Source organism: Protopterus annectens, chromosome 6.part0, assembly GCF_019279795.1.
Source record: "Protopterus annectens isolate FY-2018-M chromosome 6.part0, PAN1.0, whole genome shotgun sequence".
Taxonomy (NCBI): domain Eukaryota; kingdom Metazoa; phylum Chordata; order Ceratodontiformes; family Protopteridae; genus Protopterus; species Protopterus annectens.
In genome coordinates, this window is record NC_056737.1 from 502,051,512 (window position 1) to 502,123,600 (window position 72,089).

Consider the following 72,089-nt stretch of genomic DNA (forward strand, 5'->3'; position numbering starts at 1 on the left):
CGATCACCTCTGCAGCAGAGGGACCAAGCACTAAATCTCTAACCAAGGGAGAATTTAAACTCTCATTTTAACATTATCTGGGAGGTTCTGAGAATGCAGCAGTGCAAACCCTCAAAACAGTACCATTGGCCATAGTCCTGGAAGAATTATCAACAGACATCACACACTGCAAACAAAGAGTAGTAACTTGCGTAATAGAAGAAACTAAGTTATTTAAAGCAGATTTTCCATCACCAGAAGAAACTGCAGATAAAACATTCCTCATACTTTCACAGTTTGTCAGAACAAACTTTAATATATGAGACTGACAATTAAAATTCTGAAAATCAAAGTTGTAGAGGTACACATTTTTTCTCCATACCTATCAATAATTTTCCCATGCTTATCAGAAAAACTAGAATTGGAATTAACTAAGTGCTTAGCAATAGTGGGTTCAACTAAAGTTTTAGCTGCTGGATGAGATTTGGGAACAGTGTATAAAAGTTTGAAAGACTAAGAAAGTTTATACATCGTATTTGCCTTTTTGGGGGCAGCTGGCCGACTATCAGGAAAATTCCAGGCAGTAAAACACACACATCTTCTCAAGATGATAGAACAGGGGAATAGGTACAGGTTCTGGAAAATCCTTCTGCAACAGTTCAATATTTTCGAAGGGATGGAGGAACCTCAGTGTTCTCCCACTAAAAACACTGGCACATTCTAGCAATCATCTCAGAGAAGGAGAAACCCCCACAGGAAAAATCAGAAACTGAGCTCTCCTCTGAGTATGAATCAGAAACCTGAGAAAAGCACGTATCCATCCCTGCATCTTGCAGTTCAGATCTGTAATCTTGAATCTCTTCAAGGAAATAGTAAACCCTCTTGCTTTTACCAGAAACTAATTTACAAGAAGGATCAAAAGCCTGAATTAAACCCTGAGCCGGACACAGTAAACTACGCCTATTGAAAGAAATTGGAGGAAGCAGACATACATGCTTGGTTTTCTGTTTCTTTTTTATAGGAAAAATGGGGCCAACTGTGCTGCCAATGACAACAGCTGCTTCTCCAGGGATAGGCACAGCATTCTGACACAACAAGGAAACTGTCCCTGTTCCTTCTCCTAGGATTGACAGGAGTGGCTTTTCCTTGCCCACTGAGGGGAACCCAACAGCTGCAGAAGACATAGCTAGCCCCCAGTCCATGGCAGATGCTACACCAGAGGGATCCTGGGTAAAAGATGAGTGGTACTACAAATGGCCACAGCAGATTCACCCACCTGTAGCTGAGGCAAATTGCTAGCCTACTGTGGTGGCAAAGTCCGTTTGTTTATTTTTTTATTTTTGTGGCTGGAAGAAGGAATGACCATGGGACCATTAGTCTGTTCCATGATCAAGCTGAAAGTGGTGTCTCTTTCTTGGGAAAGACCAGCAGCAACTGCTGGTAAACATTAGCAGTCTACAAAAGTTAACTTTCTGATAGGAAAAACACAGCAAAAAGCAATTTAAAACATTATGGCAGCCATCCCCCAAGAAAAAGAAAAATTTCTCCACAGAAAAAAGTTTTCAATTACTTTGCACTACTTTTAAACTGACAGGAAAAAAGGAAAACTCCACTTTAAAGTATGTTACAGTCTTGAGACAGTCTGCTAAAGCAAAACACTCCTAGCTTTAAATAACTTTCCTGAAAAAAAAGTAATAAAACATGAACAAAATTAAGACAATGGAAGGTTTGCTCCCTCAAAGAGAACTTACCTGCCCAGCAAAGGAAAGCCAACCATCGATCCTCAAAAGCCTAAGAGCAGCATGCTCTTTGGCCGCAGTACACCTGTGAATGGCTTTGCACCCAAACTTGTCTTTTAGCCAGCTCAGCTTGAGCTGCTTGACAGTTTGGGCACATGGAAAGTACCCTGAAGCTTTGGAAGTTGGTTGGTTGCTACATCCTTGGCAGGATGCAGTGATCAATATAATGAACATTATAGAGAGAGTCCTGAACTTGGCTCATGAGCTTAGAAATACCTACATGGTTTCTCAATGGAAAAAAATTCTACCAGATAAACAGAAATCAGTTTTATGAAATGGTTATCAAGAAAACAGACAAAGGCACTAGTGAAGTGGTTTACCTGTACTTCAGCTTAGCTCTGGCTCAGTCTCCTACTGCATGCTCCCTGAAACAAATGAGACACCAATAGCTGGTGGTAAACTGTGCAATGTGGTAGTGAAATTACTAGGAGTGTATTAATCAAGGGAGAACTTCTGGGACAGTGGTAAACAACAGTGTCCTATTGAAGTCAGTCCTGAGTCAAGTACAATTTAAAGGTTCACCTCTGACCTCACTAAGAAAATGTAGAATTTAATTAGTTTCTTTGCAGGCAATGGAATATTAGTAACAGTGGTAGAAGTTAAGCAAAAAAGATGGAGTCATGCTCAAAAGTCCAGAACTGAATGATGTAGAGGTGATCATTAACAGAGCTTATAAAACATCTAACTCATCTAACCCTTCCATCAGATGCTGGTAAGGCCACAGAAGAATTACTGTGCACAATTCTACAGCCTTTGCAAGGAGATGGAGATTATTCTGTTATAAATGGGCATATAAAATGCACACAAACTCATGGTGAGAGTAATGCAGTAAATTACATTTAACGGAAGCATCAAAGAGCTCAACTACTTTTCACTAAAGAAGAAAAGAGGAACATGCTAGAACTTTATATATTTATTGGACAGGGAAGGAACAACAGAATTAAACTGGTCAAGAAGGATACAGGTGGGAATGGAGTAACTGCCATCAGCTCAAGGCATCTTGTAAAGGGGTGGTAAAGAACAAGAGGCTAAAGCAGCTGAAGCATTTAAAAATATTGAAATTTCTAAGGGTTTAGAAAAGAGGATAGCCAGCAGTTTCAGGCTAGCTACAATACTTAGGTAGACTACTAAAACATACAATCTCCTTCTGCTGATTTTTATGACAATAATATCCATGTACCAATCAATTCATTTATCAATCAAGTCATGATGTTGTGCCAGTTTGGCTCTTCCTCTATGTGAAAGAAATGCCTTTGTTTTATAACAGTATGCATGAGTGTGATCTTAATGTATAGCTCAAACTTTAATCTTCCACAGTTATTAACCCTTGATAGTCATGTTATTGCCAAGTTCATTTTTGCTTACAGAAAGGCTGGGTGAGGTTGACAACAATCCTCCTTTTCAAAAAAATACCAAACATCTGATTTTTGGACTGCCAATATGGCTGCACTGTGATCAGCAGCTTAACTTCAACTCTGCCAGTGTGAACACAGAAAGTGAGAAACAGCAGCCAGTGATATTGTCAGCTTCAGTAAAATTAAGTTATTGGCTATTAAGTACACTGCCTGTTTGCCTGCAAAAAAGAAACAAAGACAGCCTTAAAGAAAATCAACTAGAATAAATGAAGAGAAAATGCTGACTGGGAAGACTCCTGCATCTGTTCAGCAAAAAGCAGTTCTTGCTCCAGCTTTGATGCAAGACATGGCTTCCAGCAATCTATAGGAGAAAATAAGTCAAATGTCCGCACAGCTGCTAAAATAAATGAAACACTGAAAAGGTATAGCAACTTATATAACAAAGGCTGCAAAAGATGGAAGAAGCTTTAAAAAGATATTCAGATGAGCTGATAAAACTGCAAACATTAGATGCTGAAATGAAGAAAAGGCTGAATATGACATTTCTCAAGAACAGATGTTTAAAACTGGTAGAATTGGAGGACAGAATATGTTGGGAAAATCTGAGATTTTATGCTGTACCAGAGAAAACTAGAAGGAACAGACTGTATTAATTTTATGAAGCCACAAATAAGCACCTAGACTGGTATTACACAGCAGGAACTGTAAATTGAAAGAGCACATTGTGTGTATGCTCCAAATCTGGCCATGAGAAAGTAGCCAAGACCTTTATTAGAAAAAATACAAATGTACCAGTTGAAAGCAAGGGTGTAGGCAGGCATATACTTTGTACTCTATTGAGTATATTTTTTTGAGCATAACTTGAGAAACGTTGTGGATTTTTCTCAGGCCATATTATATCTACAACAGCTTAAATGAATTCCTCCAGCAATAGGTGCATAACTTGCTAACAAAGAAGTGTGTTATTTAAAAACAGGTGCTTTAATAAGTTTAGGGGCACAGCAAAAATTATGCATATATGTTAAGTGTTTGAAGGGGCAGCATTTTGAAAGTTGGCCATTTTTTAAATGTCAGGTAAGGTGGGGGCACCAAAAAAAGACACTTCTGAGTAGAAAATAGGTTTTTCTGGCTACATCCCTGGTAGAAATAGTTGATCCTGATAAAACTGTGGCAAATCTAAAAATAAATTTTAAGTGGAAACAGGTAAAACTGAGAACACGAAACATAATGAAAAGTTTACTTTAGCAATAAATGTTTCGGCATGTCTTTCAGAATGCAAAAGAGGATTACATTTTTTCTATTTTTCTCTTCCTTTTCCATGAAGGAAAGCTGATACTAGGGCAATAAAACACAGAACACTGGTTTCTGAAAGTATGCAAGTAGTTTTCACATTGGGGGGAGGGGATAAAGATAAAAAAAGACAGTCACCCATTATTAAAGTATAACATGAGAAATAACATGCATCTTAGCATAAATAATCTCAATTTCTGGTTAATAAGGGCCTCTGTTAGTAGCTGTCTATTTAGCACTAATGTTCCTATCAGAAGGGTTTAAAGTTCATTATTTGAAGATGTACATAGCTATGTGAGTTTGTATTAAGTTAACAGGTTCTGGGGGTGTGTTTGTTTTATTTTTTTATTTGAGGGTTTTTATTAAAACAATAAGTTTTGTAAAATATGACACAGATTCTTACATTGATGATAAGAATAAAATTTATAACTGATAAACCTAACGGATACATGTATCACAAAAGCTGGAAATAGACATTTAAAAAAGCTGCCATACATAATAAGCAAGAATAATGACTTCTTACCCTAATGGCGACACTTTCCATATTATCCTTGAATGTAAATGGTCTTGCAAGTATAAACAAAAAGGAAAGAATACTTAATTATATTAAGACATGCAGAGTGCAAATAGCAATGCTACAGGAGAAACAATTGGAAAGAATTGAGCAAATTAATTTGATAAAGAAAGGATTTCAGGATGGATATTCTGCAGAATATCAGGGGAAAGGAAAAGAGGAGTACTTATATTAATTGCTAGATGAGCATCAGTAGTAACAGAAGAGGCGGGAAAAGATAATAATGGCAGATTTGTATTAGTAAGGGACTACTGGTAAGGGATGAGGATTATTCTGTCATGTATTTATATTCCACTAAAAACTGTTATTTTAGAGCTTAAAAAATTGGAAGAAATAATCAGCTTTTAGCAGGGAATATTACTTATAGGTGGGGACTGGAATTTTGTAACAATAAGGATGTATATGGGGAACCTAGATGTGAAAATATAACAAAAGAATTTAGATTTCTGAACAAATTTATGAAAATGTTTGGAAAGAAAGATGTGAATTCAGTAGCAGGAACTCAGAGAGAGTTTATGTCTTATTCCCTAAGGTACAATAACTGGGCAAGACATGACAGAAATTATATTTCACAGCAACATGTCCATTTAATTGAAAACTTTGATACACATCTAATAACTATTTCAGATCATGCACCAATAATTACCAAGATAAAAATGCATGGTAATGACGTAAAGATGAGACACTTATGCTTCCCTACCTACCTGTTAAAAGTGAGGAATTTAAGGAATGGGTGGTGAAAACTATCTGGAAGTTCCTAGGGGAAGATAGAAAGTACTCTAGAAGTGATAGCTAGTGAGTGAGATTAAATGAAAGTGGGGTTTAAAAACACGGTAGAAATAAAACAATAAGAGCTCTGGATAAAAAGTAATCAAAATTATTTAGAGGGGCTGACAAAGTTTAAAGTATTACAAAATAAGGGGAAACTCACAGAACAAGAAAAGGTGCAACTGCAGAATGCCAAAGAAAATATAAGGGAGCACCTGGATAATATGCATGAGTTTAGAAAGATTGCTGTTAAGCGACTGTTTTTTGACAACACCAGAGCACAAAAACTTTTGGCACAATGACTTCAGCAAGAGAAAATAGAAAGAAAGTTGTTGATAAATTTAGGGAGCCTAAAACAAGAAAAATAACGAGAAATCCTATACAGGTATTAGAGATATTTCAGAAATTTTATGAAAATTTGTATAAGGCAGAGATGTGGAAAAATCAAGGTAAAGCACAAAAGGAAATATTTATGGAAAACTTAAACATGCCAAGGTTAGAGGTGGATGAGAATCAACAACTAAAGTTAAGATAGGAGGAGATGAGATAAAATGGTGATGTATAACCAATCTGCAGGAAAGTCTCCAAAAATAGATGGCATTCTGGTGGAAGTTTGGAAGCTAGAAGGGAAGAAAGGAATACAAATCTGGAAGATTTTGTTTAACAATATTTTAAAAGGAAGGGAGGCACCAACATCCTGGAAAAAAGCTGTGGTGGCTGTAATACCTAAAGAGAGTAAAGACCCATCTTTTTTTTAGGCCCACTTCAATTTTTAACCATGGTTATAAAGTGTTTATATCTATCATAGCTAAAAGAATGGCAAAGGTGATGCCAAAATTGATAGATATGGACCGGTGTGGTTTTGTGGAGGGGAGGCAAACATTTGACATTAATAGAAAAGAGATGCTCCAGAGGGAAGCAGAATGTAAGAAAATACCACTGTTTGTGTTGGGTCTTGATACACAGAAACCATTCAACAGAGTAATCTGGGATTTTGTGTATGGCAGTAAAAGCATTCAGATTTGTTGATAGAATAATAAGGTTAATTGGAAGGATATATGGGGGATCGGAAGCAAAAATCAAAGTGGAGAGGGTTCCTCTCTGGTAAGTTGTGTCTGAACAGCAGAACCAGGCAGAGGTGTTCTCCTTCCACTTAGTTATTTGCATTACATTTAGAACCACTGGCAAAGAAAGTAAGAGACTCAGAAATTCAAGGATATAACTGGTATGGTGTTGACGAAAAGTTGATTTTGTTTGCAGATGATATTATTTTGTATCTGATGGAACCAGAAAAAGGACATTGTGGTGTTGCTGAATATTCTGAAACAATTATGGATTTTACTGGGATATAAAATTAATGAAGATAAAACAAAGGTTATAGCTATAATCTATGTACTCACTCATGAATTGGTCCAGCAATAGCCATATTTACAGGGATATGATAAAATGACGTATTTATTAGTGTAGATTATAAAGGATTTGGTTATGACAGCTAAGAATATTTGGAAACAGAGTGCTAATAAGCGAGTGAAACTTTCAGATCTTTTAGAATAATTCTTTAATCACCACAATGCATAAACATAATCACAATTGATAAAGTATCAAACATGAAGTTCCAGTGAGGGATGACAGCACTTAATGTTTAATACCTTTTTTTATCAATTGTGATTGTTTTTATGAATTGTGGTGATTAAAGAATTATTCTAAAAGATGCAAAGGTTTTGCTCACTTATTAACTCTCTTTTTTCGTTATTGCTAGTTTTTGAGTGCTATGCCACTTGGTTTCATGATATGTGGGAAAAGACTAAACAAAAGACAATACAAAAACTGAGAAACTGGAAGCTCTTGGCTCTGGATAAAGATAGCAAGATACAAACAGTAAAAATGGTTTTAGTCCCTTTAATTTCACACAGGTCAAGCATACTGTTATCAAGCAGAGGAGACGTGGATTACAGTTAAGAAAGAGCTGAAAAAATGTATTTGGGAGGGGAAGAGGGCAAGAGTCAAATGGGATAAGTTGATCCTCCCCAATAGAAGAAGGTTTAGGATTACATAACTTGAAGCAATATTTTAAAGCCCCACAGTTAAGGCTGTAATACATAACACAAGCAGAAAACTGCAATTCAAAGTGGAAAGGAATAATGATAAAATGGGATAATTCAAGAAATAATGAAAGAATGGGATTTTGGACATAGATGCTTGAGGAGAATAACAACAGTCATACAGAATATTATATTCATAAAGCAGCAGAAGATATATTAAGAACTAAGCCAACATAGGGATGTAAAAATGAGATTCTGCTGATGGACATGACTGCAATTAAGGGTATAGGGAATAGACAAGGGCTGGAATTTACTGGAGGAAGATGGCAAATGTACCAGTGTATTGCGAACAAATAACTACAGAAGGAAAGATAACAGAATGGGAAGAGGCCAAGAAGATATTTGGATTGCAGGCTAGTGATTGCCTTCCCTATCAGGGATTGATATTAGAGTGCAGACAAAGAAAAAGAGATAGGGGAATCATAAATAAAAGACTTGCACTGATTGAGTTTTTCGTTGAATCTAGAACAAAAGCCAAAAAAGGGATAATTAATAGGCTTATAAAATATTGCACGATAACTATAGGAATCAATCAGAAGAGGTCAGAAAAGTTTGGGAAGCGAGATTAAATTTGCGATTGACAAAGAAACAATGGGAGGACATATGTATGGCTCCTAAATATGCAACAAAATCTGGAAGATTTAGGATTTTTGCCTGGAAGTGTTTGCTTAGATACTTTTATACCCCAAGCAGACTTCAAAGAATTTTTTCCTCAGGTAGATGGCAAATGTTGGAGCTGTGACTGGAAGAAAGAGGAAACTGGGAACATATGTTTGGGAAATGCAATGAGTTGGCAGATTTTCAAAATTCCCTACAGAGTACTCTGTCAGGAATACTGGGTGAGCACATAAGTGTAACTAAGGAAATTATTTTTGAGATAGAATACATGATCCAACTTGCCTAGACATAGTAAGGTGTTAAGTTTAATTTTGGCAGCTGCCAAGAAAGCAATTACTAGAAAATGGAAATCAATATCTAAATCAACTATACATGAAGTAGTGAATATTGTAACAGAGACAAAAGTACAGGAAGTGGGATCTTTAGAAAATGGTAGGAGTAAATTACATAGAAAAAAATGGAAATTGTGGGAAGAATACATGCAGAAAAGTGTTTTGGAGGAAAAAAATGAGGTTTAAGAATAGGACAAAAACTAAATAATTTAAGTAATGTTGGTCTGATTATATGATATATAACAATATGTTTGATGTACAATATTTGTAAATGTAAAACTTGTTAATATGGTCTGATGACTTTTATATAAATGTAAGTTTATCCATGTCAAAAGTGATAATTCAATAAAGGTGTTTTATTTAAAAAAATCTGATTTTCTTTGAGTTAAGCACTAGTCCAAAAAAAACCTAGGCATGGAGGAAGAGAAAATCACACAGCATTTTAGTAGTAGTTTCTTCAGTAGACCTTCCAGGAAACATATGGGAAGAGAGACAGACTTAGGTCAGCAGTATACGGCTGGTCAGGTATGCAGGTTATTCACACAGTTATAGGGTTAATGAATCTCTAGATGACAATTCATCTTAAGCAAAGTCTAAGAACATAGCTTAGGCTGAACTGTCATGGTTCATTATAATAAGCAGGGTCTGATGACAAAGAAAAGGCGTGCCTGTGCCTTAACCCAAATAAACATCATACTGAGTATGAAGCAATTGTTCATTAGCCTTGAAATAGATAAAAAGCAGAACACAACTACCGGTTCAAGTAGTATAAGTAAAGGGCAAAGACAGAAAAATGTCAGAATCTGTTTAGTGTCAGGTTGCTTCCACCTTTGTGAAATGGAACAACAGTAGCAATAACAGTGATCCAAACAAACAAATAAATACAACATACATGCACCTCACGTGTTAATGCTTTGAAGAGGAAATAAGTATATCGTTGGATCAAACACCAATGGATAAACAGCAACCATAGTCACATGTCTTTCCCAAGACACTTCTCATAGCAGAAGCAATAGCATTTGCAATACTGGGAAATTAGTTTTTACCTCGAAAAAGGGCATAGCAAAATAAATTTAAAATGGGTGGCGAAAGCCAAACACATTCTGGCTAGGCTTATAAATGCCCTAGGGCAGATAGCCTAGTATGAACCTATGAACCTAAGATGTAAATGTGCATTACCTTAACTACTTTACTCTAGGAGAAATTAGGCAAAACTGATATGTAAATGTGCATTACCTTAACTACTTTACTCTAGGAGAAATTTGGCAAAACTGATATACAAACACTTCTGCCTAAGTATGTCCAGCGAAATGTACAAATATAACTCATCTTGTACAGCATGACTACAGGGTTGAAAGTCTGGGGAATGACCCACAACCCAATTAACCAACATCCTATAAAACAAGATTTTGCAGCTTGTTATGAGAAGGCATTAATTTTAAAACTCTAAAATGTTTTCTGGTATGAACTTGCAGTAAAAGATATCTTGCCACACACGTAAAGTTGTTACTTCTGACACTATGCATTTACCATAGAAACATATGGTTGAACTGCTTTAGATACAGACAATTTAAGATGTCCTGTTTTTAGAGCTGTTACTTGTTCACATTTGAGCTACTGAAAGGGGAAATAAAACATAAAAAAGTAAGCATTACTGTCATGATTCCAAAAACAGCTGTATTACCAAGCTATGTGCAAGTGCATAACACAGAGTTTAACCATGTATGATGGACCTTCCCACAAACTTGTAGCTGGTAAAAAATCAGCACTGTAGAAAAACATACATCAGCAATTAAATATTCTTTCACTAAATCTGCCGGAGGCAGGATCTATATTTAGCTGTCTTAGGCATTCTAAAATGTTGTCAGCTTACCTAAACCTAGTGAATGTGCTAAATATGGCTGTATTGCCACACTAAAGGAGGACTTATAATATGAACAATATGACAAATAAACATGGGAAAATGTATGTTAAGTAATATCCACAAATACAAATACAGTTACAATATTACAGGTCCTCTCTCTCTCTCTCTCTCTCTTAAAACAGAAAAAACATGTACAGGACTGTTATAACTGATGTTTATTATATACTTCCTTTAATACATATTACTGTCTGAATCTATGACAAAATTTTATTTTTATTTATTTTACATTTGTTGATCAAGATAGTCCATCTGGGTGTGAGCCCATTTTCAGCAGAGGCCCGGGCAGAAAAGCTCCAATAAAACAAGAACAACATTGACAGGTACAGTGTCGGTTTTACATAGAATTTAACAGAAATATTAACAGAAGAGAAGGAGGATAACTTCTTCTAAAACAAAATAAATAGCAGAAGTATAATTTATTTATTTTTATTTTACATTTATTGACTGGGAGAGTCCGACTGGATACATGTCCATTTTCAGCTGAGGCCCGGGGAGAAAAGCTCCACATATTAAGAACAAACAACTATGAGATTTCTACATAGCAAGCAAGTATTCATAGGAAAACACATGATTTAACAAGATTCCATAGTTTTAAAGTTGCAAAGTACAATATCCATTGGAAGTTGCAAGTTTTAACAAAATTCCATAGTTTAAGTTAGAGTAAAGTAGTACTTAGAATGTATTGTTTCCAGTAATAACACTGATCGAGACAAATGTAAGTAAAAGGGGGTTGGGAGTGGATGTTAGGGTTAGTTTTGTGAGATGTGGTTGGGTTTAAAGTTGGAATGTGTATTAATTGCTGACTGTTGGTATGGGTGTTCGCAGGTGAGGCAGTATAAGGAGGAGTCACGATTCTTCTTGAAGGGATAGAAGTGAAAAGGAGCACGAGAGTGGGTTAGAGGGTGTGTATGATATGGGTCAACCTGGTGGGTAGCAACGGCATAGCCATGTGAGTTTTAGGTGTCCTTTTAGTAGCTTTTTGAATGTAACCATTGAGTTGGCTGAGGTAATAGCAGAAGGTAATGAGTTCCAAATTTTACCAATGTATTTAGGGAAGAGGGAGTCACCTGCTGTGTTATTGCTTTTGGTCACCTTGATTAGTCTTTTATCACTACAGCGAAGTTGTCTGGTATTAGTTTGTAGTTTAAGTAGATTAGATAGTGCTGGTTTTTTTCAGGAATTAGTAGGAGTTTCTGGACGAAAGAAAGCTGACGGAATAAGAGGAGAGTTGGTAATTCAAGCCAATTAAGTTGATTTAGGGAATGACAGGGGTTGGGATGGTAGGGGGCACCAGTAGCAAATTTCGCAATTTGATTGTAGCAGATGTTAAGCTTGGCCATTTCAGTTTTGGGTGGGTTAGTGAAGATGGGAGTGGCGTAGAACAGTGTGGAGAGGAGGTGGCTTTGAGCTATGGTTATTCTAGCAGGTTGGGTTAGAAATGATTTGTTTTTATAAAGACTGCCCAGTTTTTTGTGAATGTTTTTAATAGTTTGGTTTATATGTAGATCAAAATTGAGGCTGTTGTCAAAGGTCCCATCTCTAGACACAGTATTGAATGCGTTGAGCATTGAGATGGATTTGTTTGGTTTAAATAGCAACAGTTTGGTCTGTTTGTGATTACGTAATAGGTTTTTGTTAAGAAACCAGTTTTCTGTAATTTGGAAGGCTTTTGGGGTAATGGAGAGGAGTTTGTGTGGGATGTTGGCTGAGCAGACTAATGTTGAGTCACCGACATATTGTACAACAGCTGCATCTTGGCATATGTTGTGGAGATCATTAATGAAGATGGAGAATAGAAGGCATCCCAGAATGGACCCTTGTGGGAACTCTTCCTGTGGTAATAGGCAGCAGCGAGGATACGTTGTTGTCCCATCGAACTGCTTGTTGTCTACCATGTAGATAGTTTTGGAATCAGGCTAGTGCGTGATCACTAAGGCCAAGATTAGTAAGGCAGTAGAGTAGTTTGGGATGGTTGAAAATATTGAAGACTTCTGACAGGTCCAAGAATATGGCAGATGTTAGTTTACCTTAGTGCCTGTTTTGGTTTAGGTTTGTAAAGGAAAAAAAGGGCTGTGGTTGTACTGTGGGCAGGGCGGAATCCATGCTGGGTAGGAGAGAGAAGTTGGTTATTAAGTAGGTATGGCATAAGTTGGTAATGTAAACATTTTTCAAGAATTTTTGCTAGTGGGGACAGGATGGCAATAGGGTGATAGTTGGTGAAGTCAGTGGATGTTCCACCTTTATGTAAAGTGATGATGTAGGAGGTTTTCCAGACTGGTGGGATGGTGCTTTCTGATATAGATCTGTTAAGTAAAATAGAGACTGGGTAAGCAAGTTCATTAGCAGCCAACTGGAGGTATTCTGCTGGGAAGCCATCTGCTGCTCGGGTAGTAGGTTTAAGTTTGTATAGTAATTGTTTGACATAATTGCTAGGGATAGATTGGAATTGGAAGGTAGTTTGGGGACTGACTGCAGGTTTAGGGATACTGGTAGAAGTAGTAGTGGGCTGTTGTTGAACTAGTTTAGAGATGGTTTCTATGAAGTATTCGTTGAATGATTCAGGTATGTCTGTCATTCCGTCTGAGGGGGTTGGCAATGGGGAGGAGGGTTTGCCGGGGTGAAGTAGTTTATTTATTCCTGCCCAGAATTTTTGGGGGTTGTTTGGGTGCTTGTTTTGCAGATGTAGGAAATAATTCTTTTTATCCTGGAGAATATTTTTTTTGGTTTCATTTCTAAGTTTTTGGAATTGTTCTCTAGTTGCTGTAGTTTTTGTGGCTCTCCAGTGATGCCAAGCTCTATTCCTTTGAGAAATCTTATTTTTAGTCTCTTTGGTGATCCAGGGGACAGTATTGATTTTGAATAAAAAATAAAAGCAGCATCACAGATGCCTCCTACCAATATTAAATTTTTACTGACTCTTAAATTACATTACTTGTCAGTGTGCTGTTGATCAAAACAGGTAACATGATATTCAACAGATCATCCCATTAGTCAACCCAAGTATTACATCTCTGTGATTCCTCTCCGAGATATTTGTACATTGTTGTTTTAAAAGTTTCACAAACAGCACTACTTGTGTAAAAAATGACAACACTGTTACTGCCATTTGCTGTCATGATTCTTCATCTCAGAAATCTAATACATTGTGGGATAAATCACTGAGTAGCTTTATGTCACTGATCAGAGGAGTGTAAAAAATACTGATGTTCTTTTGTATCTTCAAAACCACTGCCATTTACAGGTTATTGTAATAATATGCTGAACAAAGTAACATTTACTTTTATTCTGAGAAGTCAACTATGCAATTTTCATCTAGAAACTAGGGGCTAAAACCACTAAACAATACACAAAGACAGCATTTACAGAGTTAAAATAAAAAAAAATCGAATGTTTCACAGTACAAAAACATTTCAGTTGTTCAATAGCACATTATCAGTTTAATATACAGCAATAACAAGCCCTAGCAATTATACAACTATGAAGAAAAATGATACAAACAATATATCAGAAAAAACAGTTAATGTATTCTCTAGTAAATCAGATAGAGACACAACTAGCTTATGCGTACAGCAGCAACAAGACAAAGCAATCAAAAATACAGAATATCAAACATTTTGGCAAGAGTTAACACATGTAAAATTAAATATAGATTAATATAAAACTTATATACATATATATCTATTTCATGTCTGCTTATGTCATTTGTAAATATCTCATCTGTAATATGTCTTCGTTGTTACTACTTATCTGTCTACCTTGGTAATATGCCTTCTTAGTTATTACTTATCAGTTTACCTTGGAGCTTTTCTCCCCAGGCCTCCACTGAAAATGGACATTAATCCAGTTGGACTATCCCAGTCAACAAATGTAAAAGAAAATAAATAAATAAATACATAGATTGATTATATGGATAATTATGATTGCGTCGCCACTCACAACCAATTCATTATGTATCTGAGACATGGATGATGAGAAATTCACCTTGAGAGCAAAGATCAAGAGATGAATCTTGGTTTCTATGTCAAAAACACATAATAAAGGGTTATGATCAGTGAACTGACCATAACTGTATGTAGTGCATACAGCTGTATCTGCTCCACATACTACCAGTTTCAGAAAAAAAGGTGTAAGAGCATGAAGTGTCTTACTGATTTTCAAAGGTTTTGAAAGCTGGAAAAGTACTCACTGCTGCCAGACAGGCAGTAGACAAAACAAAGCACCCATCTGTAAAACCAATCACTTTGAAATATGTTAGATACTTTGCTGTGACCAAATTCAGGGAGTTTTCCTGGTTATCCTTAAGCAAGTCATTTTGAAAAGAAGGATGGACACTGTTGAAGTGCAACTACCTTGAACAACATAGAATTGGATAGGACAGTGGCTCTACTTTGTATTCTTAGCCAGCTGAATGTTTTTAAGAGATAGCAGTGATGTACTTGGTTATCCACTGTCAGGGGATATCTACATAATTATTTTCTGCTGTTTGAACTGTGTGCTTTGGTTCAAAAGGCTGAATAAGGGAAGGCCACATTCACATTTAAGAATAAGAGCAATGGGCCCAATTCAAAAAGAGATGCTCTTGGTGTGTGTGACTAACTCCAGTATATTACACTGGAGTAAAGTCACTTACACTGACAACAGGTCTTTTGCAATCTGACCCTTGGTGTAACACTGTGTATAGATGGGCAACAGAGTGAAGTAAGTTACTCCGACAGCATGTCTTTCAGAATCAGGGCACACTTACAGCAAAGCAAGTCATTTACACAGAGAGCAACACTTTTGGAATTTGTTCCATTCTGTACATGTACAGTACAATTCTGTAGGCACAATGTACATTTTTAAACTAGCTATACTACTTTTTTACATCTTTGTATATGTATTAGTACTACAATTTGATTATAACCACCATCACAAAAATGTACTCAACTAGAATCAGTAGACACCATCTCTGAAATTCATGTTTATTTCTCTGATGTGTATTGATGTGTATGCATTATATGAAGAGTAACAAGTTATGCAACATTTTCATTTCTTGGTATACACATTTCTGTGAGACTATTACAAGATTTACAGTAACAAAATATCACAATGGATAATAAAAATAAATTGTTATACAAACAATAAAAAAAAAAATCAGTCAGCTGCAGTTTGAGTTCTCAAAAAAAGGCTTCACTTTTAAGAAATGAAAAACAGCTTCAGCAGGAAAAAGATATTTAGAAATATTTACAAAAATCAAAGGTTTAAGTAAAAACACCCCATGTAGAAAAAGACTCATAACTGGAAACAAATATGCAATGAAAAAGTGTTAGCAAATTCGACCTCTCCAAATTTTAATCCATAACCAATAGGTTAAGATCTTTCAAAATGTTGCTAAGTATCTGACTTCATGATGGAGGAATACGGTACACCCATCCTTCCAAATAAGCCACAAAATATTACACTATAGCATCCATTCTTCTATTATTCTCTGACCAAGAGCAACTGTGGTTAGCAAATAATAATCTGGAGAAGGTAAGCAAAAAAAAAAAAAATTAGTACGAGCATATATCTGTTTAACAGTATTCCAGATCAAGACAGTTCAGGGACAAGTAACAAACAGATGACTGAAGGTTTCCTCCTCAATGCACTCTTGTTGTGGGCACAGACAAGCTGAAGTAGGAAGATAAGATTTAGCTGCTTTTACTAGAAAATTTGCCAAAGAAGTCCCCCAGAGGAAGACTACTCATTCAGATACATGCCCCAAGAAATGTTTATGACAATGGAAACCCAGTTTCTGTGATGGAGTTCTATCATCATAACCATCAGTTAGGAAATGTGAAACCATTACAGCAGAGTAGTAGAGAATGAATACAGCTGGGAGACTGGAATGTGTTCTTTCCTAGTGTGGCAAACTCATCTGGATCTCATTCAGTTCAATGGATGCAACCCTGCCTAACACTCATCCTGCCTGTAAGACAGTTTGCCAAAAATGGGGGTCTTGGATGTGTAGTAACCTGACCAACAAGGAAGAATTCCCCTGGCTTAAAATGAATTAACGTGCAACATAAATATAAACCATAAAAACAGCAGGGTGGAAGAGTACCAAAGCACAGTTGCGTCAGGAATTCACCATAGCAGCAGATTGCTTTCTATCTTCTGATAGTCATTATATGTAGGTAGTAGCTGCACTGACAGTCTCTACTAACAAACAGTTTTAAAGCAGCAAATATAAGACTTGTCTTATAATGTGTGGCAACTAAGTGACAGTAGATAGAGAAGTATAAAAGCAGGCAGCACTCTAAACTTAACCAGTCTTTCAAGTTCATATGTCTCCATCCTCCTGAGGTAAATATTTTTGCATCAGAAGGCTGCTGCATTCAGTCAAGTGTCTTCTGGCAGTGGCTAATTCCAGTGTTTGTTTAATTTATAACACAGTCCATGCTGTTGCACTGTTATTTTATATACTATGGAGTTTTAAGAAATACTTTTACAGTTGACACCTGACCTTAGATCTCAACCTTCCATCTCCAAAATAAGAAACACTACATTTTGTAAGGTGGAAAACATGGGAAGAATGAAGAATGGATATTCGCAGCTTACTAACAATTTCAACAAGGATGCTTCCAGCATGGTTAAGTATATTACTTTACACTTATAACATGTTATTTTGATTAATTAATATGATTCAGTATTATTTGTCATAGACATTACTTAAAAGTCATAGCAGTGAATGTGGTACCACACCCTTTCAATGTGGAATAATGTGGAACATGAACTCTTTAAAACTCAGGCTGAAGAGTATACCTCATAATGAGGTACACTTGAAAGGAAGGCACTTGACTCCTGTCATGTTACATGATCCTGTTAAAACAACCATTGTTAAATGAGTTTTATTCAAGTGGATATATATATTTTACAAGGCTGCTGTAGAAACGTTTCACGTTGTTACAGGTCCTCAGTCTGAATCATTTTACAAAGCTCTTTAGATATTTACAGTGCAGTGTTTCACTGTGTTCCTCGCAGGGCAGATAGGGATTATTTTTGATACACTTACAATGTTCTGGGGTTTCCCACCTATGTAAGCATACTGAAGTAAGGACATTAAAGGAATTTCAACTTCAGTATAATTATTTTCAAAACCTGTCCTTATGTTAGTACATGCAAGTTAGTTAGATTAACTGTGCTGTTCTTTTCTTCACACAGCTGAGTTCCTAAACATTTCAGGGCCTTGCTGAAGTAGGAAGCGGAAAAACCCTAAATCAAAAAAAAAAATTTTTCGTACTGAACCCAGTCACGAATTGACTATTACTACAGCTCATAAACTTCTGGCTTAATTTGCTTTTAAGGTTGTAACTAGCAGTCGAAGAAACAGTTCACTCAAGGGCAAGACTCAGACAAAAAAGGGAACAGGGTTCACAAATGAATTCATATGTATATGTATTTGACTGTAATACATTTACATATATTTAATTTTAAAATGTCTTTGTTCTTTTATCTTCAGAATGGTGCTTCTAGGAAAAATGAGTCTGAATATTTACCAGCTGAATCTTTCATCTTCTGGCAGACCAGTTTTGACTGCTTATTTACTGACTTGTCAGAAAAGAGAAAGAAATACCAGGATTTAGTTTCTTCTGTCCTGTACCCTTTTCTCTTTTCTTTCTTTCTTTATTTTACATTTGATTACAAGGAGTGTTCAACTGAGCCAGAGGCCCTTTTTAGTGGAGGCCTGGGAAGAAAAGCTCTGTGTTAAAAAATGAACAGATAGTAAAAATATTTACATAAAGTATAAATACATGTTTTAAACATACAAAAAAAACAACATATACAAAGATCAGACATAGGTAGTTGGTTCAAAAATAATACAGGACATAGAATGTGTTTAAAGAAATGATCAACAAAATGTCCTGTGACTTGTATTTTATCCACAAGTTAATTCAGTACAGGTAAACAGGTGGCATGTTTGACTGGCTATGAAAAATCACTTTGTGCTTTATACACAAGTGAAAAAAATAATAATAATCAAAATAATCACTTTGTCCCTTAAGTAACAGTAGTGTAATGGTCAGTGTCTTAATGAATCAGCTTTTCTATAGGAAGTGAGGAGTTGAAGAATTTGAGACTTAGGAGAAGAGCAGGAGCACAGCCAATTATTTTTTAGGTAGCTTTTGAGGAGTGATTTGAACTTATTAGTATTAGTGGTGTTTGCAATTAGTTGTGGGATGGAGTTCCAGATCTTGGATATTTTGTATGAGCAGAGGGATTCACCAAAGCTTTAAGACAACTGAATTGTGGAAATTCCTTCTGGGCAGCCCTTCCAAAGATTGTACTAACTTCCTTTTTTTCTTTCAGGCTCTTTCAGAAGACTTCCAGTGAAAATGCTAAATTTAACCTTTATAGTCTATTTACATAGTTTACAACTGAATATTTGAAGTGACTGCTGTTGATCGGCATGTGGTCGAAAGGCAGTTTCCAAATGGGCAAAATACCAACCTAAAATGTATCGACTACACTACAGCGAATGGGTAGTGTAGTTCACTTATCTGAGTCCGGCATTGTGCATAGAGATCGCGGTTCAATGAGAAACATGGAATTAACCCATTTCCTCACTGCAGTGCGATCAGAGTTGGTATATATAATTTGCAAGGGGGGGGGGGGTCAGCCCTCCCATACACATACACACACACACACACATGGGGGGTGCAGAGGGGTTTGCCCCCCCCCCCGCAAAATAGTAAAATACATGTACCGCTGACTAGGGAATGTCACAGTACAGTAAGCTGCATAGCATGGGTGACTGACTCCTGTTATGTAGAATACATCGAACTATGGATGTCAGTGTATTCAGTTTCGACCTGGTCGCATTTTTGCCATTCCGGATTCAGGATTTCGGGTCGATCATATGACCGGTCGATGTATGCTGTTCCAGGGTTTCAATAGTAAACCTATTTACATCATGTATTTGTGATCCATTTGTGTTTTCTTTTTTTTTCCTTTCTTGATGGTGTTCCAGTGCTAGATCAGCAGTCCTAAACACAGTCTTTAGCAAAGATAAGCACTGGTGACCAAGTGCTCATTACTCAGATATCCAACATAGATACAGTCCTAAACTATGCAGTACAGCAGATACATAGAATGTCCAGTCACAGTCCTGGCTATTAGACTGTTACAGTTCTGACGATAAGAAATACTCTGTTATCAATCCATTTAGATAAGGTCAGGCAACTACAAAATCTTCTCAAACAAGGGCAGAAGAGGCAAACATCAAAACCAGTTTTCCTTTGCTAATTGATCCTGGATTATTAAAATTTAAATGAGTTTAAACTTTGGAGGTACAGGTGATATATTCCTCCTGGATTTTAGCATCTAGGAGAATGACACGCTGATTAAGCCAGAGAGGCATCCAATCTCTGGAAGATTAAGCAAGGCTCTTTTCATATAGATTCAAACTACGCTTATCACCTTGTAGCCCAAATATCCCATGCTAGAAAATAATCCCCCAGAAAGAGATATGACACCAAGAACAAAGGCATTTCTTTAAGTCTTCAATGATAATTCAAGCATTCAGGCCCAAACACAAACACAGGACTTTTTTAGGTCACAAACCTTTGCACTCCTTCAGGTTAAACAGTATGTTGAAAACTTACCAATGAAGGCACTGTACTCAAGGACTTCCTGAGCCTGAGTGTATATCTGAGAATTATGCTAATCACTTTGAAGACCTTCCTGACTGCTGTGATGATAAGATGAATGACAGAAAAATGCATAGACAGATACTGTATATCTGACAAATTACAGATTATCTTAAGTATAGCATCTTAGGAAACTAGGACTAGTTCTTTGAATTCATTTAAGTCTATGACCAAATTCATGGCAGACTGGTGGCTGGATTAAAAAAAAAGAGAGAAAGAGCCTGTCTTCATTGGATAAAAGTAAGGAAAACATAAGAAAGATGAAGAATGACTGCAATTCTCCAGCCATATAAATCCAACAGAAATTTATTGCAATTGGTATTAGTGTAAAAAATGAATATTTAGCTACATTATTTAGTACTGTACTTATGGTGGATGAGGTTAACTTATTTAAAACTGGTTATATGATTATTAATAAAACAGACCAGGTAGGTCAACATGAGATGAACAAGTATCTAGAGTGTAGTCCAAGACAGAAATCAAATTCATGAATATTAAAGTGCAGGAAACAAATAAGTGAGTCAAATACTGTACATGTGAAAAATGATATGAGTGAGTGAATGAAAAACATTCAGAAAATGGAAGTTTGCCTCACACTGACTGCCATCCAATCCTTAATCAAATAAGGAAAATTAAACATATTTATACCCAAATGAGTAAAAACAAAAGACTATCAAAACTGTGATGCTAATAAGGAACTAGTAATTATGTTTCTCAACATATTTCACAATTCTCACATAATAAATCCTTCTGGTGTCAAAGAATAAACAAATTCTTCCTGGCCCTAACCTAGAATGTTTTAAAACCCTTACAAGTCCAAGAAAAACAAATTTAAAGGAAAACAACAGTACAGCAAAGAGGATGAAAAGAACTGTATTTTTGCTGTTAGCTCCACTTTTTAGCCTACCATAGACTTGGTTCAGATTTGCTGGACACAGTCTTTGTTTTGCAGTTTCTGAGCCCTAATCCAGCTTTCATCCACAAAAGAGGGCATTCTCTACACCCTTGTAAAGAGAAGAATGTAGCCAAGGACCCAACTGAGTGGTGACTGTTGGCTCAGGACCCAGTCTCGTGCACTGTCATTGGTTAGAGTGTTTTAAATCAGTTTAATTTCATTACTGTTTACTGGCCACATTTGCATGGGTTAGTGCTCAGTTTACCAGAGCTGCACAGAGGTTAACAACTTGCAAGTGATCTGCTGTGTGTTATCCAAAGCATCCACTGCTTTCTCCTGCAAGATAAGTATCATTTGTACTTGGTCTGCACTTCTTGTACTGTTTTTTTTCCTGTGTCTCTTATTTTTGAACTGTAATTTTGCTGTAAGCTGAACTTTTTAGCCTAGCATAATCTTGGTTCAGATTTGCTGGACCCAGTGTGCTTTTGCATTTTCTGAGCACTAATCCAGCTTTCCTCCACAAAAGAGGGCCTCCCCTGCACCCTTGTGAGAGAACAGTGTAGCTAAGGACCCACATGAGTGGTGATTGTTGACCCAGGGCCCAGTCTTCTGCACTATCATTGGTTAGTGTGTTTTAAATCTGTTTAATTTTGTTGCTGTTTATTGCCCACGTTTGGGCAGTGAGCACCATTGGCTGTTATAGACGCAAATTTCCAAACAGATACATTTTCTCTTAGTTAACTGTTTGCATTCCATCTGAGGTTTCTTGCTGTTGTGCTTCGCTGCCCGGACAGACACTCACCCTAGCCTCTGAGGTACCAATACAAGTCTCACCCACTTACCCTCTAGCAGTTTGGAACTTCTACTAGTCCCTCAGCCATACCCTGCTCCTTCCCATTCTCTCCCTGTTACTGACCACAGTACTATATGTAGTATCACGGATGGACAGTTTCCCACAATTTCTCCAGCTGGCCTGATCAACACGGGCATCCTGAATCAGTGTAGTAATTGCCTCATGTGCAGTGACAACCCACTACTTCTATGTCACACAAATTCAATATGTGAGAGATGCATCTATATTAAGAATCTAGAATCTATGCTATCTCACTCACAAATCAGCATGTCAGATACTAAGGGGTTATCTCACACGAGTCACTTACTTCACCAACCATGTGCACAGCATCTAAACTCACATATGCAAAGTTACTCACCAGAAGCCTACCTAAAGATCAGAGACCTCCCAAACATAAACATGCTTCACATAATTCACCATCTGCTGAACACAGTACACACAAAAACACATGCACCAGTGTCTCACCTGACAAGCCCTTTAGGCAAAACACAAAATCTAATGTTTTCCTCATAGGTGACTCCATTGTGAGGCATACAGGTGTTCCACTCACCAGGATGGACAAGAAAAAGTCACGGTCAGCTGTCAGGTGCCAGGATCTTCCACATTACACATGCACTCAGGTCTCTCAACAACAGGTACTGTTGTGACTGTTATAGCCCATGTTGGTATGAACGATCTGAGACATACCTCTCTGGACTATAAGAAGACAGACATGACTGAGCTCTCTGAATATGTGTCCCAGGCAGGTTTGTCCCTAGCCTTAAGCAGTATTCTACCTTTACCTAGTATGATGCCACAACACAGACAAAAATTATTGACTTCAACAACTGGCTTAGTTTCTGGTGTCATTCCAAGGGGATCCAGTTCCTGTCAGCCTGGGATGATATGGTTGATAGACCATGATGCTTTGCCAGGGATGGTCTTCATCTGTCACCTCTTGGCTTTCGGTTACTGTCTAAGGGACCTGCCTCTCCCACAGTGCCATTTTAGGCAATATTACAAAAACAAAATTTGTGACATAAAAATATCCTCAAAAAATAACCTCAAGATTATGCTGCTAAATGGTAGGAGTATAAATCTGAAACTGTACTCACTGGAAGCATTCCTCACTTTAAAAGATGTCTGTGCAGTGACAAGCCCCTGACAGGTTAGAATGCCTTCCACACGTTCAGACCACAAAAAGAACTTGTGAGAACTAAAGGTGGAGGAGTATCAATTTTCATCAAAGATAAATACAACTTTAGAGTAACTAAACAGAACGATTCCTTAGAGTTACTCCAAGCGTAAATAACTGTAGGAAAGACCCCACCCCCCTCAAGTTATCATCAGCTAAAGATCCCTCTCCATGATATCCACACCACCTAACTGGATCTACTTGAGTCGCTCAAAATACAACCAAACACTCTGGTTATGGGCGACATTAACTACCCATCCATAAACTGGGTAAATTATACATGTACTAACATGCTCGCCCAAATGTTCCTTGACTTCGTTAACTCCAATGCCTTAGAACAGATAGTTGGCACCCCCACAATGGGGCCAAACATTCTTGATTTAGTATTCACCAACATGGGAGATTGGTGTACCCCCCACAAATGTGCAGCCTTTCCTGGTGAAGTTTGATCGTGAATCAATCTCATTTGAAGTAATGATCACAGAAATCTCCCCACCCCCGTAGAAATTAGGCTAAAAAAATTCTCTAAAGCCAACTACAGTCTCTTAAGAGATGGCATTAACAGCTTCAAAGCTCATGTCCCCACTGACAGCAAGGACACATACACTGGGATATACACCAATGATCTGTATAAACATCTATACAATTGTATTGACTCAGCTGTACCTGTTTGGACCAAAGCATGATCCTCTAGAAAAAGCAAATCTGCCTGGTGGACATCTGCCATAAACAGGCTATACAACAAGAGGAAGGAATTGCTGTCTAAGAACATGAAGGAACTGTATCAGAATTGGAAGCACACCCTTCTCAGTTTGAACAAGCAAATAAGACATTTTGTAAAGTCCTCTAAAGCTAACTATGAATCTAAATTAGTATCCCTAGCTAAGGATAGCCATACGGCATACTTCAGTTACATCAGAAACCTGAAAGGAAAATCCCAGATTTGTACTGAACTTGTGATGAATGGTACCACATATACTGCACGTGCAGAAATAGCCAACCTACTAGCAGACAGATTCAGTGAAAACTTCTCCCCGTCCCCACCACATATACCCCTGAACATTCCTACCACCTGTTCTCCAGCTAGTACCTCTAAACAGCAGGTGTCAACTGCTCTCTCCACAACCAAAAACACAGCATCTATGGGACCTGATAACATCCCAGGCATTCTAAACGGTTTAAAAAAAGAAGTTATGTCTTATCATACGTTCCATCTGTGTTGTTCATCTTCTTTCATTCATCACTGATGGGTTTGGTTCCAAGCCATTGGAACCGAGTCAGCCTTTTTACCAAGCTCGCACCAGCCAAAAACTCTCAAGCTAAGCTTCTACCCAGAATGCCCTTCTCCCTGTTACCTCAGATTGAGTTTGCTAGGAATAGAGAAGTAAAGCCGAGGCCACTTCTGCGCAAATACCCTAAGACACCACTTGGACCCAAAGCATCCCCCAGGAGCCTTTGGAGGGGGGGGGGAGAGAAGGGTGAGAAGTAATGAATGAAAGAAGGTGAACAACACAGATGGGATATTATGGTAAGACATAGCTTCTTTATCTGATGTTGTTAATCTTCTTTCCATTCATCACTGATGGGACAGAATCCCAAGCAACCTTGAGGTCCATGGGCGGCCCTTATGGAAGAACATTCCTGAGTACCATTAAGCCAAAGGTAGCTCTCCTTCTGGAGACCAAGTCCAATTTGTAATGACTGATAAGGGTATAAGGCTTAGCCCAAGTGGCAGCTGCGCACATGTCATCCATAGAAGCCCTGGAGTGGAAAGCTACAGGTGTTGCCATAGAGCTATTGGAGTCCGCTTTAACTTTTGGCATAGGTTTTTTTATGAGGGAATAGATGAAATGTATGCAGTCCCTTAGCCATTTTGATAATATAACCTTGGAAACAGCATTTCCCATTCTAGGCCCAGAAAAGGAGATTAAAAGCTGTTCAGACTTATGGAGAGGTTTGATCCTGTCTAGGTAAAATCTCAGTTGCCTATGTACATCCAAGGAATGTAGGCAGTACTCTCCTTTATTGGAAAAATTGAGAAAGAACACTGGTAGGTCAATGGCCTGGTTAATGGAAAATTTAGAAACAACTTTGGGAAGAAAGAATGGGTTCATCTGAACTGATACTCTGTCTTTATGGAAGACCGGATAGGGACTGTTGATACACAATGCCTGCAGCTCAGAGACCTTGTCTGGCTGACATGATGGCTACTAAGAACAAGGATTTCCAGGACATGAACATTAGGTCATACTTCGCTGTGGGTTCAAAGGATTTTTGGATCAAAGACTGAAGGACTAAAGTGAAGTTCCATGGTTCCACAAACTGTCTGACAGGAGGCCTGATATCAGAGGTTCCCTTGAAAAAGGCTTTGCATACACATAAAGAGATGAGAGGGGTGCCATCTATACCACTGTGGAAATTAGAAATCGCTGCCAGATGCACTCATACTGTAAAGGCAGAGGCTCCATTGTCAAAAAACTTAGCCAAGTATTGCAGCACCACAGTCACTGGAGCCGAATATGGGGCTAGCCTGTTATCCTTGGACCAGATGGAGAACCTTTTCCATTTATCCTGATATAGTCTTCTGGTGGATGGTTTATGAGAGGCCAGAATAATGTCATGAACAGGTGAGATTAGCTTGCCTGGCAACTAACGGAAGTGGAGAAACCAAGCCGTTAGCTTGAGACTGGACATATTTGGGTGGTTCAACCCTTGGGGGTGAGTAATCAGATCTGGAAGAGGGCCCAGAATCCATGGCAGGTATACTAGGTGAGTCCAAAGAAAGGGGAACAAAATTGCTGAGGCCAGAACAGAGCTATGAAGATCACTTTGTATCTCAACCGAAGAGCTTTCCTTAGAAATTGTGGAATCAGGAGGATAAGCGTAAAGAAGTCCCGTGGGCCAATCATGGATTAGAGTGTCCCTCTGGGACTCCCCTTCTGGGGGAAACAGGGTGAAATAACTGCTGCACTTGCTGTTCGATGGGGAGGGAAAAAGATCGCAGTAAGGCTGGCCCCAGTGGCTGAAGATTTATGTCACGACCTCAGGATTGAGGGACCACTCGTGAGGTAGGAGGATTCATCTGCTCAGTTTGTCCGCAATTACGTTGGAGCTCCCCAGGATATGCGTTATCAGAAAATGGTTGGACGCTATCGCCCATTGCCAAATTCTCATGGCCTCTAGACACAGGGGGTAGGACTTGGTTCCTCCTTGCTTGTTGATATATCAGACCACTGACATGTTGTCTGACTGAATTTCACTTGTCCCAGAAGTGAGAACTGAATGAGAAGCCTGCAGTGCTAACAGCACCACTAAGTTCCAGGACATTGATATGCAGGTGGGCCTCTGAGGTGGACCATGAGCCTTGGACGGTCTTTCCCTGGAAATGTCCCCCACCCGATCAGGGAAGCATCCATGGTCACAATGGCCCTGGGCTGAGGGGATTGAAATGGGCAACTCCAAAGCTCTGCGTCTGGCCTCATCCACCAAAGGAGGTCCTGCTTGCAGGAGTTGGTTATTTGAATCTGGTAACTGAGGGGGTGATAGTTCGGGAACCACTGACAAAGAAGGAGCCATTGTAGGATTTGCATGTGTAGCTTCGCTAGGAGCACTATTGGAATTGAAGCTGCCATGGATCCTAGAGCCTGAAGAACTTCTCTTGCTAAAACTTTTGTTTGACAGAGTATCACTGGGAGCTGGAGCCTCAATGGCTGGAGTCTGTGATTTGGGAGTGACACTAGACAGGACCCGGTACTGAACACTGCTCCAATGACTTCTATTTGTTGTGTGGGAGTAAGGTTTGATTTCTCCCAATGTACTGTTATTCCCAAAATTTTTGCCAGAGAGCATGTATAATGCAATGCTGTTACCAGAAGACGCTCGGTGGGAGCTGTGAGGAGACAGTCATCCAAATATGAGAACATCCGGAATCCTTGTAGTCTCAAGTGAGCTGTGACCACTGCCATGCACTTCGTGAACACTCTGGGGGCTGTAGAGAGACCAAATGGCAGGGCACAAAATTGAGAATGTCTGGTCCCTAGCCAGAAGCAAAGTAGATTCCTGGAGCGTTTGTCCATTTTGATGTGGTAATTCGCATTCCGGAGATCTATCAAGCACATCCAATTGCCTTCCCTTAAAAAAGGGAGAATGGGCTGAACTATGACCCTCCAGAATTTGGCTTGGGTGACCGACTTGTTTAAGCTGCTGAGATCCAAACTGGGTCTCCAGTCCCTTGTCTTTTTTGGCACCAAAAAGAATCTTCAGTAGAATCTGGATCCATTTTGGTCTGTTGGGACTGGTTGGATGACTCTTTTTTTAGACAGCTTTATAATCCCTGAAGCCGCTTCTTCCCTTTGACTGGGTGGAATGTCGGGAAGCTTTTTTTGAAGATTTGGTTGACAAGAAAAGGAATGGTGTAACCTCTGGTGATTATTATCTGCACCCAATGATCGGTGGTAATAGACTGCCAGGCACCTTGGTGGACAGAAAAATTACCCCCAACAGCTTCCAGAGGTAAGCAATCGGGCTGCTCCTCAGGAGCGCTGGTAAGGCTGTCCAGAGAAGGAGTTCCTGGAGCCTTGGTTACAAGGACCCCCTCTGCCTCTGTAGAGGTGACTTCCTGATCTGTTACCCCCTCTGCCCCTGGGGGTTTCATCACCACGTGTGGCACGGAAAGGACCCTGAGATTTTTTGTGCCACATTTTCCCACTCCTCTGATTCCTGGAAAAGGTACGTTGAGGATTGAAAAATCATAGGCCTACGACAGACAGGGTCTTGCCATCTTGCTCGCACCTGGCTAGCGTGTCCTCCACTTTGGAGCCAAAAAGGGATGATGCTTCAATGGGAGCATTCAAAAAGGAAGACTTGAAGGGGTCCACGAGGTCACAAATGCGCATCCAGGCATGACACCTCATCACAATACCCGAACCCGCTGCTCTAGCCACCCCTTCGGTCACGTGTGATAGCAACCTCATGGACGGGTTGGAGATAGATTCCAGGGTTGCGAGCTGCAAGACCACTTTGTCTGTGACCTCGTCAGGCAGCTGTCCTGCAAGTGTTCCAGAGAGTTCGGAGAACAAGTCCCTCTGGAGCCTTGTAAAAAGTGCCAAATAGTTCAGTGACCATATACCAAAGGTCCCTGATGCAAAAACTCGCTTCCCAAGTCTTCCCACCACCACTGGTTGGGTGGACAGTGGGACTTTCCTCAGCCAAGTCCTTTTTTGTGGCCACCAACACCACCATACCGTCAACTGGTAACCCTCTGGACCAATGCTTGTTCTCCTCGGCAGGGGAAATAATTTTGTTAGGTCTCCGAGGAATAACCTCAATGGATTCAGGGTTCTTCCAAGCATGCTGCACGATGAGTTGGATGAGCTCGTCGGCAGGCGGGGGTCACCCAAGAGATAGAAGGCCAGGCGCGGAAAGCCTGCAGGAACACGGACTCCTCAGATGAGGGGTTGGAGGGCTTCAGTCACCTCTCTGTTTTAGCATTTCCATGATGTCTCTGAAGGAGACATCATCAGGAGTTGACAGTGGTGACCCTTCACGATCATCGTAATCCATGTCTTCTATTAAAGATTCCTTGGGTGAGTCCATGTGCTTCCTCTTGCATGTCCTCTTTCAAGAGGGCTCCTCAGTGGGGGGTCTCTGAGGAGGACTCAGAAGAGCAGGTACCCTTAACAGGGGGTGTCCTGTGTCTTCTCTACCTGGTGCCTGGGGGAGGATGGTCTGTGGCAGCTGTAGCTCAGGGGGTGAAAACTGGGGTTCCGACATCAAAGGAGTGGTTCCAGAAGTGACAGCCCTCTCCACTGCATGGAAAGCAGGTCTGCCCAATGAGGGATGGGAGCCCAGAACCAAGAAAGATAACCTCGGGAATGGAGTCACACCCCACTCCGACAAACCCGCCCCCATGGTTGGAGCCTCAAGCAGGATCAGTGCGGACATGGCTATTGGCACCGAGGACGGAACAAAAGACAAACATGGATCCGTGGCCCAAGCAGAGGCTTGCCCGTCCCCCAATCTCCAGATTGAGGAAGGACCAGTTCAGCAGGAACCGAAGACCAAAGGGGCAAACCTTGAGCCTGAGTGAGGTCCACTATTGGCGCCGAGGTGATGAGTTCCGAGAAGAACATCGGAGCAGAAAGCTTCAGAACCAAAATGGTGAAATGAGGAGTGTAGGAAGGAGTCCGTGAAGAAATCAACCAAAGTGATACAGGCGGATGGGTCTTAGAAAGTGTGGGTATCCCCCTGACTGCCAACAGCTGGTCCACAAGATGCACCACATTGTGTTCTGACAGGCTCTTGGTGGATCTATTGGATACTCCGGACAGGGAGTCAGGTCAGTCAATGAATGGGCTATACATCTGGCCCAGGAATGGATCTGCAGACGGGGAATATCGGGTTCGTGGTGCAAGGTTTGCCGGCACCGAAGACTCAAGTTTCGAGACCGGAATCAATGGGGTGAAATCCAACTTGGTCAAAAAAATGCTCAGTGTTGAAGTGGCACTTGGGGGTGAACTGGTAGGTTCCAAAATAATAACTGACAAAGGTATCGAAGGCATGCCCTGAGTCATAGTGGCAACAGGTGCCAAAGTCATAGCAGGCATAGTGAGGTCTATCATCAGTGCCGGAGGCAGGATCGGTGCAGAAGCTAAGGCCAGTATCATATAGGTTTCGAGATACTCTGATCCAACATGGACGGAGCCGTAGAGGCATATTTATGTTCAGAGGACAACTTGGGGACCTTTGATTTCACAGACTTACCCTGATCACCCGATGGTGAGGAGGAAACTGAGTGGGACTTATTTTTGTCTTTTGTAGGAGGGGTTGAGACCTCCAATGCAGAAATGTCCCCTGAAAAGGGAGACTTAAGTAACCCTTTCAGTATCAGTTTACTTTTGCGCTCATTAAGAGTGCTTTGACTGAAACTCTGACAAATGTCACAAGGAGGTTGCACCAAAAGGTGGGGCACCCCCAAACAACAGACATAATCATTGTGAGAGTCACTATTAGGTAACTTGCCATTGCATGAAGTACAATGCTTGAACCCTGAAGTACCTTTCTTATCCGACATTTTGACAGAGAGACACCACAGGCAAATGGTTTAACCAGTCTGGAATAATAAATCAAACACAGTTCAAAAAAGCCACACAGCTGTATCACTACAGTGATATGTATAAGTAAAACAGAAACACCTTACTGAAAAACACTAACAGGCTAGGAAAGAAAGGAGAAACACCAGCTATGGTACTGAAGGAATACCATAAGGGTAAGGGGAGAAGGCCGTACCAACAATAGTACTCGAAAGTTTAGTAACGGGTAAAGCAGAGAAGGCAAATCAAGGTCTGACAGAAGAAAAAGAAAACACTAGAGATACGAATGGCTCACTAAAAGAGAAAATATCAAAAGTTTTCACACAAAATATCAAATAAAGTTCCACTTAGCCGAGAGATCGGCTGAAACGCAGCTTTACACCTACTCGGCAAATGAGATCTGAGGTAACAGGGAGAAGGGCATTCTGGGTAGAAGCTTAGCTCAAGAGTTTTTGGCTGGCATGAGCTTGGTAAAAAGGCCGACTTGGTTCTGAGGGCTCGGAACTGAAATCATCAGTGATGAATGGAAAGAAGATTAACAACATCAGATCAGGAGTTAGCAACACCTTTGAGTACTCTCTTTAACCACAGCCTAAGCACTGGTTTTGTCTCTGCAGAATGGAAAACAGCTACCATCATCCCTTTGCACAAACGGGGTGCATCCATTGACCCTGGGAACTATAGACCCATAAGCCTAACCAGTCTTATCTGCAAGGCCATGGAGATAATTATCATGGACCTTATCAATAAAGATATAGGAAGCCTTTAAATGCTTGAACCGACCCAGTTTGGTTTTGTCAAGAGTAGATTGTGCCTGTTGAACTTGCTGAACTCCTTGGAGAACATCACCAGAGCCCTGGATAAGGGCAAATCTGTGCATATGGCCTACCTAGACTTAATAAGGCAAGGTTGCCGAAACCGGTCTGAATTTTATGGTGTTGCCACATTAAAAGAAGTTTAAATACGCTTAAATGGTGCTGACTTTGCTTTTTTTGGAGGTATTGAAGTTTTCGGCCTGTGCATCAGTCTTAATGTGCGGGGTGTGTCTTTGGAGGCTACCTAGACTTAACCAAGGCCTTGGACACAATCCCCCACTCAGGCATCACTGAAAAACTCACCCAGCTGGGGATCAACCCATATACTGACAGGTGGGTTGCAAACTGGCTCACCGACAGAACACACACAGTCAGAACAGGGGATTCCACCTCCACCAGTAGACCTGTTACCAAAGCGTTCCACAGGGATCAGTGCTGGGGCCCCTATTGTTTGGAATTTACTTCTCGAAAGTACAGGCAAAACAAAAGATCTGTGGCTGACAATGTTTGCTGATGACTGCAAACTGGGTGCAGTCATTGAGTCCTCAAATTATGTCAACATTCTACAAGAGGGGCTTACTCAAACCAATGATTGGTGACAAAGTTATGGACTTAAACTTAATGCAAAAAAATGCATTATCATCCCCTTCGGCATGGGCGATGTCCCTGCAGATTATCATATTAATAGCAACACCCAAAGCTTTAAATCAGTGGTGAGAGATTTGGGCACAAAGGTTGACAGCAACCTTACCTCTGATCACAATGTCTCCACAGTGGTTAGGAAGGCCTTCTACACTGCTCACCTCATAAGTAATGGCTTAGCTTCCAAAACAAAAGACGTTATAACTCTCCTGTACTCTTCCCTCATCAGACCAATAACAGAGTACAATATCCCTTTGGTATGTACCTTTCCAGGCACCTGCAGCAACTAGAGAAACCTCAAAGGTTTCTCACAAAGAAAATTCAGGGTCTTCAGCACAAGTCATACGTGGACAGACTGAAATCACTGTCACTATACTCTGTATCGTACAGACTACTCAGAGGCAACCTGTGGCTTGCATACAGAGCATCCTCAGATCCTGCCTTAATGGCTATGCTGCACATTTGTAAGTCAAATGGTACATGATTCACTAGCTCTAGGGACCTTAACCAAGCCTGTGACATCAACAGGACTTCCTGGAGAGACAGATATGTCTCACAGAGGAAACCTCTCTATCTTGGATAGGGGCAGCTGGTGCTGATTTAGATCAGTTTGTAATCATTTACCATATCTCTAGGCCCTATAGGGAACAAGAGTTGAACTTGGCTAGGCTTGTAAGGGCCCTGGGGCCATTAGCCTAGTAACCTTCTATGATCCTAAGAAAACAATTTAAGTATATCAGCTATAGAAATCAAAAATAGTCTCAGAGCAGTCTTACCAGCCAGCTGCCACAATTGCTGCAAGGCTGATCATAAAATTGGTATTCTTCACTATGGAGCATGACTACTTATTTTATTTTCTGGCATTCTAAGAAAATGGCCTACTCTCATTAAACTGAAGAGCAAAATATCCATGATAAATACTGACATTGAAAAAATCTGCAGAATCATCAGATGAGTTTCAGAGAATATTTGGGAAATGATGAAGGATCAATAATAAAACATGAACAAATCTGAATAAAACTTGGTAAAGAATATTTTAGAAGACTAAAATTATTACTGCAAACAGGTCTGACATCTAGGAACAAAGCCCAAGCTATAAACCAATATGCTCTTCCTGTCCTAACTTACAGTTTTGGAGTGACTGACTGGCTCCAAAAGGTACTGAATGAGCTGGACAGGAAAACAAGAAAAATGCTTCATGCTTATCAAATGATTTATAAAAATCAGTGTAAAACAAGGCTATATTCCCCATTCTGAAGGAGGTATGGGTCTCCTGGAAATTGGTTACATGTATGTCTGCAATCGTACGATTGCATATATATATGCTAACTTCAAAAGACCCAAACATGGTGAAAGTTTTAAAACATGAGGAGAGAATAAGTCTAAGATGACTTCCCTGCTTAGTTTAGCAGAAGCAAGTGGGAATAGAAATTAAACCAGAGGTAGACAAAAATAAGGCAGCAAATGAATGTGCCAAAAAACAAAAGAAAGAACATCAGTTGAAGGATCAGATGAGAAGAGAAGAAATGTGGAAAATGCATAAATTTAGTTGCAAGTAGACAAAACTCTTGGAACAACCTCATGTTGATCAGGATCGAATGCAGGGATGGTTAAGGAGAAGTGAAGACAAAAGGGTAATATTGGCGGCTCAAGATACTAGACTACGAATACGTTGGTTTACAAAGTCCATTGAACATGTGGGAAAAACAGACAAATGTAGGCTTTGTAAAACAGAATTGGAAACAGTCGCACACCTTGGTTCTGGCTGTGATATACTAATGGAAGAAGGACAGTATACTGAAAGGGATAATAATGTGGCAAGACTGTTGGGGATTTTGCAAACATTATAATATTGAAATATCTGAAAACCATTGGAAACATTAGCCAGAAAACATTATAGAAAAATGAAGAAGTTTATATCACATGAGATCACCCATTACCAACAATTCAAAAAATGGATGCGAGAAAACCAGATCTAGTAGTCCATGAAAAGAAGACAAAAGTAGCATTGATCATTGAAATTTCTACACCCAGTGACTACAGTGTCTTATGTACGGAAAGACACAAAATCATAAAATACCAGGATTTGCAGGCAGAAATGAAAGCAATATGGAAGAAGGATACCAAGACAGTTCCAACAGTAGTAGGAACAATGGGTCTTATAAAATAGAATTTACAATCATACTTCTATATATTACCGATACATGTAACTTCGTATGAAATGCAGGAGGAGACAGTTCTGGACACATTACAGGTGTTGCGAAGAGCACTTCTGGCTAATATCAAAAACTGAAACTATACTAATTTCATGAACTTTAATCATACTTTGACTTAAGAATGAGATCCATTGCTGCTGTGGTATTAGAAACCCAAAAGACTTGGAGGAAACTACAAAAAGTGAAAAAACATAAAAATACAGAAAACAATCAATATTTCTAGGCCAGCAATTTGTTACCTCATATCTGCTGATGAGATTCTTAGCAGCATCTTTAGTGGCTGCATACAACTTTCAAGTTTTCAGAAAGATAACTCTCAGAAAAAGAGGACAAACTGTTACACATCTTAATGCTAGAAGTCTTAGTAATAGTTACCACATTTCTTTTCTGAGTTAATCCGTAAAGGTTATGATACACCCATAGTAAGAGAAACCTAATTGAAAGCTAATTGAAACACACTGTCTTCTACTCTGGAAGATTACACATGTTACAATGCTTCAGAAACAGCACATAAAAGAGACTGGGTATTGATTTTTGTAAAAAAATTACTCCACTTAGGAAAAATAAGTTATTTGACAATAAGAAAAAACAGAACTTTATATTAATGCGGTCAAAATTCAAAAATAATAAATAATTACTGGGACCTATAGGTCTCGGAGAGTTTGAGTAAACATTAGATAAGCTGCATTGTAAAACTTATATTCATAAGCGTTAATTATGTGTGATCTTTACCTGCTAAACATGAAATGGGATACTCCTGAATCAACATCAAAGTGTACTAAGATCAGACTTCTAGTGATGGTGTTTATAAAGAGCAGACCTGTTCCCTTGTTGCTCTTACATATCTTGTTATTTTTTCATATAACTGATTGGAAGTTAGCCGAACAAAAATACTGACTCTTATTGCTTAATGATGATACGAATGACAAAAATCTGGGAAGAAAGAAAAAACATGGAAAAAAATTGTGCTTGCTAAAGTTGTAGAATCTAACTAATGACTGCATAATGAGTGGGGATAAGATCTGCAAACTGCTGTGCCTGATAAGATGTTTTATGAAAAGCTGACACTGCCCTTTGAAAGAATTTAAGTTTCACATTTATATTGATGAAACCAAGAACAGAGATGCTGAAGTGGAGGATTCTGTAAACTCTTACACTGACGACAATGAACACCTGCAAAGGGAGAATGAGGAATTAATATACTGCACATCTTTACTGTCTAAACTGGAAATAGTTAAATAAAAAAAACTCAGTCATGAAGATAAAGCTATATAAAAATGTTTATGTTATTATAATACCTGAAGGAGGACTTTATGATAAATTGGCTATTTGGAATGGGCTGCATGACAGCAAGGATAATACTGAACCAGCCCACAGACTTTTTGTACTTGATTCAGCAGGTTCTATAAGGTGACCAAGACATATGCTGGTTCATTCAGAAGCTTTTAAATTACAGGATTAGATTTTACCATTACTTTGAGATCAGGTAAATTATGCAAAATATGAGACAGACATTTTTTGAGAAAAACTGCTATGCTCAAACTTGACATCCAGGGCAATATTCTTGGTTCCATGAGGAACAGTATACTGTCTATGAAACTTTTCTGGAATAATTCAGGATTTACTTTCAGCAAGGGTTTAAGATTTTTATTGACTCCCAGAAAGCTTTGGTGACACTATGTGAATATGAATCAACATGAAGTAAAGAATGCAAGGCACAGCGAGCAATATGAGAGACTGCAGAGACACTGAAGCATCAGCCTTGAACAAAATTAAAGTATCTGGAGATTTGTAAGTCAACATGAGTTTCGTTATTTTTAGAGCTTGCATGGCTCAATGACAAAAATCAGCACATAATATGTCAAAGCAGCATGGATGTTAAGACAAAATGAATGTGAATGGACACTGGCCTTTTCTAATGAGTGTAATGTCTACAGAGATATCATCTAATAAAGGATGTGATTCAGAGAAATATTGCCAACAGCACTATCTGGGAATTGCTTCTGCAATTCAGTGACTTGATAAAAGCCAGAAAGAGCAGCATCACAATTAGTGGCTCACTATTACCTCTCTGTATCAAACATGTGCTATGAGACACAAGTGCACTAGTGTTCCATTTATTAACCCATGCAATACAGTTGCACAAGCACCTACTAACACAGTCAGACATCTGAACAGTTGCAATCACGACCCTACATATACACAACCCGCATAGACAGCCTGTAACACACATACATACAAACACACACACAGATGTTTTTGCAATACCTACTTGATGAAGTGCTAACAGCTCTTCTTCTTCTTCCACAGAACTGAATGGGTGTATGTCGTCAAAAGAAGGCATGCGTGTGTTTGTTTCACAGCCCAACAGCATGACGGGGCCATTCTTTGAACCATTCTACTGCACTAGCCCAATGCAAGTGAAATTTGCAGGAAGGAGCACATGGCTAATTTGCATTAGCTGAAACCCTGGACTGCTGCAATGGCATAAAGTCTTTGTCCGTGAGACCACTGTCACACTATAGGCTGGTGCCTTCAAACAGCTGTATAAATATGGTGTCTTCTAACTTGCTCAGGCATAATGCACTGTGTAATGCACCCAGGAAAAGAAATGTGCAATGTGGAATCTCAGGGAAAGTATTACAATTTCTACGGTAAATTACACTCATATAATTGCAAATATTTTTTCAGCTTTCAGGAAAAATGGTTGGATTAATGCTGGCAGTTTTAACAGAGCTTATTGGTCAACACCTTTAGCCTGAACTCAAAACTGTTATTGTAAATTAGTCATCTGGCACTAAGTTATTAGCATATGAATATCCTGGAAGTTGATTTGAGGGTGGGTTCTCACTTCTCTTCTCAACTGAGTTTGCGACAAAAATAATTTGCTTTAGACATGAAGTTTTCAAATTGCTAAGGTAAATTAATTACTCATATAAATATGAATAATGTGTTTTCAACTATATTTAATTGGAAATGGTTAAAGAACAGTTAGTCTGTGTTTTTTTTATCTCTGTTGCTAAGTTATTAAACATGAATATCGCAGATAGCTGATTTGTTGAAGGGTGGGAGAGCTCACACACCTTTTCTCAGCCAAATGTGAAACTTCAGGCATTTGTCTCTGACACAATATTATAACTGTTAATTCAGTTACAATTACTTGTGTATTAGAAAATATGAAGAATATTTGTTCCAGTATTTTCAAAGTCAGCATCAATACATATACACTTCTAAGATTTTGAACCCCTCAGAGGGATCCAAATGAGACATCTAACTTTTTTTTTTTTTTAGTTATCAAGAGATAACATCACAGGATTATATTGACAAATGCTTAACACTTCAAACAGCAAACGAAAAAACGGCAGTCATTTTACATTGAATCTAAAATGACCGAAAACTACAAATAAGCAAAATAACATTTTTACAGGGGGCAAGCAAGCCCCGCACCCCCTACACCCCTAATTATTTATACCAACACAGAGATTATATAACAGTTGGATGCAGGCAAATTCCCTGACCCGCTGCAATGTAATCTCGCACAAAAAGCAGCCAGCAGGCTAAAACACACAGAAAAAGTCTGGTCCCTCTTATTAATCAGTACAAAAAGTGTTTGCTCTTCTGAGCATTCACTGTTTTGAACAGTAACCCTTACCAGACAAGGGTTTTACTGCCAGGCTAAGTTAAAGCATTTTTGTTAAATATTTATTTGTATTCTTTTGTGTTAATGGTTATCTTTATGTAGGATTCATATCTAAATACTTATAGATTTCAGAGGCTTAATTTTAGCTATTTTCCTTGGCTATGAGAAGACATTTTCTTAATTTAGTACATAGTTCTTTGATAAAAAATATAGACTGATGTCTTTGTCTTAATAGTAGAGTAGAGGATTCTTTTAGAAATGTAGTTCAAGGGAAATTATTTTATACATAAGGGACACATTTCATTACATCGAATATAAACAGACTGACCAATTTAGCTAAGAACACAGTAATGAGATTTAAGGACGTCTGAACCTATGGTTGTAACTCTGCAAGAAATCTACCTAGATGAACGGGATGATATCTTGATAAAACAATATTGGCCAGGTGGAGTAGCTTTGTCCTGTGGTATGGCAAGGTGGACAGGAGTGATAGTTTTAGATTTCAAATCATGCCCTCTGATAGTGGAGGGCATGCTCATGGACAATCAGGGCTGATATGTAGGACTGAAGAGTTACTGGTACAACTTATATTAGTCATTGTAGTTGTGTCTTTTGGCTTTTCCCGTATATACAGCATTTATTTATCACCAGCTACACAACAGAAAGATTTTTGGGAATGGTGAGGGAAATGATCCTTTTCAAGATGGTTTTGTTTTATATTTGGAGGAGTAGAATACCATAACAAGCATTTCAGAAGAAAAAGGTGGACTCAGGGCATCTGGAATACTACGCCTGGTGCAATGTATAAATATTTACATCAAAGTGATGGGTCCAGCTGCTACCTCTGAAATTAAATCTGAGACTATACAGCAAACATTTTATGCTAGTACACATAAATTAAGATTTGCCACTGACACAGATGTAAAACTATATGCATAGTATATCAGAAGCTGTGAAGATTCCTCCTACAGTAATTTCTGACTATGCACCATTAGAATGTGTACTGTGTAGACTACAGTTCCTCATGCCTGGTGTAGCACTGGGAGTTTCCAATATGCTATTTTACATTATAGCCATTTGGTAGCTAAATCTGAGTGAAAAGACTTATGAATGAATGGGATTTTAATAGGAAAAATGAAATTTGAGCTAAAGAATTATACATATAAAATAAGGGGAAAAATGAACATGGTTTAAGAAGCAAAAAGATCAGTCAACAAAATTGTTATTATGATGAATTGTTACTGTGGGAGGAAGTAAAAAAGATGAAACAGGAGACAAAATGCTTATTAGATAAGAACTACATTTTTATGAGGGAATCACTGAAGGACTAATATTTTTATAACACAATGGATTATCAGGACATATTAATTAGACTGAGGCAACAAGGAAATGCTACAGGTTTAAAAACAGAAGTTCGATTTTATTTTATCAGAGGTCCATCTGTAACCACAGAGATATTTCAAGCAGTTACAAAGGACATAGGACATGAAACAAGGCTGAGAAAGACAGTCATGAATATTTCAACATTTAGTGTTGTCAAGTTACCAAGGAAGAAGCAGTAGCAATAATGAGTCCAATAACACAGGAAGAAATAGTGAAAATATTAGAAGTACAAGCACTAGGCGAAACTCTAGATAGTGATACTATCCCAACAGCATTTATAAAGAAGAGTTAATTTCATTTGTTTAAACAGTTTAATAGGGTTTTTGAGAACAAGGAAATTCCCTCTTATTAGAAGGCAGTGGTAGTAAATGTTGCATCTAATGATAGAAAGGATCCTAGTTTGGCCTCTTTATATTGGCCATTTCAGTTTTAAATCCCGACTATAAATTCTTTATGCGAGTCCTAGCATGGAGAATGGTACAATAAATTCTTGATTGAAAACTATCATTGTGGATTTGTAACAGTAAGAAAGACTTTGACATTTGAAAAACTGGGATGTTGGTAAAGGTTAGACAATCAGGAGTTTAGTAATAGTGAGCCTGGATGCACAGAAGGCATTTGACAAGGTTATATGTTTTTATTTAACTCAGTTACTTTGCAAATTCTGATTTGCAAACAATTTTACTAAACTAATTGTGATGACTGTGAGAAAGGAGTTGCTGCCTGAGGGGTAGTACTGGCAAGGTGAGAATGGTCATGAGACTCGGTGGCCTTAAAATATCTATGAATCTTTTCTCTTTTACTATACATTCATAATTATACTGCTAAAACATTCTCTTGGGAATCTTAGATGGTGTATAACTTTTATGTATTGTGGCTACTGTCCACTTAGACCCTCTGTGATCTGATCTTCTTAGAGGGGGACAAGTGGACACACAAAAAATAAATCACCTTTAGTTAAGGCAGTCTCTCTCTCTCTCTCTCTCTTTTGGAGCAGATCACCTTGTCTGTTCATGATTGGCAGTGGACTTTTTACGGTGACGAGTTGCCAGCCCGGCGCCTAACCTTCCACAGAAGTCACACACACGGCCAATTTTAGCATGTCCAATCCACTTGCAGCATGTCTTTGGGGATGTGGGAGGAGACCGGAGCACCCGGAGGAAACCCACATGACAACAGGGAGGGCATGCAGACTCCGCAGAGAAGACACCCCAGCCATAGATCACACCGGAGAGCCTCTTGCTGTGAGGTGACAATGCTAACCACTGCACCACCGCGGCCATCCACCTATATTAAACTGCTGCCTTTCCCAGTAAGAAAACTTGCAGTCTGGACATAACTTTGTTAACTCGGGTTGTCAGGTTGGCAAAAAAATGTCTCCCTCTCTCTTTCTATATATATAATTTGTTCCCGGTCATTTGGAGAATTTGGTGATTTTAAGTCCCCTGTTTAAACAGCTTATGAACTAAGATTACAAGTTACAGCTGGACATTTGAATTTATTCAGTGACAGTCTTCTGTAAAAACACAACAGATTGAGGAGGATTCTTAGATGAACATTTACCCCTTTGATGTCTTCAGGAGGACTGTTAAATGAAGCAGTTTATATAGTTTTGGAGATATGCAAAACAAATTCCACAAACTGGATAAACCCCTGGTTTACACCTCAGAGCAGAATTAAAATAAAAATAAAGCAACAAACTGACCACGGCTTGGTGAATTCAAACAGTTTTAATAAAACACATGAGTAAGCGCTTTCACGATTTACAACTAATCGCTTCTTCAGACTACATTCACACAAATAAAACTAAATTTAAATTAATACTGACCAATCAGATACCACATCCTATATGACATCATTAATTAATAACAATTAAAAAATTCTAAGCTTTAAAGCAGTATACAAAAAATAGTAATAAAAAAATGTCTCATATAATTAAACCAATAAATTCAGTGTTTCAGAGACCTAGCTTTCAGGAAGGGGTTCTTCAGTGGAACTACACCATTTAGCCCTAGTGGTTTATCTGCCTGTAGTTGTAGTATCCATTTCTGCTCTATTTCTTCTACTCTGTTGTTTATATCACCCCCTCTAATGTTTTGTTCAATAATCTCTAGCACCATAAAATTAAATATATGTTGCGTGTCCTCAGTTAACACGTTTCGCTAGAGCATTAGTATCCTTCTTGTTAGTTATATCTCTTAGACGTTCTAATACACGTTCTTTGGGGCATCTATTGGTTTTCCCTATGTAAAAAATGAAACATTTAGTACAAAAACTGAAGTAAACTAAGTGCTGTGTTTTACAGTCTGCATAGAAATTAATTTCTATATCAAAATTCAAAGTGGGGTGTGAAAAGGTAGGTTTACTATACAGATAGCTACATGCCATGCAGTTCCTGCATGGAAATGTACCGATTCTTTGAGATTTTATTAAGCATCTGTTGTTCCTTGTTTTACAACAAAGTTGTCTTTTAAGAGATTTCTTGTTACTAAAACAAAAATGTGGTCTATCATCAACAACCCCATCCAGTTCACTGATTGACCTTAGGATGTTCCAGTTTTTTTCAAAAATTGAGCAAAACCTCCTGATCTTACTAGAATAGGTCACTGGAAGCCTAATCATATTAGAATAATTCTTATATGTGTTATTTTCTATACTAATAGTGCCAGAGAAGTAGGGTTTGGCTTTGTCTTTCCTTTCCTGTGACACATACCTAATACTGTTCGTAATATCTTTATCATTGTAACTTCTTTCTTTGAACTCTTCTTTTAATGTTAATATTGCTGTATCTAGGCCTTCAGCTGTATTGTGTAGATGGCTAGCTCTCATAAATTGTCCCTTAATGACATTTTTGCTTATATGTCCTGGGTGCATACTTGTCTTGTGTAGGATGCTGTTTCTGCGACTAGGTTTTCTATATACAGAAGTGGTAATGTGTTTATTACTTGGTTTACACAGCTTAACATCCAAAAAATCAATGGTCTCATAGGAATATTCATATGTAAATCTTAGAAAATCGGTGGTACTATGTAGATGTTCAATCAGTTGTTCCAGTTCTTCAGTAGTACCCTCCCATAACAGAAATGCATCATCTACAAAACGTGGATACCATAGAATCTTACTTCGGTATTCATTACCTTGCAATAGATGACTCATTTCCCATGCCACTAGTACTAGGTTGGCGTAGCTATTTGCACAGGCTGTGCCCATAGCCACACCAACCCTTTGTAGATAGAAGTTCTCATTGAAAACAAAAACATTGTTTTCAAGTATAATTTCAAGATCATCAGAAATCAAATTAATTTTGGCAGTACTGTATGTCTTTTTATCATTTAGTAGTTCATGTATCTTTTCAATGCCCCAATTACTGGGTATCACCGTGAACACTGATGTAACATCCATGGTGACAAACATATAATTTTTATCGAAATACAAAATTTTATTATACAATAAATTCAAAAATGCCTTGGTGTCTCTAAGTACAGTCTCACATGACTCTAAACTGGATGTAGGCATTTCTCAACATAGATCGATATATCTTCCATATATTTTTATTTTATTTTAATTTTGGAGATAACCTGATGCTTTCCCCACTGATTTTGATAAATCTGCAATTATAAAACCCCAGGAAGTTTGTTATTCCCACCAGTGGTACTGTAAGACTATACAATGTCCCAGTTAATAGTAGAAAGTCCAGATTTTTACTGGATATAATCTGAAATAGGTCTACCACTTTATTAAGACTTCTAACATCATAAAAGAAACTGAAGTATGTATAACTTAGAATAAACATTACAGCTAAACTTTTTTTTAGCTTATTAAGTCCTAACACGTCAAGTCATTGAGATACAAAAACTCTGGTAAGCGGATTGCCCTGAATGAATTCTATCCTTTCTAAAATAATGAACTTTAGCAACCAGCTGTTCCCATAATGTAATATGTTCCAAATGGGACTGTAGTGCTTAACAACACAGCTCGTAAGACAAGATATCAGCTTGCTTTTTTTTAATTAGGTAGTGATGGGGAAGGAATAACCTCTAAGAATATGTCTTGAAAGTCCTCTTCTTAGGACAACTGTACCTGAAACCATCTGGATAATATCCATATACCTTAAGTTATTTGTTCCACCAGCAATAATTACTGAGTCATAATGCACATGTGTAGAGTTAACTTGGAAAATAGCTTTAATATGAGCCATTTTATCTTCCCTTAGTTATGGTACTGTACTTTTAGAACAGTTTATCCTGTTCAGTATTCCCTGCAGCATAGTCCTAAGTAATTAGAATTTGGTGTGAAATCTTAAATGACTTAACAGGTGGGTTACACAGACAGTATATTGAACTTGTGGAGCACTGGACTATGTATTTATGTTTGCTGGAGTTCATCAGATGGATTTTGATGTGTACAATAAATTCACTTGAGTGAGTGCTGCAGAATTACCATCTACAACTTTTTTCTCCATTTTGTTGTTGTTGTTTTTGTGGGATTTTTCCCCCACAACGTCTCATGTTTTTGTTGCTGTCAGAATGTGGTATTGTACCCATAATCTGATTTATCTTCATGAGATCTTTTGTTTTAACTTTTACTTTTAGATTTATGAAGTTTGTATTGGGAGTGAATTAATGTCAATTACTGTAGTTACCCTGGAATGGTATAATTTAAGAAGTACCATCAGGTTGGGATATGCATTATAAAGAAGACAGTTCAGGAGGTACAGATACATCTTCATATGGTGTCATAATCAAAGTGCACAAAATCAAAGTCAAATTCTAAGTCACAGTACCATTAGAAGCAAATTCTGGCCAGATAACTGCCACCTGAGGTTTAATTGCTTTTGTGCAACAGCAATGACAGTGTTGCTTTTTACTAGATAAAGCAAACCCACTGTGTGAGCTGGGGACCAATTACCCATCAATCAACAAACAGCACTATTAACTAATTTCTGCCAACAGCACCAATTGTGCAGTGATGCTTATCATACCAGTAGTCATAGCTGTCTAGGTGGCCTTATCCCATTCAAGTTGTCAGCACCTAAAAGGCAGACCATGCATAGCACTTATGGCTCACTATTACTTAATCAACATACTGAATTTGCAGTATTCAGTGATTTGATTAAGTACATTAAATGAGAGAAAATAACTTTGGCTGAAAAAAAAAAGCAAAAACCCACTTTTCTTTTTCAGCTGAAAAGATTTTTCTTATATTTACCTTTATTTCAGCCTTAGCCAGAGCTCTAGGTAACTGCACTCTAGCAAGCTTGCTCAATTATCTGACTATCAGTAGGTGCCACTGACTTAAACAAGGCAAAGAGGGTACTACAATTTCACCTGTGCTAAAAGCAGAATAAAATAAAAGATATGAGGCTTGCTGACAACCACAAACAAACTACTGAGGATGGACCTCCTTTTAACAGATCCATACTTAACATTTCAAACATTGCATAATAATAATAATAATAATAATAATAATAATAATAATAATAATAATAATAATAATAATACAAGCTAGCTACTGCACTACCCTTGCTTGTTCTTTGCATAATAACACTGTCATTACTCACTCTTTGAAGGTGGAAAACTAACATTTATAATAATTTCATTTTTTTTTTATTATTTTTGTTTTATTTATTCTAAAATCAGATTCAAAAGTCGTTAAAACTGATTAACAGTCTGGAGTTCTACAGGCGTAAAAATCTTAAAATATTTTAAATAATATTTTTCAGATGTGAGTTCCTAATTAAAACCTTTAGATTGTATTTCCTAATGAAAATATTCATGACTATTTTTCTCTAGGTAATGTCTATGGGTTCCGGGGGAACTAATGGAGAGCAGTACCAAGTTATATATAACAACACTGATAGGGAACATATGAATGGTGAGATACTAATACAAAAAGGAGGTCTCTAGCTAGGAGTTATAGCCATGAATTATTGGAAAATCAAGTCTATTATATCACAGCTTTACTTGACTCAAATATAGTTCAGTCTTATTTGCACCAAAAATTTGTGGCAGAAAATAACATTAATATAATGCAGACCTCAAATGGTAATTCTGTGATTTGCTTAACAGCTTCTGCCATCTGCCAGCACAACAACACAGAAACATCACATCTGTCTGCGCCACCAGTAACCTGAGTTCAGGATTTTGCTCACATTACTGGTAGAGTTGACTTGGGGTGAAAGGATGAAGCCATCAGCCAGCTCTCCCATCTAAGGGTAGGGTTCAAGGAAATTACTGCCTGTGTAACCTCTAATAGAGACCAGGTATCTTGAAGGTGCCCTATTTGACTATCTCAACATATACTGTACACAGGCTCCCTGTGTAACAGCCTAGATCTCCTGATGGGTTTCTTCACTCCTTGGACACTACTGATGTGTACTATAAAAGTTGACTCCCTGAATAGTCAGGAGGCCTACCCAGTGATCGGCCTGGAAGGAACAAACGAGGTATCCAGGGTGTGTAGACATGGTAGCTATAGCGGGTTAGCTGGATCAGGTAGGGAGAAGCACTAAAATATATTCTGCCAACTAAAGATTATAAATTAAAAACTGCAAAATTATTTTCAGATAATAAAGTGACAGGTATAGCAGAATATTAGCGCAGATTTGGCTACCACAGAAATAAAACTACAGAAAAGTTAGTGAAAAATAAAGAAATGCTTTTATACTGATGAAAGGTAGCCCAGTTTTTTTAATAAAAGGAACATTCAAATGTCCTAATTACAGAGCAGACTTGGGTGTAACATTTTTTAGTGTTAGATGAAGTGATATTTAGCATTTAGAAAATAATATCATGGGTATTGTCTTGGAAATTTCTTTATTTAAAGAACTGGAAATGGCAACGCATACTAACCGCAGAGTGAATATATAAAGTTCTCAATCAAGGATAAGCTTCATTAAGAGTGAAACAATATGCTATACTTATGAGAATTTCATGAATTAATTTTTACATTCTATGAATGGAGTTTTATCAGCCTTTCAATGTACAGTATATCATGTGACTCTAGATCATCATTGGTGCTCTATGTTCATTTTTTATTTTTAATTTTCATTCACTTTAACATATTTACAGTATGTACATAAAAAGAACAGGAAGAAGGCTATACATTTTGTTTCATGTTTAACAAATACATTTCAATACAATTAAAATTATATTTTCAATCTTGGTTTTCGTTGCATTTAACTATTAATATATCCAATTGTTCCCAATAGCAAGGTTTTGCAATATCATTTTCAGATCTTAACCTCATTTCTTTTTAATTATTACATAAAATAGTTGCTAAATCTAAGAAATCTTTAAATAAAGGAATTGCATCTGTTGCTAGAAAATGGAAGTCTGATGCAATTTTATGTTCAATTTAAATTATACTTTGTTTTAATTAATTAAATAAATGTATTTTGAAGAAGGGTGTATGTTTTCCCAAAATATTATATGGAATAAAGAATGCAGTTTATTTTACTGTTTTTTTTTTATTTTATTATTGCGATACCTGCAAGGAGATTAATGAACTGTCTTTTGGTCATTATGGCAATATATCAAAACTTTGAGATGATTCAGAACTGCAACAACCATATAGTGTTGCCATTAGGACCATTAGGTCCAGGCAGTAGTATACCAAAAGCTATTTTCAGTGGGAATGCCATGCATACTCTCCATGTGAGTGGGACAAATGTTTCACGCAACACAGAAAAATGAAAGTGACATAACCATACAGAATTGAGAAATGACTGAAGAACAATCTGGCAGACTATGATACACCATGTTTTACTCTTTTCCAGTGTGGAAATAAATATGTGCATGTATCAATGAAACAGACTTCCTTGCGATATGGAAGATTCCACAAATTCAAACAATGGAGTTTGTTCCAGTTAAAAGCAATTATAATTCGGGAGGGCACTCTAAGGCAACTGACCACTGCTGTCAATTGATCAAGCTAGACTGGTGTGTATGTGTGCATGGGTAAAACAATTTAGAATGTGTTACTGTGGAAAGAATTTATTTCCCTCCATCATGGAGTTCTGCTGTGGTGAAAAAAGCCGAAAGACACAACAACAACATTTAAAATCAGAAATGGAGCCACTTAGAAAACAGTTACTGGTGGAGGGAGAGGCAGGCTATGTAAGAAAGCACCTGAATACTACTGAAATTTTAATCACAGTGAAATGACTGACTTGTCAAGGATATCAAGCTTAAATAATATGTGGCACATACCATTTCTTTCAGGCTATAACAGTGAAGGAACAAAAGTGAAACAAGTAAAAGTGGTGATCAGAGTTTTGTTTGAAATTATAATACTCCTCCCAAAAAAGCATACCTTTTATATGTAACTAATTCATTAAATTTCTTCACAGTCAAATAGATATATTCTGTATCTATAAAAAATGTTTTGTTCTACAAGAAAGCCTATGTGCAAAAGGTGCTGAAAGTATGGTACTATGGTATTTCATGAAAGAAAGATGTAACCTCTGTCTGGCTTTCAGAATTATTACTTTTATTATTATAGGCTTATAAGCATACATATTCAGTTTTTGATCCATTATATGACAGCTGCAAATATTCATTATGATCAGTTCTTGGTATCTCCATTTTCCTCAAAAGGCAAACACAGAAGACATCTAAATCATGAATATTTTATGGCGTTACCACAGCAGAGCTAACCCTAAAATTCAACAGTCTTTAAAAAATGATGTTTTCAAGCATCTGATACACTCATACAAACACAAAAATTATTAATAATGCTGATGAGCTGCTCAAGCACTCATGATGTAGTCACTCCACTAACACCGCAAGAACAGCACAAAAATACGAAAAATGTACAAAGTATCCAAACATGTAAAAACGGTATACTAGGCAAGGTCAAATAGTTTAAGGTCTACAGCAATGAACTGGTAGAACTCCTCATTTCACCTAAATGACAGATTACTTTTTTCTTTTATTTATTCCATTTGTTAACTGAAATAGCTCATCTGAGCCAGAGCTCATTTACAGTGGTGGTCTATGGAGAAAAGCTCCAAACAGTACAATTTCATGTAAATTACAGTACAAAACAGCGTGAAATTAATTTCAAATATGAACAAAAAGCATTCTAGCTATTCCAGTTTAACATATTAGAGATACATGAATTAATGATGTCGGGTTCATTAATCTAGGAAGTTCAGATAGTGAAGTTTAGTGAATAATTGTATAGGTTACAATAGGAGTTAGTGAGGTGGAGTAGAAATGGACAGGAAAAGTAAGGAGGAACTAAGAATGTTAGAAAGAGTGAAATATAACGAAAGTAGGAGTGAGGGTAGTTTAAAGAAACAGAGAGAGGGGACTGGGTGAAAGGAAGGAATGACAGTAAAAGAGGGAGATGTAATGTGATATAGATATGGACTATATAGCTTGAGACAGGAATAGAGGTGCGGTTATGGGGTGAGAAAAATTGAAAGTGCGAAGTTAAGAATTAAGACAGTACAGTTATACGGTGCATTAGCATATCAATTCAGAGGTGAGATGTCCTTTAAGTTGTTCAAGGCAAATTTGTGGCTTAATTTCATTCTTTGTGGGTAGTAGGGCTATATTCCACTTTGCCACATGGACTCTTTATAGGGAGTCACCCTGTTTTTTTAGCTTTGACTACATGTAAGAGGTTCTGGCTTGTGATCTTAGCCTTCTAGTGGGAACACACTTTTCAACCAGAGAGGAAATTGGCAAGAATAGATTTGGTTTGTGCACAATTTTTAGCTGATTAACTGTCAAGTAGTTTTGTAGTTCTAAAAACTTAATTTTCTGAAGGGCTTTGCAGTAGTATCTATTGTTTGGGATATCTGCTGTAAATGTTGCTGTTTTATTGTATGTCAATTCAAGTTTGTTTAGACTGAAATGGAGGCAAATTACAAAAGAGTTTGTGCTGCATTCACCAGAGCCCTATATGGTAAGAACTGTTTTGATTTATGGAGCGCGCTGAGCTTTTTATGGGTTTTGATGGTGAATATTCAGTGTTTGGCAAAGTGAAGTTTATTATCAATGATTACTCCAAGGACATTACAGTGTATGACTTATTTCATCAGTGTCTTATTTGTTAAGCTGATGATGATTTTTTTCCTGAACCAGCAGTGATACTTCAGCTTTGTTGGCATTGAGTACATGTTGTGAATCTGTGATCCAGGTTTTAGTAGTATGAACTTTAGCTGGGTTATATGTTGTATTTGTTTTAAGAATTCTGCTGAAAAATTATTGCAGTCATTTCCATAATGAATTAATGTCTGATGATATTGCAGTATGCATATCATTGATAAAGATGCTGATAAAAAGGGGACATAGTATTGATCATTGTGGGACTCCAATATTAGACGTTGAAATCTGAGAAAGGTTGTGACCATTTAACTTTTTGGTACATCTCAGAGAAGTAGCTTCTGAACCATATTATGATTTTGTGACTGAGATCCATTTAGCGAGTATCTGGAGAAGTGAAGAGATGGATGTTGTTGTGTCTTTCGGCTATTCCCGGTTAGGGGTCGCCACAGCGGAACTCCAGTCTGCTAATGATTGGCAGTAGATTTTTTTACGTGCCGAATTGCCAGCCCTGATGCACAGCCTTCAACGAAGGTACGCCCATTCACGCATGTCTCCACACAGAAGACGCTTTAGCTGAGAATCAAACAGGACAATGTGTTACTGTGAGGCGACAATGCTACCGCAGCGTCAAAAACTTTGGAATAGAGTTGTAATGTATAACTTCTTATTTTGGAATCTGTAACAGAGTTTGTGAAGGACAGCAGTGCAGTTTCAGTACTGTATTCTGGCCTAAAGCCATGTTAGATGTTTTTGGTTAGATATTCTACTAACTGATTATGAACACATTTCTCACGGACCTTTGAAAGGAGTGCTAGAACAGCTATAGGCCTAAAACTGGAGAAGTTAGTTTAATGTCCACCTTTGTGATGGTGTGATGTGGGATTTTCTTCCACAGTTTATGGACATAAAGTTCTGTAATCCATCTGTTATTGAGTATTGCCACTGGGTATTCAGTACTATCAGATACAATTTGTAAATAGGCAGAGGGAAGAAGACCTGGGGATACGGATGTTGGCCTTAGTTTGTGTTGCACTTTTTAATGTATGATGCATAAATAGGATGCATCTGAAATGAGCCAGTGGGAATGTCTCTGGGGTAGTTGTTGGTGCTAACTTTCTGTCTTTGTGAAATGCTTGTAGCAGAGTTTAGAAAACACTTCTCAAAGGCAGCTGCAACGAGAGCATGCATGGCAGTTGGAAGTGGATTAGGTATGGTTTTCTTTCCAGGTGGTAGACGTGTATTAGTATGAAACCAGTATTGTTTAGAAGTACTGGTATGAGTGTTTAAAAATTGGAGGAAGTAGGATTTTTATTGACAGGTTGCCAAAATATGTTATGGTCAGTTTCTGTAAGAATTGTATATATCATGTCTGTTCAAACTGAACAAATGCAACTCATGTCCAGAATACATCTGTACTGAGCTGGCATCGAAAACAGATGTAAAAGTCATATACATTTCTCAACAAAATTGCAAATTTCAGAAAAAAAAAAGAAGTCACCCCCAAAAACACTTACTGACAACTGTAAAATGGTCAAGGCAACTTTGGCACTGAGCTTCTTTTTAAGTACATGAGGTTGGAATAGGTTCATGGGTAAGTAGTAGGCTAGCTGCCCTTGTGGGCCATTTTAAACCTAGCCAGTTTCGCTTTTTGTGCTTGAAATCACCTATCCCATTTAGTTACAGATTGGCCTTACCCATCCCATGGTTGATAATTATATATTACTCCTACTGACAATCTTTGGTGCATTATATGCATTAGCATCCAAGTAAATTCCCCTACACCCTAAAAACCACTGAATGTGATTAAAATGTTGCTAGCTACATGTTTAAAATAAATGTCAGTTTGCTTAGCATGCCAGGCAGGACAGTCCATGATGTTGCACTGTATTTAGATTCTATAAATGGTTATTATTTAACTTCTGCTCATGGTGGGGAATGTAGTGCTTGCTGACAGCATATTTATACTGAGCTGGTACTATATAAGGTGCAAAAGTCATATTTTTCCATAAATTTGACCTTTTCTGTCACTGGAAGTATGTTAGCACTTTCAACCCACTACAGTCAAAGGACAATCACTATAAGAAGACAACATTGTATGCATTTGTTATAGAATTACTAATAATTTCATCATTAACTAGTACTGTGACATATTTCTCAGAGAAACTAGCTAGCAAGTATTAATTATTTCAAGGTTCAAGTCCTACATTGGTTAATAATCACCAGCAGGCCTGCAGTAATCATTAGGTGGCTCGGCTTAATCAAATGTGGTTTACAATAAACATAGACATATGACATAAATGTATCAAAAAAATCTAAAACCAAACAGCATTGTGCACACTCCAGACAAATAATCAAATATCTGCACATGGAGAAGGAAACAAACAAGGAACAAGCTTGCTCAAAACAGAGAATCAGTTTATTGAGCTAAAACCAAAATCAATCAAAAAGTTAAAATTTTAAGCACTTTCACTCCATTTACAATCTTTTGGGGAATTCATTAAAAAATCCCTTTACACAATCACTTCCTTATACATTTGATGACGTCAAACAGTAAAAACCCTTAACGCCATACAGTCCTTGTTATTACATGACTTAATTAAAAAAATTGTTAAATATAAAAATACCTAGCTAGAACTATCCACTGATAAATGCAATAAAACCACTTGGAGAATCTCTAAAAATTATTCAAAAAATCTTTTAAACCATTGTGTATAAAATCTTCAGTTATGGTTTTAGTTAAAGTGTATTAATAAGACATAATATTATGAAATAAACCTTAAAATCACCCATAAAATCAGTTAAAGTTTTGGAACCTTCTCATACATACTAAACCTAAACTTCTGGAAATTGCCACAACTTAAGGAATGTTTATATAATGCACTATTAGAATTTTTCTTAATTATGTCATAATCATGTTAGTAAATTCTCTTTCTAAGCAGTCAGTCAATTTTGCTCACAAAGAACCCCACGCATCCTGAGTATATCGCAACATAAGCAACTCCTGATGTTAAACAATTCCCTTATTGCAGGATAAGGTTTATGTTCAAAGTATTTTCTAACATTATTTTTACATGTTCGACTATATTCGAACAATGTTTACAATAACCATATTTGGTAGTGCCTCTCATTGGTCCATGTGTGACCATTTCAGCTTCTTCAGGTTTTTTCTGTTCAACTAATTTCTTAACATTGTTGGCCACCTTATATATGAAACTTGTTTTTTTCATCCACGGTTTCCATTACTAAGTTGTAACCTTTCATAATTGCCCAGTTCTTCTCTAACATGTTCTTAATATCCTTTGCCAAGGTCATTTTGCATCCTTATTACTGATAGCACTGGTGAGTTCAATAATTCATTTTTTTGTCTTTCTGTATTATCAATATAAAAATGGATATGAGATGCACTTGGCTGCTTAAACCACCCCAGATGTGTCACAACTAAATCTGGCTAAAATCATAATACATTTTTCAAAGTCTCCCAAAGAAATCCATGAACCGACATATTATAAATGGACATGGGCTACAACTTCCAAAAATGAACATATTGCATCCTGCTTCCCTGGGTTTAACCCCTGGAATTTCCAATAGCTTCTTTAAGGAATGGTTTCTCCTAAAAGTAAAATAGGGTGCAAAGTCCAGCATTACTTTCAATACATCAGAAATGATAAACCATTTTTTTCTTAATAATGGGTATTATTGTTCCTGTATCAACAGAAAGGGTTAATACCATAGCAGCATACAAAACAGGCTGACTATTGTAGCATTTACTTCAACTAATTTATGCAAAATAGGAGAAAATTTCAACTGTCGTCACTCCACAACCTCATTTTTAATTTCTAACACAAAATAACTTGTGTATTGAATTTCGTATTTAAAAACATATCACACAAATTATTCAATTCAATGGACAAACTTCCATCCTCATATGTTAATTAACATGAACGAATCATTTATTTCATCACAATATTGTGTTTATGTCTGATGGTTGACTACAGTTCTAATGTATGTAGCTGTAAAAAAATATGGATTTGCTAACAATTCTGGACTGCTATTTCCAGGATAACCTGTCTTTGTAAAAAAAATATTGATGTCCAAACAGTGACTAGATTCTGTGGATTATAGGAAAACTTTAAAAACATTGTTGTTGGTGTATGTAAATTTACAAATGATCTATTGTATGACTTTCCCTTGCCAAATAATAAAATGTTGTCCAAAAATCAGATAGGTAATTTCATATAATGTCGAAAAGCTGATGTCATTTTGTTTCCATACCACCCAAACCATGTTCACAAAAATGAGAGCTGAGGTCTCCCCCATTTCACACATTGAACTTGTTTAAAAATATTCACCCTCCTATTGGAAGTAATTATTGTTCAGAGTCAAGTCCACCAAGGTGCAAGCGACATGAATCAAACAGCTACTGATATATTGTTCTGTGTGCAAAGAATTTAAGCAAACCACTTCATTCCTGTCTCATGGGGGATGATATACGTTTCACCAGGCAAGTTCAATTAATACCAAAATCATATTTTTTAGTGTTAGTATGACATAAAAATGAAAATAATACTTACTACTCACAACAGAGATACCTTCTGTTATTAATGTGTTATAACAAAGTCATAGTTTTGAAAAGTACAAAATGGCTTATGTAAATTCATGATACTGTTATGTGAGCTTGCTGCAATTAGGTCATGCAATGCATAATGTAATTTTTGGCATCCAAAAACGTTATTGTTCAAATCGAATCACAAAACCTAAAAGCATTACAGTGATTTTGGCATAGAATCATTGGCGGTTACTAGGCTATTGACCCAGAGGTCATGTCAAGCCTAGCCATTTCATCCCAATGTAATACCAGTAATACCATAGACTGTATTTAGTAATGACTGCCCATGTCCAGGAGGGTTGTGGGTGCTATTCCTGGTAAGACTTTACGTTGCCCCATCCACTCATCTGGGTTCCTTTTGAACAGTGTCACAGTGGTGCTCTGCTTCACATGAATTGGCAGCCTATTCCAAAGACGCGTTAGTCGCTGGGAGACAAATCTGTCCCTCCAGCATGTTCTATTCACATCGCAGGCCATATTTAGGTTTCTGGAATGGGTAGCTCTAGTCCCGTTTAATTTACAGATGTGCAGCAAATTCATTAGGTTTGGGTTGGAGATTGCTCTGTAAGCCAGGCATATATCTCCTCTAAGAAGTCTATATGATCCTGAGTATAGTGACAGGGACTTTAGTCAGTCTGTGTAAGGCACACGTTGGAGTTCCTTGATCTTCTTAGTTAAAAACCTCTGAGGTCTCTCTAATTGCTGCAAGTGCTTTGTGCAGTACATGCTGAAAGGGGCATTATACTCAATTATGGGGCTGATTAGTGACAAATATAGAGGGGTTATAACCTCCTTTGTTTTAGAGGTGATAACTTTTCTAATCAAGTGTGCTATGTGGAATGCTTTCCTTATTAAAGAAGACACACAGTGGTCAATGTTAAGGTTACAGTCTACTTGTGATCCCAGACCTCTTACGACTTTGTAAGTACATAGGGTATTGTTAATTTGATAGTGTGAAGAGACACTGTTTTTACTAATGGGAATGATGATGCATTTCTTTGCATTCAGACTGTGACTAAGACACCAGTCATTGGTCTGCGCAAGACCCTCATGAAGTATACTGACAATTTCAGAATTCAATAATTGCACCCAGTTTGCAGTCATCTGCAAACTTGGTCAGCCACAGCCCCTTAATTTTGGCCTGAACTTCAGAGAAGTATATACCAAACAGTAGGGGGCCCAGCACTGAACCCTGTGGCACCCCACTGGTGATAAGTCTGCTGGTTGATGTGGAGTCACCCACTTTGATAGTATGTGACCGGTTTGTGAGCCAGTTGACAACCCATCTTACAATAAAGGCGTTTACATTCAGTTTGCTAAGTTTATCGGTAATGCCTGAGTGAGATTGTGTCAAAGGCCTTTGCCAAGTTGAGGTATGCTGCGTGCACAGATTTGCCCTTGTCACTGGCACATTTTCAAAGAAATTCACCAGGTTTAACAAGCAGGATCTGCCCTTGACAAAGCTGAATTGGGTCAGATCCAGGGTATGCAGGTCACCTATGTCCTTATTTATGATATAAAAACATAATGATACTGTTTTATGGCTTTACAGATGAGGCTGGTCAGACTTATGGGTCTAAAATTCCCTGGGTCTGTTGCTATGCCACCTTTGTGGACAGGAATAACTGTTGCTGTTCTCCATTCCACAGGTGCAAAGCCTGTGGTTAGGCTGTGATTGAATAGGGTACTTAATGGTGATGCTAGTTCATGTTTTAGTTGGTTAGAAGACAGCCTGGGATGCTGCCTGGTCCCACAAAGGCTGCATTTATCACCTTAGAAAATGCTTTAATGACCTGCTCTTCAGATATGTAGGGTGGGGGGAAGCTGGGGGCAAGGTTTGTGATAAGTTTGGAGGAGATAATGGAATGAAATTTTCACCAAATCAGTCCGCTATGGGCACCCCATGTGCTAATTCCTATGCTAACTTGGTTATGTATTTTTGGGAGGTTAATTCTGTTTTTTAATAACAATGAATACTATGCACATGTAAAATTTTACAGATGTTTTGTAGACAATGTCTTTCTTTTGTGGGAAGGGGATGAAGAGCTTTTACAGTTACTTAGAAACTACTACAGATTTTTTAAGATTTACCATGACTGTATCTAATACTGAGATTAGTTTCCTGGCTGTCTGTCTAAAGAAGGGGCCACTAGGTATTTTGAATACTGAATTACATAGGAAGTCATGTTGGAGGAATAACCTGCTCTTGCAAGGGAGTATTCACCCCCGTCACATCTTTCCTAACATTAAGAGTCAGTTTATGTGTACCACCAGACTATGCATGAAGAAGGATGCTTATGTGGAGCAGATGAAACTATTAACTACACAGAGATTATAGTAAGAGGTTAGTATACAATATTAGCGGTGAGGTGAAACGTAATAGGGTGACTATAGCAAAACCCACCAATTTGGTTTTGTGAAAGGTAGATCATGCCTGCTCATCCTGGTTGACTTCTTTGAGTCTGTCACCAGAGCTGTGGATGAGGGCAAGACAGTTCATACAGCCTGCCTATATCTGGCCAAGGCCTTTGATACCATTCCGCACTCAGGAATTATTGATAAACTCACCAAACTAGACATCAATCCCTATATGTCTCTACATGGGTTGCAAATTAGCTCACAGATAGAACCCACAGTGTGAAAGTAGCAGACTCCAAGTCAGACTGCCTACCAGTAACGAGTGGAGTCCCACAGGGATCGGTCCTGGGTCCTCTCCTGTTTGGTATCTACTTCTCAGAAGTCCAGGCCAACACGAAGGGACTCTGGCTGACCAAGTCTGCAGATGACTGCCAGCTGGGAGCCATTACTAATTCCCCAAATGATGTAGACATCCTACTGAAAGGCCTCACTGAGACCGATGACTGGTATCGAAACCATGGCCTTAAGCTCAATGCCAAAGAAATGCGTTGTCATCCCCTTTGGGAAAAACTCAGTTCCCACTAATTACCACATCAATGGGAGCCCACTGAACACTGAAGGTGTTATAAGAGATCTGGGAACATAGGTTGACAGCAACCTCTCCTACAACTACCATACTGCCACTGTGGTCAGAAAGTCCTTCTATGTGGCACATCTCATTACTCAAAAAAACTCCAGCTGTTCTCTGTCTCATATCATTTACTAAGAGGCAATCTCTGCTTGACTTACAAAGCCATGTTGGACCTAGCTCTGTTAGAAATGCTACATCTAAAGAAATCCCAATCCCTCCGCACCATACACTCCAGAGACCTCAACGTCATTACCACAATCAACAGAACATGGTGGAGGGACAGGTTCATAACCCAGAGACTGCCCAAGCTCTGGAATAGACTTCCCATACATGTCAAGCAAAGCACCTCACTGTCCCTCTTCAAGAGAAATCTTGATGAGTGGATGGGAAATAGAAAGTTCACCCCAGGGATAAGATAAGAGATGTCATAATTTGAAGATCTTACTTTGTAAGGGGCATGGCACACAGGCTAGTGGAGATATGAGACTAGGTACCTATCCATGTTGCAGCTGTAAAGCCTGTGTCATGATTTCCAAGCAACAGACTTTTGAACATCCAAGTTTCAACTTTGTTTTTAAACCCAGAATTTATGCAGATTATTATACATCGAATGTGGTTTATTTGGCAATCTGTGATGCCTGTACTTGTTTTTACGTAGGGAAAACTACAGAAATTAAAGGAGAGAATTTTGCTTCACATGTATGACATCAGGAATATGAAAATGAACAATGCCTTGGCAAAACAGATTAGTGAAAATTCAGGAAATAAATTTTCATTCAGAGTTTTACAACATTTGAGGGATAATTTTAGGGGTGGGGATGTAAATAACAAAGTTGAACAAGCTGAGTTAAATTAGATACTAAGGCTACAAGCAGACAGATATCCAGGCATTAACAGCAGTGTTTGTTTGAAACCCGCCCTTAAGGGGCGTAAACTGAAACACTGATTTTATTGGTTGTTGGTTGAAATGTGATTAAGGATGTGTTTTATAAAGTTGATGTTTGTTTTTATGTATGGATCTGAGGAAGCAGAATATGCAAAAGCACTTTATTCCTATATGCCTATACTGTGGTGGTGGTGCTGCGATAGCATTGTCGCCTCACCGTAAGACATTGTCCTGTTCAATTCTCAGCTAGAGCATTTTCTGTGTGGAGACATGCGTGAATGGGTGTACCTTCATTGAAGGTTGTGCATCAGGGCTGGCAACTCGGCACGTAAAAATCTACTGCCAATCATTAGTGAACTGGAATTCCGCTGTGGCGACCCCTAACCGGGAAAAGCCAAAAGACACAACAACTTAATTTATGCCTATAGCTGTGGTAGCCTTGCTGTTTTCTTTCCTTTGTTTACTCTTTTGCCATTTTTCCAGCACGGGCTTTAGTTTGCTGACAAGTCTGTTATTTGGTTGTGATAATAAGGCTTTAATGACCTGCTCTTCAGATACTTAGAGTGGGGGGAAGTTGGGGGCAAGGTTTGTGATAAGTTTGGAGGAGATAACAGAATTAAATTTTCACCAAATCAGTCTGCTAGCAGGTTTGCTATCTCTAAGGGATCAGTGTGTGCGATACTGTTAGTCACTAGTACAGCACATGCTCAGGTCCTACCTTTTAGACTATGTACGTAACTCTAAAAGCCCTTATGGTTATGTAACTCTAAAAGCCCTTATGGTTATCCCTGGCTGTAATTGCTAAGTTTTTCTTAAAGTTACCCTTAGAGGATTTGACATGCTGTCTTATTTGCCTGTTGAGGCTGAGGAGGGTGCTTTTCCATTGTTGGGGGCCTCTCCTTACTTCCTAGGTAGAGTTAAAAAAGGTCATTAAAATAGAAAAAAACTGCAAGATTTTCAAGCATTTAAGTCGAATACAAAAATGCATTTTTCATTTTAAGTTTACATTTATATTAACATCTATATTCTACTGTGATAAAAAGTCCAAAGGGTTTTGTATTTCTGTATAAATGTACTTCTCTATAAAAATGGAATGTTCACTCCTTTTATGTGGCAGAAAATGACATTAAAATTCAAGATCTAACTACTCCTTTATTGTTTAAGCTAGAGGCACAGTCTAAGGACATTTATGGGAAACTGGAATAGAATAATTCTCTGAAAATTTCTTGAGAATATATGAAACTATTTTGGAGTAACAGCCTATCTTAGACAGGGAACAGCCGCAGCCAAAAACATTCAGGATTAGAGGCAAAGCCTTTTGGAAAATTATCACACTTAAAGAGATTACAATGACACTTCACTGTCAGTGTTAAGTATAGATTATCTATTTTCTATACAAAAGGCTTATAGGACAGGGAAATAGTTAAAAATGCAGTCATTACACCATCATCAACACTGAAAAAGAAAATCAGAAATGAAAGACGTAAGAAAGGGAAAACATTAGCCAGCTAGGAATTCTAAAATAAATAAATAAAACCATGGTAAATACTACTGGGTATCCTTAACTTTAAAGTCTAGCACATTATAAATGATGTGGTGCATGCCTAGATACACCCCTAAAACTGCAATAAAAGCACTGCATGGCAAATGATCATCATATTTTTATTTCTCACAATACACAACCACTCTGGCACAAGCTTAGTATGTCCATAGACTGAAAAAGGTTCAACTGGTGTAATCACCAGACCTAATGCAGAAAGCCCTAACAAATTTAGAAGGGGTTGTTTGGGGTGTGAACTTACTGAACATTTTAGGTCCTCCATCAAATCCTTAATGAGGAAGAACATCCAGACAATTACACAGACTCAACTTTTACTGAGAAGCTATCTTTTCTGTAGTACAGATGAACTTGTAATTTCTGTCTCAGATGGCATTTGACTTGATAAATGTTTACAAGCCAGTTGCACTTTTCTGTGATGCTTCAAAATATGACCTTGGTGCAGTCATTCCATTCTGCAAGAGGATCAAGCTGTTGCCTTTGCATTGAGAACTCTTACCCAAACTGAGATGCAGTATGCCCGGATTGAGAAAGAGCTTTTGGCAATTGTGTTTGCATGTTGGAAGTTCAATGATTATGTTTATGGTAGACCTATCCAGATCAAAATGGGCCACCAAGCTCTAGTCACTATCTTGAAAAGCCTATGCATTCAGCTCCAGCCTGACTGCAACGTATGATGCTGAAATTGCAAAGGTACAATTCTAATCTTGTCTACAAGAAAGGCAAACTTCTTTATCTTGGTGATGCATTATCCAGATCACCCAGAAACACCACAGAACTGCATGAGAATGAGAACCTTGATTTTGAAGTCATGGAAGTGAGAAATTTTTCTTCCACACATCTTGATGAGTTGAGAGATCACACAGCCATAGATCCAGTTTTACAGAGTCTCATCCACTTTATCAATCAAGGTTGGCCGTCAAAGCAATCTAGTTAACCTCAAGAAGTACAACCTTATTTTCCATACAGAGATGAGATTTTGTCTGACAAATCATTATGAAAGTTCTGAAAGTAATTCCTCCAAAGTCTTTGCAACAAGAGTACATTATTATCTTGCATCGTGGTCATCCAGGAACCAAATCTACCAAAAGAAGGGTGAGAGAACTAGTATTCTGGCCTTCTATGTCGCAAGACATGGAGAGAGTATTTTCATCTTGTTCAGTGTGTAACAGTACAAAACCACATTAACAGAAGGAACGACTTCAGCTAAACCAGATTCCTGAACTACCTTGGTTGAATGTAGCCAGTGATATTTTCGAGTGGAATGGTGAACATTATTAGGTGTTAGCGCACACTTATTCCAATTGGTTCGAGATTGACCTACTTTCTAACCTAGCATCCAGTACTGTCATTACTAAGATGAAGCATCATTTTTGCTGACTATGGTAGTCCACACAAAGTTATTTCTGACAATGGCACACAGTTTACAAGTCAACAGTTCAAAAGATTTGCTGAAGAATGGGACTTTACTCATGTCACAAGTAGCCCTGTGCACCTGCAGTCAAATGGTTTGGCAGAATGTGCAGTTCAAAGTGCAAAACAGTTACGTGAAAAGTCAAAATGAGATAATAGTGATGTTTTTCTAGATCTCTTGAATCTCAGAAATGTTCCTCATGATAAACATCTTGGTTCACCAGCTCAAAGACTTCTGTCAAGACAAACCACAACCACATTACCAATCAGTAGTCAATTGCTGGTTCCATGTATCAAGAACAAGTTAGTGAAAGCCAATCTGTTGAAGAAGCGCCTAATCCAGAAATCCTACTATGATAAAACCAGCAAACCGCTCAATCCATTATGAGAATGAGAAGTGGTAAGGATGAAAACTCCCAAAGGTTATGATCGGATTGGTGTTATGAAGAATATTGGCCCAGAGCTGAGATCATACATTGTGAAAACACAAGGAGCAGTTTTTAGGTGGAATTGGAAGGATTTGAGACTGGTGTACGAGCCTATACCACAGCACATAGCCTGTGAGAAAGAATCTTTAGACAGTTGTCCAGTGTTCCAATTCCAGTGGAAGTTTCAGAGGACATTCCCATTCCTGTGATGAATCCGGAAGTTCCTGATACAAGTTGTGCACTGCAGACTGTCCCTGTTACTAAGTTTGGTTCAGACTGTTATGTTGCAAGATATGGTCGCATCTCTAAACCCCGTAGCAGATACGAAGCAACTTGGACATGAACATTGTTTTGTTTCTAATGAATATAATAATGCATGTCTAACTCTGATATTGTTTTTTCAAAGAGCAGTCTTTTTAAGAGGGAGGATGAAGATCAGTATGTGTGTATATACTTTTAAGAAGCTATCCAAGGGCTTGCACAAGTGTATGAATACTGAAAACATAAGAGCCTGACTGACATTTTGTAGTAAGCTCTTGATATGTAAGCATGTATGTAAGGTCTGTATGGTAAGTAGTTTGTTCGTACTTTATAATGCTGCTGCCCATTCTGATGTGTTTCTATGTATTAAAGCATCTAAACGAAACCCCTTGGTTTCTTTTTTGTTAAAGAAGGATGAGCAACACAAATGAATGAACAAACACAAAAACTTTTTGTTAAAGAAGGATGAGCAACACAAATGAATGAACAAACACAAAAACAAGAGTCATAAGAAAATACTAGGTAATCAGTCTGCAGACTATAACATGCCTAGCCAATAACCAGACAAAGATCAAAGGTGAGAATCAAACCCTGTCCCTTGTATCTTCGAAATAAACACCATAACTGCTATGCAAATTCCCAAGAACAATATTAAACACATACAGTACAAAGTATTACAATCCCCACCACATGCCCAGAAACAGGCAATCTATGTTCTGTTAGCAACATGGGTACATGATGTAACATGAACATGGGCATGTCCCTCGTCAGAGGAAGGAATGGTAAATTTTGGAGCAGTCTTGGGCATGCTTTTGGCTCACCCAGCCACACACATGGCAACTTTCCTCATCAGGGGCAAAGAAACATGCACATGCTTGAGGAGGCATAATGGACCCTGTAATGACATGGGTCGCACATCTCCCACCCAAAGGGATGGGCAAGGACTTACCATCCTTATTGCTGAGATTCTGATGTAGGCATAATCAACGTCTATGTCTGTTTGGATAATTTGCCCTTCAGAATGGGGGCAGGCTTAAGAATCAGCAGTCATGGAAGCAAAACGTATACAAAAAGTTGAGAGAGCTACGGTATCTTGCATTAAAAGGTACCCAGGAATGGCCAACTGGATACAGATTACAGTCTACCACAATGTAAATGGAGAGGTACTCTGTGTTTTTCCGCCCTGGGCAGATGTACATTTGGGCTAAAAGGTCCATTTTTATTTTGCTCTTTCATGAAATTTTGTGCTTCTTTGTGTACATTTCTTGTGGGTTTGGTGGGGGAGGCAGCATTGAGAGGGGATGTGCTGGTAAAGCAGTATGTGACGGTGGGTGGAGAGCTAGATGGTCAGTTTTAGGCTTTGAATGTTCAGATGAATCATGCACGTTGGGGAAGACAGTAGGTCTGGAGTTGGATGCAGAATCCACGAAAGATGATATAGATGAGACCAAAAGAAGGGAAACCAAATCTGATGGGGCCAGTAAGGAGCAATAAGGATAACTGTGCTTTTCAATTGAAATGCTCTCTGAAGAAATTTAGGAATTAGAGGTAACATAGGGTGGGCATAAAGGAGACTGGGAACCAATCGTGAAGTAGAGCATTCCTTGATGACTCCCCTGGTGGGGGGATCAGGACAAAGAACCTGCTACACTTGCTGTTGAGGGAGATGCAAAGAGGTCGTAGCATGGCTGTCCCCATCAATGGAAAATCCTTTCCACAACCTTCATATTGAAGGACCATTTGTGAGGCATTAGAATAGACCTGCTTAACTTGTCTGCAATTATACTGGATTTCCATGGAATGTGTATTACTATCAGAAATCAAGTGAAAGAGACTGCTTACTGCCAGCACTCTCATTGCTTCTGACAAAGGGAGTAAGATTTGATTCTCCCTTGTTTGTTGACGTACCAGACAACTTACATATTGTCCATCTGGATCACAACAGTCCCGGTGGAGAGAGTGTCTTGGAAGCCCTGCAACACTAGGAGGACAATCTCATTTCCAGGACACTGATATGTGTGTTGGCCTCTTCAGGGGACCATATGCCTTGGACTGTCTTTCCCAAGAACTGCCCCCCCCCACCTAATCTGGGAGGTGTCCTTGGTCACTATGGCCTTGGGTTGGGGAGAACAAAGGGATGATCTTCTTGTACTTAACTACTTGACTAGAATGTATCCACCATAGAAGGTAATGTTTGCAAGCCTTTGATATTTTGATCTGACTGAATAATGGCTGATGGAGAATTTACCAGTGTCCATTGAAAAATACTCATAATGTAACTTGCCAATAGTACCAAAATAATTGTCACTGACATGGATCCCAAAGTTTGGAAGATCAGTGGAGCTGAAAGAGAAGAACTTTGAATGTTCTTTCTGACCTGGAACTGAACAGTTTGAATTCTTGATGGAGGGAGACAGACTGTTTGAGTGACTGTATTGAGCAAGGCACCAATGAACAATCCCCGTGTTGATTTGAGAAGATATTTGCTGTGACTGACTGAAATCCCCCAGTTGGGAGCATAACTGGAGTACATAGTCTCAAGTTAGACTCAGATAACGCCTGCTTGGAGAGGTTATAAGCCAGCCGTTCAGATATGCAAACACCCAAAATCTCTGCAGTCTCAAGTGAGCTGCTTCCACTGACATACACTTGGTAAACACCCTGGGGGATGTGGTGAACCCAAAATAAAAGAGCTCTGAACTGGTAATGACTGGCTCACAGCTGGAAGTGTAGATATCTCCTGGATCGTCTGTTCAGTTTGATATGATAGTACGCATCCTGAAGATGTATTAAGCACATCCAGTCATACATGTGCAGAAAAGGCAGAATGGACTGAACCTTGACCATCCGGAACTTTGTATACTGAACTGAATGATTCAGACACTGAGATCCATCCACTGCATTAGTAACTGTATTTAGAGCACAACCTAGAGCTGTTTACTGAATTTCCTGTTTGCACTTATTTTTAAAATAGTTTTTTTTTCCTCAAAACTTGCATTTTATCTGTCTTTGGCCTAAGCACTCTTGTGTGGGGTCATTTATTGCACTGTTATAACTTGTTGATACTTGTGAACCTCTGCTATCTCTGAAAAAACAAAAAAACAAAAAAAATCTTGCTTTTTTTCCCACTTTTCTGAGATTTAAAAAAGTTCAGTTACAGGCTTGCTGTTCTTGAACTGTTTGTAAGTTTCTGTGAGGCCATTTTTTTGCTTGGGCTAAAGGGAAGTCTCTCTGTTGATCAGTGGCAGTGAAAAACATTGAGCAGCCTGCCTGCCTGCCTGCCCCTGTGGGAGTGGTTACTGACTTGAAACTGTAGTTTTATTGGCCATTTTGGGTCAATTCCAAAACTCCTTCATCTTTCTCTCTTAAAACCCTCTTTTGCGTGGTTTTGTGCATAGCGCAACAGCGGGCAGCGCCGCCTAATTGGGTTTAAACTATTCCTGGCTCCACAACGTCTGCTCTTCACTTTTTCCGTTAGAACTGCTCTATCTCTCAATTTAAACACCATATTCTCATTTTAAGGCCATTCACTGGTCCAATTAAGTAATCCTACAAGTTAGCACTATTAAACCATAAGCACTACTTACTCTTATACTCTACGCTTACCCTGTCCTCTATTGGTCCGTCTTAAATTCAGTTTCCTTATATTACTCTAGCATGTCCAAAGGTCAGTCAATGGTTTCCTCTCCAGTCCAGCTGGTGAATCTGGGAATTTTGAGGCAATGTTACAACTGTCTCATGTACACAGACAACCCTCTCCTCCTCCAAACAGGTTCAAATATATGTGAGAGATGCAACTATTTAGCCAAACTGGAGGCTGAGCTCTCTCATCTCAAAACTGGTGTAACCAGTCAGGAGGAGAAGGTAACCTCACACAACACAATTCCAGTATCACATAGTCCCACCACATCAGCGAACCAAACACATAAATACACAAAAACATACTCAAAGGCTCTAAATAAAAATCTACCTAAGCAACAGAGACCTCCAAAGCAGACATCCAAGCAAACGCTACCTCAAAACAAAACACACACAACACATAACCCACAAAGTCAGTGTGCCAAGCAGCCACAGCCCTTAAGGCTGAATAACACACCTGATACTCTTGTAATAGGTGACTCTATTGTCAGACACACTGATGTCCCGCTCACCAGGCTGAATAAAGAGAAGGTCACAGTGAGCTGCCTGTCGGGTGCTTGGATCCGCCACATAACGCAAGCACTCAGGTCACTCCAAAGCAAATACAAATATGACTCAGTCATTGTACATGCTGGTGTGAATGACCTGAGACGTACCTCCCTGGACTACATGAAAAGAGACATAGAGGAGCTCTCTGATCATGTAGCCCAGGCTGGTATGACCCTGACCTTGAGCAGCATCTTACCCTCACCTAGAATGATGCCACAGTACAAAGACAAAATGATCGATTTTAACAATTGGCTAAAATTTTGGTGTCATTCAAAGGGGATCCAGTGTCTGTCAGCCTGGGATGACATGCTCGACAAGCCACGTTGTTTCGCTAGGGACAGCTTGCACCTGTCACCACTGGGCTTTCGGATATTGGCAAAGGCTCTTGCCACCCCCATAGTGTTTTTTTTAGGCAAGGCTCAAAAGTCAAACCCACCCTCATAGACAGCACAAGGAACAAGAAACTAAGGGTAATGCTGCTAAATGCCAGAAGTCTTAACCTCAAGATGCATGCACTCGAAGCTCTCCTCAGTATGGAGAACATCGATATCTGTGTAGTGACAGAAACCTGGTTCAAGGCTCCAGAGAGCACCCCAGCACTACCAGGCTATACCTCATATCATGTTTTTCGGCCCCAAAACCCAGACCGAACCACAAAAGGAGGGGGAGTTTCCATATTTATCAAGGATATCCACACCTCCAGGTTAGTGGCACTGCACAAAGTATCGGAGACCATCCATGTGCAACTAGTGGGCAAGACTGCTTTTCAGTTTATAGCATCCTACAGACCCTCTCAAAGTCAGGAATCCCACTCGGCTTTCTTGAAAACATTGGAGAACATGAAGATCTCTCCGAACACCATTATATAGGGCAACTTCAACTACCCAAATACTGACTGGGAGCACTACTCAAGCCCCAGCACCTTAGCCCAAAGGTTCCTGGAAATTATAAACTCAAATGCTATGGAACAACTAGTCACCACTCCCACAAGAGGGGACAACATACTAGACCTGATCATTACCAACATGGGGACTCTATGCTCCACACCAGAAGTATATCCCTCATTGGTAAGATCAGACCATAAATTAATTTCACTGGATGTCCACATCCCGACCCCACCCCCAGCCCAGAAAACCACAGTGAAAAACTTCTCAAAAGCGAACTTCTCACTTCCCAAAACCGAAGTGGAATCCTTCAAGGCCCCAGGGCCAGTGGAAACTACGGCCCAAACTGCAGAATCCTATATAAAGGCATTCTACGGACATCTCCAGGAATGCATGGATCATGCTATCCCAAACAAAACCAAGACCCAATCATCCAAAGGCAGGCGTCCAGTCTGGTGGACCCCTGCCATAAATAAACTGTACAACAGAAGGAGGAAGCTACTACATGATAGAGCAAAATCCCTAATAGGGAAGGCATCTCTTATCAGTACTAGCAAAAAATTACGATCCCTCATAAAATCCTCCAAGGCCAGCTTTGAGAGAAAAATTGCACAGGACACCAAAGACAATCATAAGGCTTTTTTCAGTTATGTTAGAAACCTGGGATGCAACTCCCAGACTTGTTCTGAGTTGATTCTAAATGACAAAAAATACACTGAACCCACAGACATCGCCAATATCCTGGCAGACAGGTTCAGTGCAAACTTCTCCACCCCCTCCCCCCCAAAAGAGCAAGTATCTATCCCAGCAGAGGGCTGCCTCCCAAACATCTCTGACGCTCAGGTGAAGGCTGCCCTCTCCAAAGCAAAACACACTGCTTCCATGGGACCAGATGGCGTCCCAGGTTGTGTCCTACATGAACTCCAAGAGGAACTAATCCCTCAAATAAAACAGCTATACAATCTCAGCCTCACTACAGGATATGTGCCCACAGAATGGCGTACAGCAACAGTGGTCCCACTCCACAAAGGTGGAGCCTCTACGGACCCTGGAAACTATCGCCCCATAAGCCTGACTAGCTTAGTCTGCAAGGCTATGGAGAGAATCATCATGGAGCTCATAAACAAAGACATTGGGGACCTACAGACACTAGATCCTACCCAGTTCGGCTTTGTCAAGGGCAGATCCTGCTTTTTGAACTTGGTTGACTTCTTCGAAACAGTCACCAAAGCCAAAGATGAAGGGAAGGTAGTCCACACAGCCTATCTGGACCTTGCAAAGGCATTTGACACAATACCCCACTCGGGCATCATAGATAAGCTATCCAGCTTAAATATAAACCTCTATGTCACAAGATGGGTCGCAAACTGGCTCAAAGACAGAACCCACAGAGTGAGAGTTGCTGGAGCTATGTCAGACTCAAAACCAGTCACAAGTGGCATCCCACAGGGTTCTGTCCTGGGACCACTCTTGTTCGGTATATACTTTTCCGAGGTACAGGCAAACGTGGGAGGACTATGGCTCACCAAGTTCGCAGACGACTGCAAACTGGGCGCCATAATCAACTCTCCAACTAACACAAACATCCTTCAAAAAGGTCTCACAGAGACAGATAACTGGTGCCAGCGCCATGGTTTAAAGCTAAATGCCAAAACATGTATAGTCATACCCTTTGGCAAAAACAATGTGCCCACAAATTACCACATAGGCGGAAACACATTAAGTACAGAGAAACTTATTAGGGACCTGGGGACCCAAGTTGATAGCAATCTCTCCTTTGAAAACCACATTGCCAAAGTGGTTAGAAAGACCTTCTACATAGCCCACCTCATCACGAAGGGTTTCACATCTAGATCAAGAGAGGTAATCGTACCCCTTTATTCATCCCTCATCAGGCCCATCATAGAATACAATGCCCCTTTTGGGATGTACCTTACCCGACACCTGCAGCAATTAGAAAGACCCCAAAAGTATCTCACCAAGAGGATCAAGGGTCTCAAACAGATGCCATATGCTGCTTGGTTAAAAAAACTCCAGCTCTACTCAGTTGCATACCGCCTACTTCGAGGCGATCTATGCCTGACATACAAAGCTATGTCAAATCCAAAATTAATGGACATGCTCCACCTCAGTAAATCTAAATCCCTTAGAGCCACACACTCGAGGGGCTTGAACCTCAGCACAGAAATAAATAGAACTTGCTGGAGGGACAGGTTCATAACCCAGAGGCTCCCTTCGCTCTGGAATAGAATTCCAGTTCATGTGAGGCAGAGCACCTCACTGAATCTCTTCAAGAAGAATCTCGATAGCTGGATGGGGGATCATAGGTTTGTCCCAGGGATTACTCCCGTGTCACTATTAGACAGAGGCACAGTAAACTAAACCTTAAAAAGGGCACAGTATACTCAAATCAAGGGGTGGCGTAAGCCATACAGAATTGGGCTAGGCTTATAATTGCCCCAGGGCAGATAGCCTAGTATGAACCTATGAACCTATGGTCTCCAGACCCCTGTTTTCTTTGGCACTACAAAGTATCTTGAGTAAGTTCTGGGTTCTTTCTGGTCAGGGGGACTTCTTGGATGATTCTTATTTCTAGCACCTTGTTTATTTCTAGTGCTGCTGCTTCCCTCTGACTGGGTGGAACATCAGGAATTTTGTTTCTTACTAGTGAGGGTGGATGGGAAAATGGTATTATATAGTCCCTGGCTATTATCCTCTGCACCAATGAATCTTTTGTAATTTCTAACCAGGTTCTCTGGTACAGGAATAAATGACCCCCGACTGCCTCCAAAGATGGACAGTTGGGCCTCCTTTCAGGAGCGCTGACAGGACCTGTCAGAGAAAGTATCTCTACATCCCTGGTTATGCGGACCACCTCTGCTGTGGGAACAGCATATTCCATCAGAGTCCCCCCTCTGCCCTTGGGGAAACTGTCTCCACATGAATCTTGGAAGGGACCCTGGGATTTTCTGAACTAGATTTTCTGTCCACATCATTGGTTCCTAGAAAAGGTCCGTTGAGGAGTCAAAAAATCTACACCCACAGCAGACAGGGTTTTTCCTTCCTGCTCGCACCTAGTGAGTGTGCATTTTACTTTAGGGCCAAATAAGTAACTTCTGTCAAAAGCAGCACTGATGAAGGAAAATTTGAAGGGTTCTGCAAAGTCACACAAGCTCATGCAGGCATGTCTTCTGATGGAAATGCCTGAACCTACCACCCGTGAGGTACTTAAGCTACATGGGAGGTAAGTATCATGGACGAGTTTGAAATGGACTGAAGGGTAGCCAACTGCAATGTAATCGTGCTCTCTGGCTACAAGGATATAGTCCCAGTGAGGGATATGGTAAGTTCCTTAATCAAATCTCTTTGGGGTCTCTTGAAGTGTGCCAAATAATTCAGCGACTGAAGGGCAAAGGTCACCAAAGCATACACACACTTTCCAAATCTGTCCAGCCCCCTTGACTCCCTGTTAGGGGGGTGGACAGAGGAACTTTGTTTGGCTAGCTCTTTCTTCATGGCTGCCACTATGACCATGGAATCAACTGGTACTCCTCTGCTCCAATATGCTCTGTCCTTTGGTGGTGCCTGGATCCTATATGGTCTCTTGTGAATAGGCTTGATGGTATCAAGCTCCTTCCATCGTCAAGAGACCAAATCAATTTGCTCAATGGTGGGCAGAGTCACCCAGGAGGTACGTGGGCCAGCTCCAACAGCCTCCAGGAATTCCAACTCCTCTTGGGAAAGGTTGTTGGGAGATCAACCACCTCTTTTGATTTAGGAGTTCTAGGATGTCTCCAAATGAGACATCACTGGGTGGTGATCGTGGGGTCTCTTCCCCCTCATCAAAGTCAGTATCTTCTGTGACAGATTCTTGTGGAGAGACCAAGTGCCTCCTTTTACACTTTCTCTTCCTAGGACTTTCTTCAGTAGGATGCTCTGGAGAAATGTCACAAGAGATTATTATACCCTATTGGGTGTTCTGGAGATTAGTTTGGCCTGGCTGTCCCAGTGGCACAGTTGGTAGAGGCTCAAGTTGCACAGTCAAATGGAGTTAGGTAGTCAGAGTTGAAGAGGGGAGAGAAGCCCAAACTCTTGCAACAGAGAAAGTTCTCTCCACTACCTCAAAAGCAAAACGCCTCAGAGACAAGGAAACCAATGGCTCTGATAACACATGCTTACAGACTGTAGGATCTCACCACTCCAAAATCAGACTTTTCAAGGAGGGAGTCAGAGCAGAGCTATCTGGCACCAACAGCTTCAGAGTCAACTCCAACACCCTGGATCCGACACCAACTCTACGGCTCCGAGAGTTATCCAACTCCAAAAGTGCTTGGTGTTGGTCCACTCAGGGAGGCCATTGGAGTCAAAGAGACCAGTATCTTTGGATCCTATGTGGATGACTCTGGGAACTTCGGATCCAATGGCTCCAAAATGAATGGTCAGACCAGAGAAGGAGCCAACAACAGGGACGTAGTACTGATAAGAGTATCTGGACCTGATGGGGTCCGAGCTGGCTGGAAGAACCCTCATTTGAATCTGCATAGAGAGGAATTTCCTCATCATCCTGTCCCCCTCGGCTTCTGTCAAACTCTTGAAAGATCACATAGAGGATGCTATTGAAGATGACCTGGAGTGATGATGTCTTGTTGACTCTTACAAAAAAAGGGGAAGGGAACCGAATGGAGACAGGATCCTGGATTAGTTGCGGTGATCGGATCTGAGGGGATTTTTCCAGTCAAGATTTCAGATCTGAACGAGTCAGATCCAACATTTTAGGTACTTTTCAGGGAGGTTCGAATACCAGAGATGAAGTAGTAGTCAGATCTGGGGAACATTTGCTCCATTCTTTATGGAGGGAATCTCACTCATTATCAGGTTTTTTGGGGGGTTGAATCCCAAATGATGTTGATGCAGATTTAGAGGGGAGCAAACCTCATAAAATTAACTTGTTTCTTCTGTCAATTAAAGCTGTTGGATTGAAGGTCTTACAAATATCATAGTTAGAACCAAGGTCTTCTGGGAGTAAAAAACAGACACACTTTGTATGTGCATCGGATATTGGAATTTTATGATTTTATGGCCGCATGCCGTACACTTTTTAAAACCAGAAGGATGCTCAGATATTGTTTTATAAAGAAAGAAAAGATGTTTAATAGGAAAAGTTTTTTTTTTTTTTTTTAACAAAAGATAAGAGGGGAAAAATACCAGCTATGGCAATTAAATAGGTACTTAAAAGTACAATAAAGGGAGGATACCAGCGATGGTAACCGAGAAATATACAAGTAAAGGAAAATATTTTTTAGTAGTAAAAGGCTAATTGTAACACTTGGGCAGTGATATATCTGGCTACTTGTGCATCATATGACACATTTTATAAAGGGAAAACTGAGTGCTGCTTTGGGTTTATGAGCATATATGCATTATTCAAAAAAAGAATGACAGAAAAGCCCTTCACAAACACTCAGCTGTATGTAAAAATTTTAAGACATCCCGAATTTTCATTCTAAACAGAATTGATGTACATATGAACTAATATGGGGAAGAAAATCTAGAACTAAAGGAATTATTATGGCACATTAGATATGATGCAGACATTCTACCAGGAATAAATGAATTCATTAGTATTAACAGTGTACTAAAATTGCAGGCCTTTAAAGAATGACATGAACCTATAAGCAAAGTTCCTCATTAGCACTCTTC